Consider the following 72,089-nt stretch of genomic DNA (forward strand, 5'->3'; position numbering starts at 1 on the left):
ATATTATATATTATATATACAATATCATATCATACACACTCCCAAATTTTAAACAAAAGTAGTAGTAAAGATAAAGCGTACACGCTTCTTACACCATAGGTACCCCATACGCGCTTTTGACTGTTTAGGCTTGGAAATAGGCCTGGATGACAAAGCTACAAGTTGGAAGTTTGATTTCCCTCCATTTCTCTCCTTTTTGATGTGTTTTATTTTATCAACTTGGTTTCTCGACTTTGTCATCATCAGGTTTACACTTCATCAAGTGGGTATTTCTAAAATTGCCACCATATTTTCACCATCTTCTAAGCTTTCTAGCCATATCATTTTTTTTAAAATTTGAACAACAATAACATATTAGTATTGAATTTCTTTTACCAGTGTCTCCATAGTTCTCACAGACATATGTGTACCATTTTTTTAATAACTTTTGATCTACTTATCCAAATTTAAATTTTTGTATATATTATTGTAGTGCACTTGATTCTTTACAATTTAAAAAATAATAATTGTATTTTCGGTTTTTTAGTGCAAGTTATGCTTCGCGCACGAACATGTACCTAATTTTCAGGATGTGATCGATTGGAAAAATCATAAAAAGAAATACTCAACAAAAAATAACAAAAAAATACACATCTTCTAGTGCTCACTCCTAACTATCTTTTTCTGAAAGGATTTGTGAAAATACTAAATTTAACTATGAATTTTTTGATGCGCACGTCATACACTATGTTATGTTATTCAGAAAAAATCAGGGTCTGTTTTTCGTTCGCGAAGGATTTGACCCCCTTAATCGTATCCAATTTTGAAAAACATTAGTAGTTTGGAAACTATATTCAGAGTACTACAATATTCATTCTTTAATTATATTCATATATTGAGTGGACGACTTTCAAATTTTGCCTCCAAGTTCAAGTTCACCTAATTTGAGAAAAAAAGTGTCCACTTATATCCCCCTTTTTGACCACCATCTTTGTGCACTTACCCCAACCTAGATAATGGAGAGAGAAGAATAAACAGGGAGAGAGAGGCAAGGACCGAGAGAGGGAAGAGATAGATAAATGAGAGAGTTAAGAAAAAAAAAAAGAGAGGGATAAGGAGGGAGGGAGGGTGTTAGAGGTAGATAGGGAGTGACTAAGAGACCTAGAGAAGGGGATAGGTAGAGAGGTGAGAAGGAGATATAGGTTCACAAAGAGAGAAAGAGGTGTAAGTAGATATGGATATAAGTGGAAAGGGAGGGAAAGAAACAAAGATGGGAGAGATATAGAGGTGAGAGACCCAGGGCTTGGGGAGAGAACAATGAGAGACATAGGGGCAAAGATAGAGATGAGAGAAATAGAGGAGAGAGAGAGATGGGTAATCAGACAGGGGTGGAGAGGTAGTGAGGTAAAAAGGGAGGGAGGGATAGACTTAGAGATGGAGAATGAGAGAGGATGGGAGGGATGGGTAGTGATTGAGAGAATGTAGAGAGGGGAGAGAAATAATAAGAGAGGGAGAGAGAATAAGCGAGAGGGAGGGATAAAGATGGGTAAGGAGGGAAGGCGAGGTAGAGGGTGGGAGAGACCTAGAGAGGAGAGAGAGGGGTGGGAGAGAGAGAGATTGAGATTGAGATTGACTAGATTTTGAAACAACTAATCAAAGTGGGGGGAGAGAGAGAAAGAGAAAGATAATTATCCAATGTAAAACATTTGGTGCTCACCAAATGTTTTGTATTGGAAAATACCAATCCTTTGGTTTGGATTTTCCTTGGGCACTAACCCAAAGGGTTGGATGACCATTTGATGCCAATGATGTGTTTTTATGAAAGATAAAAATATTTCACATATTTTTGGCCATGCTCTCCATCAGGTTGCCACATGTTTCAATGCACATAATGAAAAATACCACGATGATATTAAGCTCTCTCTTAGCCATCTAACCATATAATTTTATTCATGTTTTGAATTTTTTAAGGCTTTTATCTTTAATTTATTTTGTTAACGTGTTTGTTTTTTGTTCGAAACCAACATGTGCTATTTTTGGTATAGTTTTCTACTTGTTCATCAAATTTTGAAAGAAAATATATTTTAGAAACTAGACTCCATTTTACACATTGATTTATTTATTTATTTTTAATTAGTTTTTAGTAATTTTAGGGAGGATCAAAATCAAATTTCTATTTTTTAGTATTTCTCCACTTTAAGAATTAGTAAAAAGTCATATATTCATTAAAAAGTCAGTCAAAAAATCTAGCATAAGCTACTTGGTGTTAGCTAATTTATGACCAAAGTGATTTTTTTTTATTATAAAAAAAGTTAACATTTTAGGGGGGGCACACTAGACACTATGTTATGATATTTTTGACAAAAACATGTCCGCTTTGTTTGCTCCCCCCTTTTTTATGCCCTTAATTTTCACAATTTTCAAAATAAATTAGTAATTTAGAGAGTATATTTGAAGCATTACAACCCTTGATCTTTTTGGATCTTCAAATTTTGAGTGACATAACTATCTTCAATTTATTGTTGAAGTTCAGAATTTGTTGATTTAAAAAAAAAAAAGTGGCATCTTAAGACTCCCTTTTGGTAGGTCACATCTTGGTGCACATATCAATTGGCAAATAAAATAACCATAAGGAACAACATTTCATACACTCTTTGTGGAAATCTATCATTTTATTTTTGTAGGCGATCCTAGAGTCTGTGTGCTAATTTTCATTTCCTACAATTTGTCTCCCTAGGAAGAACATGGACCAAGAGAATAAGTCTCAAGGTTGCCACTCCCTAGTGCTCCAATCCCTAAATTTTTCATCCCCTTAAGTCCCCTATCTCCCTTTGTCCTTATCCCACCAAACATCATGCCTCAAATTAACTCCCAAACCTAGCACCAAGTTCTCAGGGTCAAGTCCATCTCACTCCCTAGTCCTTGTAGTTCATCTTCTTCATCTCATTCTTGGCCCCAATTCTAACTTTGTCTCTAACTTAATTCCCTGTCTTTATTTTTTTGGTCTCAATTCCTAGTCCATCCCTATCTCTAGTCCCTATGGTGTTTCCATCCTTGAAAGTGATCCCTCTCGAAACCCAACCCTTGAAATTCCCCTTCATTATCCCTAATGGTTCGATTTTCATTTCCCTTAATGTTCTTGACTCCCATCCACTCAAAAAAGTGATTGTTTAGGTCCCTCCTAAAACCAAGCTCTTGCCATGCACTTGAAAATTCAAAATTGTTTGAAGGTCCCTCTTGGGCCTAAAACCCATTGATGTGCCTATCATACTTAAAAAACCCTTGAAAATTAGTCTCACCTACCCCCAACAAGTTTTAGATCACTAGATTAATACTATATTTGATCCTACACCATTCAAATTATATTTTCCCAGCCAAATTGTGACTCTAGATGCACTCATTACAGGTGAATGAATGCATCTTGCATGGACCACCATCACTATAGAAGGTCATTTTGAACATCTAGATGTGAAACATTCTTTTTGGTGGAAATGGATTTGAATTTATTTGCTAATTTAAATAGAAGTTTATTCTTCACTAAAAGGGTTTTTTTTTTCATTTTTAAAAATAGATTTCTTCCTGTACCAAGTAGATTTTAGGGTTTCAAGTATTGAATGTCCATTTATAGGAAGTCAATGAGTTTTTATGTATCTATACGTTAGAATATTATAATGAATATCTCTAGCACTATCTATATACTTTGAAGAGAATGTGCACATATTTTGTAACGATTACCTCTTATCACATTTGATAATATGAATATATTAAAGATATCACAATTGTAAGATTTTTTTTTAAACATTGCAATAATTGTAATTATCATATATTCTTTGAATATGAATTTATACACTATGATATTGGATTATTAAGTATGCTTTATATTTGATAATTTTTCTTATTACATCTTATGCGTAGATCAACTCCTTTAAGCTTCTATTAATTATTGCTCCCTCTTGTGAACTATGAATCTATAACCCATTAGATAGGTCTCAATCCAAGAAACAAGTAATTCAATCATATTCTTTAAAGAAACAAAAACCTTTGCTAATAGTTTAGATTTAGTCTTATTATTCATAGTTGATGATTAAGTAGTTAAACAAGGAACCATCTTGTGAGAACCTTATCAAATAAATCATTTTGTAAATCATATGTAGTTTCTTTCATCTTGCACTTATTGTAATAATGTTGTTATAATCTATATGAGAGGTTATTAGTGTATAGTTAGTCAATATTTAACCCAATAATAGCCTTTTGAAGTTAAATTGCATTAGATACAACTACAAACTATTATATTTCCTTATTTTTAGCCTCTTCAATCCAATTTAGTATACCTCTAAGAACACCCTTGTTGGTTTAAGTTGAGCCTATAGAACAAGAGCACTTATCCACTCTAATTCATTGGCATTTTCTTTCCATAATTTGTTGATAAAACTTGTTTTTACCTTCCTATAGACACCCCCTAGCTTTGTAGGTCAAATTGTGTTCTAAGATTTTGAAGTAGTTAGGACCCAAAAAATTAGAAATGTAAGATCCTAATTTCTAACATAGTATCAAAGCAATTAAGATATACTAACCATTCCAAAGTTCTTTCCTAATAAGTCCAAGGCTTTCCTTCATTAAATTTCTCTCTTCCCTTCCTCTTGTTTCCTATTTCTAACCCATATAATTCATGGAGATCCAAATGCATTGTGGGATTTTTTTGTAGCCAATAAAATGTGTCATAAGGTATTTATAAACATGTTCCCTTGTGGCACCATGTTTATTATACACAATTCCAATTTAATGATGTTATGTAGAAAATATGAAGTTCAATATTTTCATTGGTTTATTTCTTCAATATAAAATGAGAAGTTATAATTTATGCTATGAGTCATGATATTTGTTATCTATCAACAAAGAACATAAAATTTGTAGCTAAAAATTGATGTAAGTACCATATACTTTGGAATATATCTACCGTATCTCATAAAACTTATTTACCATGGACAAAATATAACAAATTGTGTAAACAAACTAAGAACAATTATTTAGAACCAAAATCAAGAAGAACTAGAATAACAATATGACATAAAAGTAAGGATTTTGAGACTAAAAATTAAGATTTGTCACTAAGCAACCATAATATTAGTTATTGCAAATGCTATATAAGAAATTGAATCATATTAAGACATGAATTACACTTTTTGAATGCAAAAAATATTAATGTTTATCATTATGTTGATAATAAGACATTATCCTTTATGCTACTTGATATTATATTTAACATAATTATCATCCATACCCATTGCATTTTGAAACTTATTTAAAAAATTATCATGCTATACCATTTCCCCACCAAAATATATAGACTTTAACTCAAACAATAGTATCATTTATCATACATATTTGTAAATCTATTTTATTTAAAAAGGAGAACACAAAAATAACTAACTAGAACCTTTGTGATATTAAAAGTAGACCTTTTGTCATCTTAGACCTATAAGTTTTTTATTTATTTTTAAAAATGAGTTTGGACCTAGCTAACCTTATTCTACAAATTCATTCCTAGCTAAACTTGCTATAGATTATAAATATATGTAAAAGCACAAATTATAGCATGCATAGAATTTGATAATTTTTTTCTGGGTTTAACTTAGCTATATAAGTATATGATAATGTGTTCTCACCATGTAGTTATAGCTATTTATTATAACATATTTATATTATACTTAAATTTAATTAAAAAAAAATTGATTAAAATAAGTCTATTGCATCTAGTTCTTGAAAAATCTTTAATTTTTGATATGTGTTTTTGTTTAATCATTCTATATGTGATTATCAAATATTTTTTCTTCGCAACATAATTTTGTTTTCAAGTTAATAGTTTTAATATTTACGCTATATATTAATATTATATTTAAGCAACCAAATAATAGTTAATTGATAAGTTTCAATTTTGTCGTTTTATAATAGTATATTAATCTCTTTTAAAATTAATGATTATAGAAAGCAACTCATTACTAAGTCTACATAATTTCGATCTAAACCATGTTCCTCTATGATCAATTGATATGAAAACATCATTTTTTAATAAATTTTGAAATTGAAAAATAGTATGATCACTCTTTTACATAAAAATAGATTGACAAATTATACAAATCTATAAAATTGCCCTTACAAGTTCCACAAAACTACTTTCCCAAAATTTGGTAGGAATTACATGGCAATGTAAACACTTATTTCTTTAATATTTTTAAAGAATGATCAATATAATGGTTTTGATGTACTTCATTTTTAATGCTTTAAAGGAATTGAATAACTTACAAAATTACTTAGGGATTCATTTAGTTTGGTGCATTGTTGAAGTTACTAACTTTTATTAGAATTTTGTCACTTTTATAAAACTCAAACCATTTTATTGAATGTTGTTGATTTAATTCATTAATCATTTTTTCACATCTCAATGAAATGGAACCAATCTCAACAACATTTATTTCTCTTTCAAGAATGTGTCAAAATAAAGATTTAAAATAGATTTTAGAATTCTATTGAAAATTATTTCATTATGATGTATCTTCGTTTTAAAGCTCAACTACCTTTTATCTAACTATATGCAAGATAGTGCATATATCTCCTTTTAGAAGGAGGACACATTTTATTTACACAAATCTGAAATTAATAGACAATTATACCTTTAATATTATACATTATATAAAATAACTTCCTTTATTTAAAATTAAATAAAATATTCGAAGCACAAGATTCTTTGTAGCGCTTGAACAGAGTATGTCGTAATATGTTTGTCCCGTCGTATCCACTGCACAGCGCGATCAGGTTTTCCAGCAATCGATCAAACGGTGGTAAATGCCAATCCGCGGATAACTTGCGTTTAGAAGTCTGCTACATTGATGCTTGAATTCCTGTGCCAAACTTTTAGCCTCTGGTAGACCTGATTCTAACTGGTTTAGACCAAATACCCTTTCTTTACATTTGAAGATTGATGCGCCTAATGTCTCTTAACTTGTCTACTACTTGTTTCATGCTTGGTCTGTCATTTGGGTTACTCTCTGTGCATTTCAGTGCTACTCTAATGGTACCCACTATCTCTTCTTCTATGTCTGATTCTATGCCTTCATTTCTAAGCCCTTCATCAATCACTGCATATTCTCCTTCATTGCATGATTTTACCCAGCTGACAATGTCCATCCCCTCTGCAAAGCTCGAATCCAATGCCTCTTTCCTCGTTATCAATTCCAACAACACCACACCGTAGCTGTAAACGTCCATCTTCTCTGTCATTCTGGTTGTATGTCCACGTTCTGCAGCAAAAGCCCATAAAAATCCAAGCCAAAAAAAAGAAAAGAGAAAAACACATCACATCAAAATTAATCTAGTAATGCTCTTACCAGGTGCAATGTAGCCTACAGTACCCAAAACAAAGGAAGAATCAACAGCGCAGGATCTGTCCATGAGTTGAGCAATCCCAAAATCAGAAATGTGAGGTTCCATATCTGAATCCAACAGTATATTGCTGGGCTTGATATCTCTGTGTATAATCCCCGGGTCGCAGTTATAGTGAAGGTATGATAGACCATGGGCGATTCCAATAGCTATCTTGTAACGAATATCCCATCCTAGAACTGGAAGGGGATTCATCTCATGTAATGCATCATTCAAACTCCCATTGGACATGAATTCGTATAGAATATATCCACAATCTTGCACTTGCCAGAACTCCAACAGTTTAACCAGATTTCTGTGACGGATTCTTCCAGCAGTTTGTACCTCCCTTTTTTATGCTCGTGTCATCCTTCTTTTCAGGAGTAAATTGTATTGCCTTCAAGGCGTACAGTTCACCAGAAGGCAACTCTACCCTGTAAACAACCCCTCTGCCCCCTTTCCCTATTATATACTTCTCGCTTAGATATTCCGTAGCTTCCAGACATTGGTATAGTTTTAGAGGCAATTTTGCAGGAGCTTTGGATGAGAACCTGGTTTTGGGATATAGACATCTCCATAAAATGAGAGCTACTAGGAAACAACTAAACACAACTGATCCGATGATAATGAGGACTATATGAACTATGCTGAGATGTTTGCTTTCCTTGAGAGGGACAGGAAAGAAGCCCCTGCAGTTGCATGAAGTTCCCTGGTTCTGTATTGCACACAATTCTGGATTGCCAGTGAATGAGCTTGAGGAAGAATTCCATAACTTCAACCATGACTTAGGTATGCATCCCGTGAGCTGATTATTGGAGATGTTTACTGCAACAAGAGACAATAGGCTGTCAAGTGCAGATGGAATACTGCCAGAGAGATTGTTGGATGACAAATCCAAGTTTGCTAGTTTATTTAGGTTTCCCAGAGCCGCTGGAATTGCGCCACTCAATCTATTATTGCCTAAGTTTAAACAGGTGTTTAGCTCCTGTAGTTCTCCAAGTGATGCGGGAATTTCACCTTGGAATTGGTTATAACCCAGATTTAGTTCCCGCAGTTGGGTCAAGTTGGACAACCAGTCAGGAATGCTTCCGCTAAGATAGTTTCCTTGCAAAACTAGATGCTGCAATTTCTCTAGACGCGCTAGCTGGTTTGGCAAAGAGCCCTTGAATGAATTAAAACTGAAGTCAAGAGAATACAAGAGAGATGAATTACCAAGCTCCTGAGGGATTGGACCAATCAGTCTGTTGGAGGAAAGATTCAGTCGCTGTAGCTTAGAAAGCTGTCCCAATTCTGGAGAAAGGGTGTAATTCAATTCATTCATGGACAGGTCCATATGGCTGAGATTTTCGCACCGCCCAAGGCTTGATGGTATTCTCCCCTGCAACTTATTGCCGCTCATGTCTAGGTAAGAAATAACTGAATTGGAAGCCAGAAAATCTGAGGGAATGACACCAGTTAGATGGTTGTGGCTCAGTATCAATCGTGTCAAGCTCCGGCATTTACCAATATCTGGAGGAACGCTCCCTTCCAACTGATTGTATCCCATGACTAGAATGTCCAATTGCCCTGAAGAGCAAAGTGCTGGAGGTATTGTCCCTGTGAGCCGATTTCCTGTCAGATCAATTGCTGTGAGATTGTTTTTGGCACCCAGTTGTGCAGGTATTGGGCCTGATAGCTTGTTATAATGCAAAAATAGTTCTTGTAACCGTGTGAGATTGCAAATCTTTGGTGATATGCTTCCTGTGAGACTGTTGTTGTACAGAGACAGATTCTGTAAGTTCTTTGCTTCGAAAAGCTGTGGAGGGATTGGGCCATAGAGTGAATTCTCGAATAAGAGCAAAATTTGCAGACGCCTCAATCGACCCAACTCAGGAGGAATCGATCCCTCAAGTTTGTTCATATGTAACCTCAAATCTTCCATAAGGCTACAATTCCCAAGTTCTACAGGGATATTACCAGACAAAAGATTTTGATTCAAATAAAGCTTGGAGAGATTTTGCAGTGATCCAAGGGAGGAGGGTATGCTCCCTGTGAGCTGATTTTGGGTGATTGACAAACTGGTCAGGCTGCTACAATTGCCTAACTCCCGCGGTATTCCTCCACTGAAAGAGTTGTTGGACAGTTCAAGTAAAATGAGATTTGTGCAGATACCAAGTGATTTGGGGATTTGGCCATTAAGCTTATTGGAAGTAATATGCAGGATTTGCAATTTTGAAAGCCGGCCTAGGGACTCAGGCAATTCTCCAACCAGCTGATTGTTGTACAGATAAAGCTCTATTAGATGCCCACAATTGCCAATAGACGAAGGTATCTCCCTTACTAAGGAATTTTCTCCCAACCATAACTTGGCCAGTTGAGTCAAATTCCCAACATTTGAGGGGATCTCTCCGCTCAAATTATTGTCATTCAAGTAAATGGCCTCCAGCAGTGGAAGCCCAAATATGGACAGGGGAATGCTTCCGCTGAGGAGGTTATAATAGATAGACAAATAATTGAGCTTTATGAGGCTACCCAGTTCGAAAGGGATTTGCCCAAGGAGATTGTTGTTTGAGAGATCTAAAGACTCTAACTCTGTGCAATTTCCTAGTTCAGGAGGAATCGTACCAGAGATATTGTTAGAGCCCAAGTAGAGTTCTTTTAAATTGGGTAACTCACAGATAGCCGAAGACAGCGTTCCAGAGACTTGGCTTTGAGTAAGGTCGAGTGTACGCACCGTATTATCTGGATAACAGGTAACTCCTTTCCAATTGCAGGGGTGTTTGTTGGAGGAGTTCCAGCTGCTGAAAGTTTGGGGAGGTGCATTGAAGTTCTTGAGAAGAGAGAGTAGAATGGTTCCATCATTGTTAAGTGCTTCAGTGCAGTGTGCCTCCAATGCTAGTAAGATAACCGCGAACTGTATTGCTGCAAATGTTAGTGAACTCATTTCGGAAACCCCCGGGCGTTTGTGACTGCAATTCAGCTGGAGATAAAACCTATTTAAAGACTCAATGCGGTCAGGAAGTTGAACCTCTTCCAACAAGACTTCGTCCTTTCCTAAATATATTTTATATCTTGAGCGCAATGTTTTGCGCATAATCCATTAAACACCTGCCTAACTTCATCTTACCCAAATCTGCCCTCCCCACCAATAGTATTAATATCTTGTAGAAGAAACCAGGGGCTCCATTTCCCACTGCGATTTCATTGTTCCGTAGAAAGCGTTTGACTCGTTTCCACACCGGGGAGCGTTCACAGTAAATGGAAATACGTTCCCCAGTTGAACTCAAGAATTACATTAAATATATCTATTGAAACATTCAAAGCATCCACAATTAGCTACTTCTATTTTTTTGCAACGCGTCTAAGGTCTTTGTTCAATTCTATCATTATTTAAAAGAATAAAGAACAAACGATTAATATAATCAAGATATGAAATACAGGAGACTGTGAGAAGCAGATTGGAAAAGAAAAATAGCAGTTTTATTTATTTATTTTATATTTTGAGTCTAAAACAAGTTTAAGGTCTTTGTTTGATATTATCATTAGAAATAAAAGTTTAGAATGTAAAACAAGTTTAAGGTCTTAGTTTGATATTATCATTAGAAATAAAAGTTTAGAGTGTTAAACAAGTTTAAGGTCTTTGTTTGATATTATCGTTATTTGAAAGAAAGAAAGAAAAGTTCAATATAATCAAGTTAGGTGAAATGCAAGAGATTGTAAGAGCGCATAGGGAAAGAAAAATAACAAGTTTTTTTTAAGTGTGAAGATCTTGAGTTTGACCTTAATTTTCAAGTCGATATCTAATTATTGTTATTTATTTAAAATTATCATTCAAAAATGAAAAAGATAATTAATTTTTTTATTTTTTATTATAGATTTGATTCATATTATTACAATATTATATATTTTTTGATAAACAATCTCAAATTTTATTATTTATCTCATACAGTCTTCCCAATATTTTAATAGAATTTTACTACTAAAATCATTAAACACAATCGTATGACCATCAAATGGAGGCCCTCGTCTAAAAAACAATACACTTCATTAAAACTCCTTGTATATGTATTTTTTGTTTGACAGATCATTATATGGGCACTTTGTTTATGGTGTATGAAAATATTTATTTAACAAAAGATTAGTCTAAATAAATTAATTCATGTTAACTAACATAAGTGGAAATTTCATATTAGATATGTTCTCTTTATCAATGGGTGCTCCAATGTCATTATTGGTGAAGTTGAGGATGTCATTTATGAGAAATGATTTAAAGCTACATTATGTTACATTTGTATTGTCTTAAGCTTAAGCGATGCAAACTAGCTCAACATGACATGCACACTTTAACCATTGACCATCTAGTAACATGGGGTAACTTGGAGTTGCATTTATACAATGGCTATAGGTACTTTATTGAGCAATGGAAATGATCATAAAAAAATGGTATTCCATATATATATTTGCATTTAACTATCTAGTTGTATTTACCACTATTTGTTGCCTATAAATCGAGATTTAGATGAAAATATTATCATATGAACCACCACATTAATGTTGTAATTTGTGTAAGTTCTAAAAAAATGATTTAAATCTATTTTCATATATATGTTGCGGGGAAATAAGTATATATATCATTGTGATTATAAAACAAATAACAATCCAACCTACACAGATAATCAAGCCTACACTCATGATTAGGATGCTTTAAAATAAAAATAAATGGATGAACAAACAGAAAACAATAAATGTGCAAACTCTAAATCTCCTTTGATTTGATGGTCCTTTAGTTTGATGTATGCTCGATTTCATGTTTCTAAGGACGTTTGAAAGTGCTCCATGATGGTTGATGCAAGATGCAAACTAACCTGAATTAAGGTTGCAACATGGATGCAAAATGACATTATGATGATATGCTTGAAAGAGAGTGGATAATTTGTAAAGAAAACTGAAGGATCAAATAGGTATGGATGAAGAGAGGAGGATGCTTTGTAGATATGCCACTTATCCCACCCGAGGACAAGTGGCAATGCATGAGATGACACATGTGCTCTTCAAGGCCAAGTGTCACTCATGATGACAAGTGGAATGAGAGTCATGTGTCCATTTGGGAGAGAAACACCCAAATATTTGTTTCTTGTCCAAATGTTTAGAAAATCATGAATGTGCACACATGGCATAAAGTTGGTTGGGAACCAAGGTTAGTTAGTGGGTTAATCTTAGGAGATGGGTTAGAAGGGAGTTAGAGTGAGGAGCCATGTGATCCAAATGATATTATTTGAATTATTTAATTCAAATAAAAAGGCTTGGAAGAAAAATGTGAGATGAATTAAGAAAAATGAATAATGTATTTATATATTTAGTAAAAGAAAAGGGTGGGAGGAATTAATTAATAAAATGTTCAACAAGAGACATTAATTAATTAATTGGAGGGTGGCTTGATTAATTCAATTAATTTAACCAAAAGACCATACACTAATCAATTAAATAATGTAATTATTTAATCAACAATGCAACAAAGGCAATTAAATTAAATTAATCACATTTAAGGGTCTACATTTTGCCCCTCTTTGTAGTGGCACTAGAATAGTGTTAGTGCAAAAAAAAAAAGACACAAATGACTCGAGGAAAATAACATGACAAAATGCCCCGGATGTAGACAATTATGTGAAGTGATAGGATGAAGAGTTAGTAATGCTTCCTCAAGAGGATGGGGGGGAACAAACTACTTTAATCAATGTCAATAATTATGTATCCATATTTGATGTTAATGGATGCAAAAGGGGGTTAAACTCTTTTGTTGACTCATTGCATTTGAGTTGTGAGGGTTTTAAGATGAAAGATGCATGGAGAGTCTTTAGTAATAAAAAATATTTGCATAGAAGCTATCCTCGTATGATGAAGTTATGGTAAGGTGTTCTTACTATTCCTGCAAGTATTATTGATTGTGAAAGAGGATTTTCAAAACAAAACATCATCAAAGATGTTAGAAAGTCAAAGCTATCTTTGGATACATTGGATGCATCAATGAGGGTATCATTAAATGGATCTAAAACAAATGATTTGAATTGGAATGAAGTATATCATATATGGAAGAATACAAAGTCAAGAAGAGTTCTTGAACTTTGATATCATTTGTTTTAAATTTCAAAATTTCAAATTAATAAAATAAAAGAGTTTCTTTCTTTCATTTTAGATAAATAAAAGAGTTTCTTTCTTTCATTTTAGATTATTATATGTTTTACTTGTTAGGGGCATTTTTAAAATTATAATCTCTATTAAAAATAATTAGCTAATTTCAATAATATATAATAATATACTTTAATTTAATAACAAAATTATTTGAAAATTGATTTATTAAAAATAAAAAAAATACTTTTCATATTTGATATGTATTATTGATTAAATTGATAAAAATCTTTAAATATAAAATAATTTACATTAAACTATTCACAAATTAAAAAAAATGACACTTAATGTTTTTCTTAAAACATAAAATGAAAGGCATTAGAATGACTAAACCATCATAAAAAAAATCATATGATAGGTAGGATGGTCGTCAAATTCTAGACCTACTCCCAAACTCTTATGTGATGTATGACCCTATTTCACTAAAGTGTTTGAAAGAACTCAAGAAACACCAATAATCTTTTTAAATGAGATTGAGTTGCCTATGTTGAGTTGCAAGATGAAGATGTCTATATAATCACAATGCGCAACAAGTTATATGAGATTTGATTTTATTTGTTTGTTCTAGAATCTGATTGTTCTGCTAATATAAAGACAATGATTTGATATTTCCACCTCAAATTTGGAAGCATAGATTTTATCCCCATATTTTGAAATGCTTTGATCATACTTTTTTCTTTTCTTTTTATGTTTTTTTTTTTGATCGGTAAAGGCAGAGCCAATATTTATATTAATTTAGGTTAAATACAGAGATTTCTTCGCCGAGATTCACAACATTCAAAAAACCTGTTCTCAGTGAACCCAACAAAACATGGTTCCCTCAAAAGGCAGAAAACCATTAAACTTATGGTTTAACCATTTTAACAGAGCCATCAAAAAATTTAGTAGTCTGAAGAAAATGGGACTATAAATGTTTTTGGCAGATTCCCAACTGCCCAGAACCAAAGTATTTAAATGTCAGGCTCATGTATCCATTATTTGGATACATAGGAGAATGAATATTAGGCTATTTTATTTTGTTCAGTGAGGAGAGTTCTATGAATATCACATGGTTGATAATTAGCCACATTTTAGACATGCTGGGCCATTGGATATGAAAAAGAAACCATTATTTTAGCTTACCATTAACCATGGATGAGTTACCCTGCTTTTGTGAATTCTTATCGACATGGTTGTGTGTCTTTATTTAATTACAATCAAAATTTTAGGATGGATTTTTTTATCAAGTTTGCTTAGAATTTTATAGTGAGAAATGCACATGTAAGCTAATTAGATAATCAATATAATTTAAAAATTATTAAATGAGTTCAGATTAGAAATAGTAAACCAAATGAATTGATGGAGAAAATTTTGAGCTTTCCACCAATATAAGATATGTCTTATTTTGAATTTAATAGCTAATTATTATTGATATTATGACTAAAATCTTAAGTGATATGTTGATTTTAAAACATCTATAGCTTCTGGTTTCATATTTTTTGAATTTGAAAAATGTGACACATTCTATGCTTCATATACTATAAGATTAAAAAAAATGAATTTCATAAAGTTTTGAGCAAGCAATGGTGTTTAGACATACAATTTTTATTTCTTTAAGCTCTAGTAATAAATTCATGACTAATTATCTACTTGCAAAAATATTACAAAAAAATGCATCACATCTGAACACATTCTTTACTTTTATATATTGAATGTTAAAAAAAAGAAAAATATTTTTTGCTTGTACTTGGTTTGTTCAAAGATACACCTAGTTTTTATTTTTTTCCTAAAATTTTAATGCTACTACATTGGAATTTTAATTTTTTATCAAATAGATTTACTTTTTCTAAAAAAATAGCTAGTAGGTTAGAAACTACATTCAATTTGCTACAAATTTTGGTCTTATATATTTTTTAGATTATGTTGATAACCTAAATTTTTATATCAAGTTGCTTAATTCCATTTTTCTGAATTTGGCACTTAAGGGCCTAGTTTGGACCCCATCATCTTGCATTGCCCCATAATATATACATTATAATATATAATATATTATTATATTATTATATATATTTACAATATATAATATATTATATATATTTATTTATTCTCTTTATATTTTTTTTTAATATGTTACATTACAAATGGATAATCCATTTATATAGTTATTTTAATTAAAAATAATATATAATATGTACTATATATATATATATATATATATATATATATATATACACACAATTTTTTTCAAAATTGCATATAACAATTATTTGCTTCAAATGGATATCTATTTAATTAAAGCTAAAGAATCGGAAATCCGTTAAAGGAATGAATATCCAGTTTTTGCTTTTATAAATGGATATTCGTTTTTCCTTGGTTCTTACCATGACAATATGTACTTTTTTCTCAACCTAAGTAAAAGTCAAATTGATATAATTTCATATTTTTGGGTAACTAAAAAATGCCTTTTTTATTGCCACTTTTTAGACTCCCATGTTCATGCACTGACCCATGTATAGACCCAAAAGACAATAAGAAAAATCATTTGAAAGAAGTCTTTTAATGTTCTTGGTAAAAGTTTAGCTAGGAGCTTATCTCATACACAAAGTCTAAATATAGAATAGTAAGTCAATGTGCATGTGTTTATTAGGGTTACCATTGCCATCATACATTAAAGCATGGTCATTTTAAATTTTGAATGTCAATGACATTTTTCTAGTCTCAATTAATTTTTCATTACCATTCTCCCTCTTATCAACTCTTTTTCAATCTTATAAATCGTTTAGAATAATTCATTTAGGGTGATCTAATGAACATGGTAATGAAAGAAGATTGAGAATCACTATGATGGATATATGTAGGAGCTATTGAATAAGCCATATAAGAATGGTGAAAATGAGGCATGTAAGGAGGGGGGTGACAAATAGATGAGGCATATAAATAGATGATTATTTGGGTCAGGGTGTATGCAGATGAACAAAATGAGGTATAGAGTGGGATACAACTATGCTGGGGGCACCAATGAGAGTAGGAATGACATTATTTAAAGGAGTGGTAGGGACAAGGGGTATATGAGTGATGAAACAAATAAGGAGAATGGTAAGGGATTGGGAAGAAATGTATGTGAAAAAATGCATGTGAGATGTGGGTATGCGTAAAATTAGGAAGTTGGCCATATTAGGGATCAAAGTCAAGGGACATGAAGGAAGATATGGCTATAGATAGAGGAGGGAGGATATGTGCACTAGTAAAAGAGCTAGAGGTGACAACCTTACCACCAATGGTGTGTAAGATCTCTAACCCAAATGATCTATTGATGAGTAAATTAAATATCATAAACAATAGTTATATAGCATTTCTAGGATTATCTATGCCATTAAGCTCTTGCTTGTTGAGAATGGGTGTCTCAAAATTACTGATTGAAATCTCGATCGAATGGCATTTGGTTTTTGCAGTGATCAGTTCGATGTGAAAAACTTTCATGTTGTCAACCAACTCCAAAGGAAACTAAATATTTTTTCATGTTGTATACACAACTGGAGATGCAACGAGTTCGATAAGACTTATAGAAGTCTTGCGACGTCGAACATTGAAGTCTGTTTAGTATTGGGTAAAAGTATTATTGATAGAAGTTAATTTTTTGAAAAAGTGATTTTAACATTGATGTTCAATTCTATGTCGATAAGCCGACATGAGACTTCTGAGGGGCCCATTGAAACAACACTATTGGGGATCAGAGATAGGGTGGAACAAAGGTTGTGAGAACTAATCAGTTACACTTCCATTAGGTGCTGATAAGCTGATAAGATTGAGATGGTCTTGGTGGGGATCACAGCTGACTTGGTTTCATCTACTGAGTTGGAAGCCAGTGATTGGAACATTTGTCGATAGCCTTTGAGACTTAGTGGGGACCATGTGCGACTCAGTTTGACTTGTTGGGTTGGATGTCGATAATTGGTCCAAGCTAGAGTCTATGGAGCGTGGTTAGAATTTGTTGTAGATTACACATCGTTCTTTCGACAACAGGAAAGTCTGATGGTTGGAGTCACGAGGAAACTGAATCAAACCGTTTTTTCCTAACAAAGGTATAAACGCCTGAGGAAATAGTTGCACAGTAGTTGAGAGAGCATGTTGCTTGTTTGAGTGGATTTTAATTCTATTGAATGATATAGAATTGAGGGACAACCCACATGGTGGTCTATGGGTGAATTTTGTTTGTGGGTTGAACATTGCCAAAACAAAGACTATAATATACACCTAAGAGGATAATCTGTAACTTGTATATGTAATTGTCTTATTACTGTAAAACAAATGATTTTCCTTTGGTGGTGGGTTTTTTTACCTATAAGGGTTTTCCCACATAAAATTTTGTGTTTGCTTTGTGTGTGAATCTTATTTCGTTCTACTCTGTTATTCTTAAAATGTGCAGCTTAATTACTATAATATAAAATTGAGAGTCACCTTTGTTTCTCTCCTCTTTGAATTTAACACCATGGAAGGCATATTCCGAATTGTGATTTCCTTACAAGTGGTATCAAAGCCTAGCTAGTTGTGTTATCCTTGTGGGTAGGACGGGTTTTTTGTGTTGATTCTATTGTGGGAGTTTTGCAAAGTACTATTGATTGCAGATTGAGATGGTGAGCACATTAGGGAGAGTAGACATTGAGAAGTTCAATGGTAGCAACTATGAGTTGTGGAAACTCAAGATGGAAGACCTATTAGTGGATAGAGACCTTTGGGTTGTAGTGTTTGGGTCTAAACCCTCGGGCATGAAACAAGAGGACTAGGATCTTGTAGATAAAAAAGCCAAAGGGCTAATTAGACTTTGTCTTGCAGATTTTATTCTTCTGAATGTTCATGAAGAGAAGACAATGTCCTTGTTGTGGAAGAAACTTGGTGACATTTATCAGGGAAAGTCCTTAAATAAGTTGTTCATAAGGAAGAAGTTATACTCTTTGAAGATGAATGAAGGTGCACCTGTAGCAGACCATTTGAATGCTTTCAACATGATTGTTGCACAGTTAACTTTTGTGGGTGTAACAATCAGTGACGAGGATCATTGTATGCTTTTGTGATGTTCCTTGCCTGACACATGGGATCACCTAGCGACGGCCATTGGAAGTACAACAACCACTTTCAAAATGGAAGATGTGGTTGCTTCCCTGCTATCAGAGGAAGTACAAAGGGGTTCTTATGAGATGGTCAAGGATGCTCTGGCCGTGTGGGGAAGATCAAAGAAAAAAGGCAAGCAGAAGGATAAGAAGTCCAAATCCAAGTAATAGAGGAGATCAAAATCTCTGGGAAAGAAGTCCAAGGCGAGATGCTAGAGTTGTGGGAAGACTAGCCATATCTGAAAGGATTGTGAGGAGAAGAAGAAGAAGAACGCTTCAGACATTGAGTCTTCTCATAGCGATGCTAGTGCCTGTAGTGTTGCCTTGGCAACATGACATATCAATAGAGGTGAGTCTTGGTATTAAGTACTTTGGTCATTTGCTTGAAGAGCTTCATGATGGTGCAGTGTTGCATTTTGGAGCTTAGCATGGATTGATCATGGAGGTGCTCTAGAATACCAAGAGATTTGTGGATCTACTGAAGAGATATTTTCTAGTTCCTGTTCCTTTGGGGTGTTACTGGATGAGATAATTGAAAGTCACCTCTATTTCTCTCCTCTTTGAATTTAACACTGTGGAAGGCGTATTCCGCGTTGTGCTTTCCTAACATTTCCCAAACTCTTATATTGGGCTATATATTCGTCATGATTGAATATTCCTTTTGTATTTTATTTTTCATGGAAATAGTAGCCATGTCACTTATTGTAGTGTCATTTAGTACTTGACATTCTTAATGTATTGAGCCATACTAGGATTCAAATAAACACTACTTCATAAATGTGGACGATGACAAAAATATGCAATAAATCCTAATTAATATTATGAGGAGAATTGTAAAAGTTATTCCAATCTAGGTAGAATTAAAAGAGCTTTGAGATAGTGATAGCACACAAATTGAGAAGAATAAAAGAATAAAGCACAATACCAAATATACCTTGCAAGGGGAAAACTCGATACCAAATAAACCTAATGTATTATTGATTAATAAGTAGTTATTGTATAATAACAAACTCTATGCTTCAATGAGGTCAATATATTGAGTTCGGAGGAACTTCAACAACATAGCCTTGTGTAAAAATAAACACATAATCTCCACCCAATCCCTCAATATATAAACCAAGGAGACCCAAAAATCATGAGGAAAAACCATGCCAAGGTATTCCACATTCAATTTATGTACCTCCACTAAGTGAAAGTAATTCCCTTAATTGACTAGTTTGACCCTTATGACCAAATATCTAATTGTAACTTCAAAGTGCTCCAACATGACTTGATAATTACACATACACACCTCTTATATGTGACTATATTTAAGTGGTAAAACATGTTAGTCATATTCCACCTTGTAAACCATTGTTTAATGAATTTTTATAAACATCACAAGACTAGTGACACGTGCCAAAAAGCGTTACAATTGGAATCTCAATACTTTATCCAAGTTGGGCACCCTTTTCCACGTGAGTACTTATTTGCAATATTACAAATATTATATAATTACTTCTAGACCTAACACTTTGTAAGGTGTGCAATTGAATGAGAATGAATAGATTTTTGGCATATGAATAGATCATACAAATCTAAATGAGAAAAATGAATACAAATAATTAAAAATTTATTAACACTCTTGGATCTAAAATAAGCATGGAATGAAAAACCTAGAGACCAAATGGCCAAGTTGAGTGCATAAAACACAACATATATAAATAAGCCATAAAAAACTAAATAGAGATATAGCTTAAAGTGAAATAGGGTAGATAATATGAAGCTTACCAAAGCTAAATGTGACAAAACAATTAAAAGTACATATTTAGAAAACCCTATTTAAGGAGAAACGTTGACGGGAACTCTAAGTCATGAAAGAAAAGTCAATTTGGGTCAATAAATCAAGTATGAGAAAATTTAAGGGTAACTATAGATAGCTATAAATAAATATATTTCTAGGCTAATTAAATCAATACAAATAATTAAGCACAAACAACCTAAATAAGTCAAAGTTGGGTCGATAAACGAACAACAACAATGGTGATAATTAAAATAAGAGGAGTTGAGGACTTACCTCTAGTAGTGAAGATGAGATAAAATATTGGTGTACATGATTTATTTGTCATTGTCCCAATTATACCTTATTTTTGACAAATGTCTCAAAATTTAAGTAATGACATAAAACTCTAAAGATCAACCATGTTACATGTTTGATCTTGACCATTGCATATTTATACCCTAATGTACATATCTAAATTGGTAAAGCATATACTTTAAAATAAAGTCATTTTGATCTTTGATGAACTCATAAAGGCTACATTATTTATAAAAATACTTGAGGGAATTGACCAAATCAGTAAGGTCAAGTTCTCCTAGGCAAAACCTTAATTTTGACTATTTTTATTGATTTAAGAAAAGGTTCATAGACATCATACAAATAATATGTAGCTGGTCTTTATGCAAGTAGTGTTGATTATGACTATTTTATCCCTTTAGAAATTGAAATGCACATTAATGATTTTCTCTTTTTTTTAACATTATCATTTCATGCATTCTCTAATATGAGTTGATGGTAAATTTTAAGTCTTTAAATACTAAGATATAACAACATGTCACTCTACCCAACAAAACGTTCATTTAACAAAGATTTATAAGCACTCACAAAAGAAAAATGGATTTATCAATAGGAGCTAGCTCTAAATCTAGATATATAGCTCTCTAGTTTTAAAAGTTGACTAGTTCTAGCATTGCCTGAAGCTACTTATAAACAGAAACATTTTGTTTCAAAATATTTAAGATTATTCTTTTACCTATTTAATTTATATAAAATTTTAACTTCAATGCACCTCCTCATATTTTTTTTGAGAAAATGTCTCAACCTTCCTTTTACCATATATGTATTTAATTATTATTTGATAATTTTTAATTATCTTTTAGTTGTAATGGAAGTTGCTTAATACAACTATGACAAGTTGTAAAGCATTTTTGGAGAGCATGAAAAAGAGAACTTAAATGAAAGCTTGAAGAAGATAAGGAAGACCTTTTAAAAGACTGGTACAATTAAAAGTTGAGAGAGAAAGTTTCTTATTTTTGTGATAAATGTCTAAGAAAATTTGTAACTCATTTGAAAGATTAATACAAGTCTTGAATAATTCTTGAATCATAATTTACATTTATAAAGTAATTTATTTCTATCTATAATTTATTGCTATATATTGATTTAGATACATAAAATTATGAACATATTTTACTATAAAATTTTATTTTTTTAACAATTTGACAATAGAACTCCTGTAACAAATATCTGAAAGAAGTCACCTGTTATCCAGATCATACAGTGCGAACACTCGATCTTTCTGAAAGCCAAGTCTTTGGAACCCTGTCTTTGGCTATTTGTAATTTACACAATTTGAAAGAAGTGCATTTAGCCTCTAACAATCTGTCTGGCACCATTCCTCCCGAATGAGGAAATTGCGGAGAGTTAGAGTATTTAGATCTCCCTGATAATGATTTCCATGGGCAAATTCCTGTTCAACTAGGTAGCCTCAAAAAACTGAGTATTTTGTCGATCTATCATAACTTCCTCAGCAGAAGCATTCCCCTCTCCATGTTTGGGCTTCCCCTGCTTCAGTTGATCTAACAAGGAATCAGCTCACAGGGACAATACCTCCAGCAATAATAGCACAAAGCCTTTAGGCTGATTCATGTACAATTCTTCATTAATGTCTCCATGTAGAAACATTGTCTTTACATCAAGTTGTTCCAACTCAAGGTCCCATACAGCTGCGAGTCCTAAAATAGTTCGGATTGATGTCATCTTCACAACTGGAGAGAAAATTTTAGTGAAATCGATCCCCTTTTCTTGAGCATAACCCTTTACCACCAATCTGGCTTTGTAACGCTTCCTACCTTCGCCTTCTTCTTTCAATTTATATACCCACTTGTTCTTAACTGGTTTTCGATTTGGTGGAAGGACAACCAAATCCCATGTGTTATTAACTTCAATCGAACTCATTTCTTCTTGCATAGCACCCTGCCATTTATCCCAATTTTCACCCTTCATAGCTGCTTGAAAATTTGAAGGTTCTGTATATTCAGAGAGCAATAAAGTGGGCTCTGCCTCTTCAGCAAAGAGAAGTTCATAATTAGAGAATTTGGATGGAATCTTTCTCTGTCTACTTGATCTTCTGACATTCCCTAAATCAATTTTAACATCAACTATGTTTTTTTCTCTTATATCCCCATCGCTATGTTCTTGGTCCTTTTCAGATGGTGAATGCCTTTTATCAGAGGAGACAACACCTTTCTGCACCTTGATATTTTCATCATTATGACCATTATCACCACTACTTTTACACATATGTTGGTCAATACTACAAATTGGAGAGTCAACAAATGGCTGCATACCAAGCTGTGAGTCACAGACAGGGGAATAACTTGTAGGCTGTGTATTGAACAAAGACTTTTGCTGCACTAAAAACATACCATCATGCCACCGTGTAGTATCCAAACCTGCTGAAGTGTTATGAACAGCAGAATTATTTCGAACAGAATTGCCATTATTACATAAATCTGGCAAATGTATGTATTCATTTTTTGAATTGTCATGTTTCTCCAAGCTTGGAAATATTGTCTCATTAAAGACAACATCTCTACTATGAATTATTTTCTTTCCAACGGGATCCCAAAGTCTGAAACCAAATTGATCTTCGCCATAGCCTATGAAGATGCCTCGATGTGATTTAAAATCCAGCTTTGTCCTCTTTTCTTTAGGGACATGAACATAGGCTTCACATCCAAAAAGTCGGATGTGTGAATATGAAATCCGTTTTCCTAACCATTCCTCTTCCGGAATACCGAAATTCAACTATGATGAAGGACTCTGGTTGATTAGATACATAGTTGTATTACAAGCCTCAGCCCAAAACTCCTTGCTTAAACCAGCATTTGAGAGCATGCACTGTGCTTTCTCAAGGATAGTTCGGTTGAGCCTTTTCACTGCCCCATTCTCTTGAGGGGTGAATAGAACAATTTTAATTCTTCTAATGCCATGATCTGTACAAAGGTTATCAAACTCCAAGGAACAAAATTCACCTTCATTATCCGTTTTTAAACACTTTATTTTGTGACCACTTTGGTTTTCAACAAGTGCTTTGAAAATTTTGAATTTTGAAAACACTTCAGATTTACGGGACATCATATAAATCCAAACTTTTCTAATACAATCATCTAGGAAAGTAAAAAAATAGTTTGTGCCTCCATAAGAGGTTACCTCCGTAGGTCTGAAGACATCTGCGTGCACCAATTCCAACGGTGTTGTCTTCATGTCGTGTCCATTCTTCAAGAAGCTGACCCGTCTTTGCTTCCCATGAAGACAATGTTCACAAAACTCTAAATTTGCTGATTGTAGACTTGGAAGTTGGTCACAGTTGAGCATCACCTCAAGGCCTTTCTTGCTCATGTGACATAACTGTTGATGCCAAAGGGCTACATCGCTTCCCACAAGTGTCATAGCAGCTCCCACCTCATCAATGGTTTTCACAATGTAGAGATTACCCATCTTGTCTCCTTTTGCAATAGCTAAGGAACCTGTGGCTATTTTCCATGTGTCTGTGAGTTCGGTTTTAAAGCCTTGTGTATATAATTGGCTAACTGAAATCAGATTTCTCTTAAATTGAGGAACATGTCTAACATCTTGGAGCAATAATTTGGCTCCTCCATCTAGATGCAAGATAACATCACCTTTCTCAATGATTTTACAAGCTTTGTTGTCGCCCAAGTATACTTCTCCAGAATCACCTTCTTGATAATTTGTGAATGCATCCGTGAGAGAGGAAGCATGAAAAGAGGCGCCAGAATCAATTACCCATGGATCAAATTTTGTATCAGTTGTAGCTAGTACTAGAATCCCATCATCTTTATCATGGACTATGCTTGCTTCGTTATCCACTACTTTGTCTTGTGCCTTCTTGTACTTTCTACAATCTTTCTTAACATGACTAGCCTTCCCACAAAACCAACAACCGCCTTCTCTTCCTCTATACTGTGATCTTCTAGCTGATTTGGACCTTGGATAGTTATTATTTTTGCCTTTATATTGGCTTCTTCCTCTATTTTCGGTGCTCACCATTGTGAGAGCATCACTGGATGAGGGCTCATTGTTCTTCCTCCTTAAATCTTCAGAGAGAAGAGTGGCTGAAACTTCATCAAAGGCCAACTTCTTGGAGCTTGATGCTGTAGTGCTTATGGCTGTCACAACTCCATCCCAGCTATTTGGTAGAGAGCATAAGAGAAGAACAACTTTATTTTCATCGTCTTGAGTCATTCCAACCGAATTCGCTTGGCTGATCAAAGTGTTGAATTCATTAATATGGTTCACCATTGCGCAACCTTCCTTAATCTTGAGTTTATAAAGCTTCTTCATGATGAAGACTTTATTTGTAGCAGATGCCATAGCATATGTTTTTATCAGTTTGTCCCAAACTTCTTTTGTAGTATTCTCCTTTGCAACATTGAACAAAACATTTTCATTCAGCGAAAGAAAAATTGTTGCCTTGGCTTTTTCATCAAGAGTCTCCCAATCTTCATCTTTCATGGTAGAAGGCTTCTTTGGTTTTCCTTCGAGCGCAAGTTTAAGGTCTTGCTTGATCATCAAAGATTGCATCTGAATCTTCCATATCCTGAAATTATTTCTGGAAAATTTTTGTACCTTCAAATCCTCCATCTTTAGGTTATTCAATTACTAAATTTCCAAACAACTGTGCACCTAGCTCTGATACCAATTGTAAAAGATAGAAGATGAACAAATACAGTTTGTAGAAATAAAAAGGATGAAAAACATAGCACAAAGACTAAACACCAAATTTTATCGTGGTTCAGCAAACTTAGCCTACATCCACATTGAGAGTAGAGGTTTTTATTGTATCAACAGATTACTTTTTACAAAGATACAACAATAGCTTTAAATAAGCTTCCAACTACACTGGAAACTGAAGAGTTGCCACAATATTTGGGCCGACTTTCAAAATTACAACATCTGTATGTTACTTCTGATGCCCTCCTAAATGAACAAGGTTAGTCAATGATAGAACAACACGAAAGACACAAAAACCGTTAGTGTTAGTCAATCAAAAACTAATCTAAAAAGGCATACCAAGAGAGACACTAAAAGCATGCTAATGTATCTAATAAATGAAACAAAGATTATGAGGCATCTCCAACTGTCTCTTAGCATGGCCTTAGCTCCTTCTCCCTTGTTCCTCTCCTCTCCAAGTTCCAAAATAGTGTAGCTCTCAGCAGATTTTTGCACTATGGATGCTTATGGAGGATTGAGATTGTAGTATAGCTCTAAATGTGAAATGAAAAGCTAATACTAATCTATTGATGCTAAAATGATATATTTTAACCAAAATAACAAGATATGAGTTAATTATGCTAAAATGCTCTCTAAAAATGTCTATAGCCTAAATGCATACAAGTTTTCAGGATCTGGATTATGAAGGAATGGGCTCTATTTATAGGAAAAATGGAGCAATGGATGGCCAGGATTGAAAGGTTTAATCAAGGGTTGAGTTTGAAAGTTGGGAATCCATGTGCACAATTTGCACCAACGAAATGGTGACAAGTGTCAACATAGGGTTGGGTTGAGAGAAAGGGGTTGGAGGCATTAAATGCCTGAGGAGACCTCATGGTTATCTAGAAGGTAAGGGTCAAGCCTAAATTAGGATTACCCACTGGATTAGGAGTTAATGCAAGAATAAACCTTTGTGCAAATGATTAAGAGATAATCATGGTCAAAGCATTAAAGGCTTGATGAGACCCTTGGGTTGGGTAGAGATTGAGTCAAAACAAATGTTTTAACCATGTAGGAGGGTTTGGGTTAACCATTAATGGTTATTGGAGACTTTGTGGATTAAGTGGTTGAAAGTTGGAAGCCTTTAATGGCTATCAAAGACTTTGAGGATTTAAGTGGTTGAATGTTGAAAACCTTTAATGGTTATCAAAGACTTTGGGGTCTTTGAGAAGTGACTCCATTTTGCTTAGGAATGTGACAATAATTAGGGGATGGATTAGGCTAATTAGGAAGGGGTTAGAAGAATCTAGAAGGGGATTAGATTTTGCAAGTGGATTTGGTGGGTGAGGGAAAATAGGATTTTGTTAAAATAAAAATTCATTTATTTCAATAAATATGTGCAAGTTGCATTTGTAGGAAAATGCAAGTGGGGGGGATAATGATTTAAATAAATGTTTGATTTAATTTATTTAAAAGAGGAATAGGGGGATTTAATTAAATAAATAGATTTTATTTATTTAATTGATTGTGGATTTGATTTAATGAATTAATTAAAATAAATTGAATAATTTATTTAATTAATAGAAGAATGTTCGGGGATGAATTAATTAAATATTAATTTAATTAACTAGTGGCTAGTGGATTTTTAATTAAATAAATACAAAATATTCATTTAATTAAGTTGGACAGATTTGTGTGACTACAACTTCCAATAAGCTTGGAGGTCACATCCCCACGTCAATTGGTGACTGCACAAATCTCATGGAAGTTGAATTGTCCAACAATTCTTTGAGTGGAGAAATACCATGGGAATTTGGCAAGTGCAACAATCTCACCATGATTTATGCCACTCAAAATCAGCTTCGAGGGTCCATTCCAGCCTCTCTTGGATCTCTACCCCACTTGACCTAGCTTTATTTGAACAAGAATTTCCTCTCTGGCGACATCCCAGCAGAGCTTGGGAATTGCAGTCTTCTGGAGGAGCTCAGCTTACATACAAACAAACTTGAGGGGTTAATTCCTCCCGAGTTGGGTCGACTGGGGTGTTTACAAATTTTGTTCTTAGCCGAAAATTCATTTCATGGCCCAATTCCTTCCCAGCTTTTTAGGCCAAGGAGCTTACAACAACTGTATCTGTACACCAATAGTCTCACAGGAAGCATATCCCCAAACATTTGCAATCTCACGCAGTTAAAATACCTATATTTGCAGGACAACCACCTATTAGGATCAATACTTGCGGAATTGGGCGCCCACAACAATCTCACAGGAATTGATCTAACAAGGAACCAGCTGACCGACACAATACCTCCGGCAATTTGCTCTTCTGGATGTTTGGAGATTCTAGTCGTGTGGCATAATCAATTGGAAGGGAACATTCCTTCAGAGATTGGTCGATGCCGGAGTTTGGGGCGATTGATCCTGAGCCACAACAATTTGACTGGTGTTATTCCTTCAGATTTTTTAGGTTCCAATTCTATTATTTATTATCTAGACATGACCGAAAATAAGTTTCAAGGAAGAGGACATCTCTCCAAGATACAGAAGTTGAACCTTTCCTCTAAAGCTCTGACTAGTCTGCTTCCTCAGGAGCTAGGTAAAACTTCTCTCTTGTTTTCGCTAGATTTGAGTTTTAATTAATTCAATGGTTCTCTACTAGACCAATTAGCTAGTTTAAAGAAATTGCAATGCCTAATTTTAGAAGGAAAATGTTTTGGTTGAAGCATTCTAGCTTGGTTGTCCGATTTGAGACAATTACTGCAACTCAATTTGGGCCAAAATCAATTCCAAGGTCGAATTCCGTCATCACTAGGAAATCTAGAAAATCTAGAAATTGGTTTAAATTTAGGCAATAACAGATTGAGTGGAACAATTCCAGAGGGCATAGGAAATCTAAATAAACTAGAGAGAATGGATTTGTCATCCAACAACCTCTCTAGCATCATCCCTTCTGCCTTGGACAGTCTGTTGTCGCTCGAAGCAATCAACATCTCCAGTAATCAGCTCACGGGATGCATACCTAAGTCATGGTTGAAGTTGTGGAATTCTTCCTCAAGTTCATTCATTAGCAATCTAGATTTGTGTGTGTTAGGTCCCGGGGACAACTAAGAGGGGGGCGGGGGTGAATCAATTGTCTTAATAATATTAAACCAAAACAACTTAATCAAATTATTGCTTAATATCGGTGAGACAGTCTATTATACCAGTGGATAGATTTAACAGATAAATGCAATACAGGTGAAGATTAATGCATGAAACTAAAAGACAAAGTCATCCATCACACATAACACCAATATTTGTGCGTGGAAACCCTGTAAGGGGAAAAACCATGGTGGGAAACCTTACCCACAATCAGATGATACTACTGCAGATAGTAAGTGTACATAAATGGGGTCTGCACATGCAGAAAGGCCAAGCGCCTCGAGCTCACTGCTCAATCACTAGTGGGAATTCACACTGACTTACAGTTGGATGGTTAAATCCAATAATAATGTACTGCTCAAAATAGCATCTTCATATGCTGGATTCAGTACCGGTGTAGTTCTGATATGCTTTCACAAAAACCTAGCTTCATCTTCAAATGATGTCTGCATGTATAGCTCTGCTTAATTTCGCATATACCTTCGCACAAAACCTTTTTCACATTCCTTCATCGATCTTACAATTAAGACCTTACATTTATACCATAACCTAGGACCAATTTTAGTAGGTCGGCTCTACAAGATATTACAATAAAATATTTTATAAACAAAGCAAATATCCGATGCAATAACCGATTGAACATGTCAGCTTAATACATTTACAACATTAATTAATCATCTTCATAGCGTGCCATGTTGATCTGGAAAAGATAAACCTGCCGGTGTAACTCTGGACCTATTTGCCAGTAACAGCAAATATGCAAATGCGAATATGCCAATAAACAATTCTCCAAGATAAGATGTCCAAACAATGTCTTCGACATTACCAAGTGTTTTCCAAGTCATTCCAAGTGTAGGTGATCATTATTTCCTGCTGGTGTACCATATACCGGTGACTGTCCAAAAGTCACTTGATTGCCGGTGAATGTTGCTGGTTCTCCAAAGTGCTAGAGTTTTAGTAGGTGTTGACATCAGTGACAAAACCATACCAAAATACCAACAGTGTGCAACAGAGAAACAAGGGAGTTTCTGTAAGTGCAGGGGTGATCTTCCTTTATCTGATAAGGAAATCAAGCATCTCGACAAAGTCTATATAGTCCTTACTGTGATTGGAGCTGTGATTTTATGGAGACTTTTATCCCCCAAAATGAGTTCCACACTCGAAACTGGTGGATAAGTGCCTTCCAGAAATTTTTTCAATTAACGGAAAATCCAAGTGAGAACTGAGAAGTATGTAATCAGTAAAGGGGGCAAAGGGGTTGTTTATAGAGTGGAGCTACCTTCCGGTCAACTGTTCGCTTTGAAGATGATATAGTTAAATCGTAAACACAGAGAGGAGAGAAGCATAAGAAGAGAGTTCAAAACAGTAGGACAAATTCATCACAGGAATCTGGTTAAAGTTTTGGAGATATGGCAAATGAAAGATAACGGGTTCGTTCTATACGAGTACATGTCCAACGGGAGTCTGAATGATGTATTGCACGAGATGAAACCCCCTCCAGTTTTAGGATGGGATATCCATTACAAGATTGCTATTGGTACAACTCATGCGCTATCTTACCTTCACCATGACTGCAAGCCAGGGATTTTACCTGACTATACAACACACTCACTTAGACTTGGCAAATCTCAACTCTGAATTTAAAAAGTGCTTCTAGGGGCCTAATTGCTCTCAACATCTCCACCACTTCTCTCATGGAAGGCCTGTCCTCAGCCTTATCCTCTATACATTTCAGGCCAATTCTAACCATGCCCACCATGTCTCCCTTGATGGCTGCTTCTGTCACTTCGTCTCCAAGCTCTACATCAATCATTGCATCTTCCCTTCCACTGTATGATTTTACCCATCTCACGATCTCCATCCTTTCTGCAAAACTCGAATCCCTCACCTTTTTCCTCATTATCAATTCCAACAACATCACACCATAGTTGTAAACATCTATCTTCTCTGTCATTCTGGTTGACTGTCCACGTTCTACAACAAAAGCCAATTAAAATCCAAGCTAGAAAAGCAAAGCAAAAATTATAGCACAACAAAGTTAATGTAGACATTCTCTTACCAGGTGCAATGTAGCCCAAAGTACCCATTAATGAGGAAGAATCAGTAGTGAGTGACCCGTCCATGGGTTGAGCAATCCCGAAATCAGAAATATGGGGTTCCATATCTGAATCCAGCAGTATATTGCTGGGCTTGATATCACCGTGTAAAATCCCTGGCTTGCAGTCATGGTGAAGGTAAGATAGCGCATGAGCTGTACCAATAGCAATGTTGTAACGGATATCCCATCCTAAAACTGGAGGGGGTTTCATCTCGTGCAATACATCATTCAGACTCTCGTTGGACATGTACTCGTATAGAACGAACCCGCGATCTTTCATTTGCCATATCTCCAAAACTTTAACCAGATTCCTGTGACAAATTTGTCCTGCTGTTTTGAACTTTCTGCTTATGCTTCTCTCCTCTCTGTGTTTACGATTTAACTGTATCGTCTTCAAAGCGAACAGTTGATCGGAAGGTAGCTCCACTCTATAAACAACCCCTTTGCCCCCTTTACCGATTACATACTTCTCAGTTCTCACTTGGATTTTCCATTAATTGAAAAAATTCTTGTAGTCTGGAAGGCACTTCTCCACCAGTTTCGAGCATGGAACTTGTTTTGAGGGATAAAAGTCTCCATAAAATCACAGCTCCAATCACAGTAATGACTATATAGACTTTGCCGAGATGCTTGATTTCCTTATCAGATAAAGGAAGATCGCCTTTGCACTTACAGAAAGTACTCTGTTTCTCTGTTGCACACAAATTTGGATTGTCAGTGAATGAACTTGAGGAAGAATTCCACAACTTCAACCATGACTTAGGTATGCATCCCGTGAGCTGATTATTGGAAATGTTGATTGCTTCGAGGGACAACAGACTGTCTAGGGTAGAAGGGATGATGCCAGAGAGGTTGTTGGATGACAAATCCATTCTCTCTAGTTTATTTAGATTTCCTAGGCCCTCTGGAATTGTTCCACTCAATTTGTTATTGCCTAAATTTAAACCAATTTCTAGATTTTCTAGATTTCCTAGTGATGACGGAATTCGACCTTGGAATTGATTTTGGCCCAAATTGAGTTGTAGCAATTGTCTCAAATCGGACAACCAAGCTGGAATGCTTCCACCAAAACGTTTTCCTTCTAAAATTAGACATTGCAATTTCTTTGGACTGGCTAATTGGTCCGGTAGAGAACCATTGAATGAATTAAAACTCAAATCCAACGAAAACAAGAGAGAAGTTTTACCTAGCTCCTGAGGAAGCGGACTAGCCAGAGCTTTAGAGGAAAGGTTCAACTTCTGTATCTTGGAGAGTTGTCCTAATTCTGCAGGAAGGCTTCCATTGAGTTGATTCATGGACAGGTTTATGGAACTCAGATTTTTACAGTGCCCAAGACTCCATGGTATTCTTCCTTGCAACTTATTTTCGGTCATGTCCAGATAATAAATAATAGAATTGGAACCCAGAAAATCTGAAGGAATAACACCAGTCAGATTGTTGTGGCTCAGGATCAGTCGCCCCAAACTCCGGCATCGACCAATCTCTGAAGGAATGTTCCCTTCCAACTAATTATGCCCCACGACTAGAATCTCCAAACATTCAGAAGAGCAAATGGCCGGAGGTATTGTGCCGGTCAGTTGGTTCCTTGTTAGATCAATTCCTGTGAGATTGCTGTGGGTGCCCAATTCCGCAGGTATTGATCCTGATAGGTGGTTGTCCTGCAATTATAGGTATTTTAACTGTGTGAGATTGCAAATGTTTGGGGATATGCTTCCCGTGAGACTGTTGTTGTACAGATACAATTGTCGTAAGCTCCTTGCCCTAAAAAATTGGGAAGGAATTGGGCCATGAAATGAATTTTCGGCTAAGAACAAAATTTTAAACGCCCCAGTCGACCCAACTTAGGAGGAATTAACCCCTCAAGTTTGTTTGTATGTAAGCTGAGCTCTTCCAGAAGACTGCAATTCCCAAGCTCTGCTGGGATGTCGCTAGAGAGGAAATTCTGGTTCAAATAAAGCTGGGTCAAGTGGGGCAGAGATCCAAGAGAGGCTGGAATGGACCCTGGAAGCTGATTCTGGGTGGCACAAATCATGGTGAGATTGCTGCACTTGCCAAATTCCCATGGTATTTCTCCACTCAAAGAATTGTTGGACAATTCAACTTCAATGAGATTTGTGCAGTCACCAATTGACGTGGGGATGTGACCTCCAAGCTTATTGGAAGTAACAAACAGACGTTGTAATTTTGAAAGCCGGCCCAAAGGTTGTGGCAACTCGCCAACCAGCTGATTGTTGTGCACACTGCACATAAAGATCTGTTAGATGCTCACAATTGGCAATGGAGGAGGGTATCTTTCCAACTAAGGAATTTTCTCCCAACCATAATTTGGATAATTGGGTGAGATTCCCAACATTTGATGGGATCTCTCTACTCTAATTATTGTTAGACAAATAAAGCACCTCGAGCAGGGGAAGCCCAAATATGGAGAAGGGAATGCTTCCATTCAGGAAATTTTCGTAGAGCGACAAAATTCTTAGATTTTTTATGCTACCCAGTTGGACAGGGATTTGCCCATGGAGATAATTGTTTGAGAGATCTAAAGATTCTAGCTCAGGAGGAATGGAACCAAAGAGATTGTTAAAGCTCAAGTCCAGTTCTTTCAAATTGTGTAAACCATAGATGGCCGAAGACAACGTTCCAGTTAGTTCGCTTTGAGAAAGAACAAGTTTACTCACCGTGTTATCTGGATTGCAGGTGACTCCTTTCCAGTGACGGGTTGTTGTCGGAGGAGTTCCAGCTACTTAAAAAGTTGGGAGATGCACTGAACTTGTTAAGAAGAGAAAGTAGGACAACCCCATCATTGTTTACTGCTTCAGTGCATTGTGTCTGAAATGCTAGTACCATAAACACCATGCGTGTAAGTCTGTTCATTCTGATTTTTTCGAACAATCAGCTTGTTTCGAAAGCAGTGAGTGTAACATTTACATGGCAATGGCTATGCAGCGGACAAAATGGCCCGCCCATGCCATGCCTTCTCCATGCCCCTCATATCATCAGGGCAATCATTCCCAGGCCCGTACAATCCGTCACATCTGCCAGTTACATCCGTTTATTTTAAATTTACTTATTTATTTTTTATATTAAAATCTACTAATTATTTTAATTTAAAAAGTAAATATATTTAGAAAAAATAAATTATTATTTGCTTATATCACTATTTAATTTTTTTTAAAATAATATTATTAAAATTTACATATAATATATATCTTACAATTAATTATATATTGTAATATACTTTCTATTAAAATAAATTAAAAATTTAAACATATAAATTATTATAAAAAAATAAAATATATAATTTATTATTTATAATATTAATTATTTTACTTATTATAACTTTTAAAAAATAAAAAACATAATAAATGAAAAAAACAAGGTAAAGCCGCAGTGGGCAGGACGGATGTAATTGGCGGATGTGACGGATTGTACGGGCCTGGGAATGATTGGCCTGGTGGCATGAGGGGCATGGAGAAGGCATGGCATGGGCAAGCCATTTTGTCCGCTGCGTAGCCATTGCCCATTTACACCATCGATTTTGCAATTAATAGTTGCGATTGACTAACCTATCACTAACACATTGTAAAAAAGGTTTGTTTTGGAGCTAGAATAGCTTCAGCCCCTTCAAACTGGGATACTTGTAACTTTAAATTTCTCATATCGCTCCAAAACATTACGAGTCAACAGGACTGAGAAATCCCTCAGAAAATCTGAAAGAAGAAAGGTACGGGGTATCCAATTTTCCAACATAAATTTCTTACTAACTTTTCAATTCACATGGAATCTATCTTTTCATGATTTAGACCCTAAAACCCTCCATTATGAGTTAAGGTGCTCCCATTGTACTACTTAAAAAATTTGTGTCTAGTTTGTATGAAAATGGTTTCATTTTATTTAAAATGCTGCTTAGTTTTACAAATATTAGAAGGAAAGTAAAATTAATTTTATAGTTCTTGGAGCTTAATAGATAGTTGTTTGGAGGTGTTGAGGTACCCTGGTGGAAGCAGGATTGGAGTAAATTTTCTTGGCCTACGTGCAACTTTTTCCTATGATTGGTGGTTCATAACTGTTGTCTTACTTGGGATAATATGTGCAAGCGGGGTTTTAAGGGTCCCTTGATGTGCATCATGTGTGGCAACAGTGAGGAGTCCGTGTCTCATCTTCTCTTTTAGTGCTCCTTTGTTAAGGAAATCTGACACTTTTGGTGGAGTGTTTGGGGTCAGTTTTGATGGCATGCTTCCTCTTTGTCTGAGTTTTGGGCCCACTGGGGTAAACCCCCTGCTAAAACTTCTTTTCTTCAGGTGGCTTGGGCTCTTGGTCCTTCTTTTCTCATTTGACACGTGTGGTTGGAAAGGAATCAGAGGATTTTTCAGGATGTTAAAATGGGTGTTATACACCTATGGTGGAAAATTATCCACTCTCTTTGGGAGATTGTTTTGGCTAAGTACGATGTGTCGGGTGGTGTGGATCCAAGGGCGGTTGTTATTTGCAATTGTCTAACCTTACCTCTTCAAGGAGATGCTTCAGTGGTTGTTGGTCAGCATAGTAGGAGGAGGTGTAGACAACCTATGCAATGGATCAATCGGGAGGGTCATTGGTGCTCCCCTCCTCTTGGAGTTTTAAAAATTAACACTGATGACTCATCTAAGGGAAATCCTGGGCATGCTGGCATTGGGGGAGTTGCTTGAGATAGTTTTGGTAATGTCCAGTTTATTTTTTTTGTTTATAAGGACTTTCATACTAATAATTTGATGGAGGTTCTTGCAATCTTGTATGTTGTCCAATGTTGTTGTGCTCTTGGCTGGTGTAGAATTATTTGTGAGTCTGATTCTCAAGTAGTGGTGACTCTGTTGACTAGGCAAGAGCTTGGGGATGTTAGCTGGCACTTGGCTTTGGTTATCCAACAGATTCTTCAGTTGTGTACTTCCTTGGATTATGTTACTTTCACACACATTCCTAGGGAGTGGAATGGTGTTGCTGATTGTTTGGCCAAATGGGTGTCGGTTCATATGCAGGATTGGAATATTTTGGATAAGGGGAAATTGCCTCCTGATATGGCTCATGTGCTTGATCAGCAGAGCCCTATAGTGCTCTTTATGTTTGGCTCTTTGCTTCTTTGTATCTCTTTTTTTGTTGAATACATTTTTATCCCTTTTTTAGTTAAAAAAAAATTCATCGCTATTTGGTTAAATATATATTTGATGTTTAACTAAAATAATTAAATTTATATGATTTCTAATAGATTATATAATTATGCAAATCTTATAAACTAACATTTATATTTATAATAATCTCTATAAATTACATCTGTGAAGGTCTTGTTTCAATAATTTCTTTACATTTGTTTTCATCTCTCATTTTAAAGATTTTTTTTAGCAAAGGTCTTGTTTCAGAGTACTTTTTATTTGCTTTATCTCCATTTCTAAGTTGGCATATCTCGGCCAATGTGTATGTTTGCTAATGCTAAATAATTGAAGAAATGAAATTTCTCTTTTCTAACTATTTCATGCTAATAATGGATCATACAATCTAAAATGTTGATTGATAAAAAAGCAAGTACATAATCAATTTCATAAACTATTGTCAAAATACTGCACAATATGAAAATTTTCTTTTGAAATTCAATTATAGAAGAGCATTTGTAGCATAATAAATTAAATGTTTAACAACCTCATCTATGTATCCATTCTTTAATTATACCTCTATGAACTACCTTAACCCCTTCTAAAATTCTAAACCAACTTTCATTCTAAAAAATATTATTTAAGAGGCAAATGGTTACAAAACTTAGATTGCATTACACTTACTATGACAATCAATAAAATGTAATTATCTTATTTCACATAGAATTACAACGCCTATCATAATGTGACTTGAATGAATTAATCTCTAAAACCATTGTATTTTAGAATCCAACCTTCAATTTATCACAAGTTTTGACAAAGTTTGAGGGATTCATCTTTACATCTACTATAAAATACCTCATAACACCAACAATAGTCCAACTTGCATTTATTTTGGTAGAGGTTGAGGAATTTGTCTTTACAACTGCTTTCTTGAGAGAAGATGCCTAAAGGAACACCCCTTATAGTAATTTGCATCTATAACTGCATGCCTCAAGGTTGATGGATTACACAACATTCATTTTGGTGGATCAAACTAGAAAACCCAAGCTACCCAAAGTAGAAGAAATATTGAGAGAAAAAATCCAAGTCCTTCTTGGAAATGAAAGAAATCGAAAGATAGATATCTACTAGTTGTGATTATAAGCATTATTATTCAGAGCCTATAATACAAACTTCTTGTGATTTCGATTCAAAGTAGGCATTACACTACTAAAAAAAGTTCACAAAATTAGAACCATGATTCTTATTTTTGCATGAAACCATTTCATTTGAACATTATAAGGCAATGATTTGAGATATTAATGAATAAATAGGACATCAAGATTGTTGAGTTTTGTTTATTCTTGCCAACAACATTTGTTTAAAAATCTGCAGGTTCTTTTCAATATGTCCACTTTGGGAATATGCAATTTGAATATCTAAGGTCAAGCAACAGGATTTGCAAGGATTTGCATGGAGTATGGAGTATGTAGGGCTTAAAGAGAGGATTTGGTTTGTTTAATATTAATTTTCCTCTAGCTTTTAATAGGGTTCATAAATTATCTCATTTTCTATCTTCACTTGTTAGAGATTCTTCTATTTTTAATATTCAATTTATGTTTACAAAAACTATTCAATTATTGAGTGCTTGTACTTTTGTGAGTAGATTATTCAACAAAATTTTAATAAATTAAAAATTTTAAAATATTTTCACACGAATGATTGGAGAGCTCAATGAGAAACCCACTTTGAAGCAAAGCAAAAGCTAGTGAATTTTTTTTTTACCCCCTTCAATTTAACTTTTATGTTATTTGAGTTAATGTAACAAAATAACATCAAAATTGGATCAAATATTTTGACAAATTCTTGGAATTTGTTGCTTCTATGAGGTTTATACGATAAGAAACTAAAATAGTTCATCTATAACAACATTGGTGTAGGATTTGTTCTTCAACTTGATACAATTTATATGCTTATAACTTATGCTGCTTAGGAGATAACATTCAATACAATCTACTAAAGATATCGAATAATTCAAAGACAACTTTGTAAGAACAAATTTATGCAAGGAAGGTATTGTGCCTATCCCTTTTATGGAGGCGTACATAAATTAAAACCTTTGTCAAAGTGAAATTCACTTATTTGTTTTCTAATGTATTGTGTTGTGTGCATAGAAAATGAGGTAAAATAATTAATGAACAATTTGTAGAAGTTGTTTATCTCTTATGTCGATTGAGAATTTGAACCTTGTCATATACAATACAGTTAGGCGATAAATTATTAAGAACACTATTTTTTTTTCAATGACATGGTTGTTATTAGAAAATTTAAATTATTCACTCCATGCAAGCATGTGCACGTATACATGCCAATTTTTAATAATTTAAGGTACTTATTATATATTAAAAGACAAAGTTAAGGAGATGATTTTGTTTACACGGATGTATGACATGCATAGTGTGGTTATAGAATCCCTGTCAATATAAAAATATTTATTGTAAAATTATATTAGTATTTTATTTCAATTATAAGTAAAAAAGGTATATGGGAACATTCTAAATATTGGCTTTAGTGAGAGCATGCATGTAGATAAAATATTTTAAAGGAAAAATCTTAAATGAATTGTAAATATGAAAATCACATTTTATTTCAAAGTAGTGTTGATATAAACTCTAAGGTTAATATTACTTTGGGTTATGTTTGATATTATATGTTGGTGTGATGCAATTGAAGAAAAATGGTTTATGTATTCATGGTTATGTTAATATTACTCAAGAAGATTTTTCTAGTACAAAACTACTCCCTCCAAAATTTTTGAGCAAGCTTCCAAGATTGAGTGAGAATCTAAGGGTGTTCATTCTAGGCAACTAAGATGCAACAATTGTTGTTCCTCAACTACTGAGGTTGGGGATGACAAAAATTTATAGGGGTCTCTCATGTGTAATTCTCAAAATGAAAGGATGAGGATACAATACTACAAGATTGAGAAGAAAGAACAATTTTCAAGTTCTAACTCTTTTTAGCTAGATTTGAGAAAATAGAGTTTTGACTTAATATCATAGGAAAGGCCAAAAATCTATAGTGGAGTTGTTATTCTTTTGTTTAATCTCATGGTATCGGTTATTATTGTTTATTACCATTCATAGTTGTAAGTCTTGAAAGAAGAGCTTATTATGAAATGAGAGGATAAGGGGAGCATCAATCTTGAAATAAGAGGAATTAATGAAAGTAACATCCAACTCATTAGTTTTGTTTTATTTCTTAATCAAGAATTATTGGGCAACAAGCAATATGAAGGCAACCTCCCCTCTAAGAAGAGAGATTTAATCATGTGACTGAAACTACAATTTTGTAAACCTTTCTAGTTTTCAAAATTTTCACCCAACACAACCTAAGAACAAACATGCTAAGGTCAGATCACAGATGCAAATCACTAAACTCTAAAATATTCTTTTAATTTTTTATAAGAAAAGAGAATTACAAAATTCACTTTTAAAAAAAATGTTGAACTCCTATTACAAGAATGCTTGTGGGCTTTTAGAGAATTCATTCCATCAAGAATGGGAATGACTTTTGCAACTGAATCTTCTTCTGCATACTTGTCCCGTGTTCACAAAATCATGATGACCATTACAATTTTTTTTTTTTTTGATCAGTAAAGACAGGGCCAGATTTATATTAATTATGCAAAAATACAGTGCTGACATGACTAGTAGATAATTATCAAAATTCTTGCTGGGAGCATCTGTGAGTCTTCTGAGAATTCAAGAAGGAGGGCAACCAGACAAGCATACCATACTAAACATATGGTGTCCTTCCAAGCCTAACATATAAAGTCTTAAGATTATTAAAAACTATAAAGAGTCTGAGTGGCAGATTCTCTACTGCCAAATTAACAAAGATTTTACTTGTTAAAGCCAAAATTACTCACTCCAGAGTCTAAAACGGTTAAAAACATTAAACAGATCTCAATAAGGTACCTAGCTCGCAGTTTCATTGGTGGCTTTAGATTGAGGAGTCACATTTCTTGCTCTCCCACGGCTTTTGCTCGGGGGCGGCCACGACCACGTCTAGACCCACAGCGACCCCTGCTAGAACCATCCCTGCATGCCTACTCCGCCTGAGGACTCTCAGTTTCTACTTTCATAGGTAGAAGGTCGTTGAGTCTAGCAAATTGAATTAGGTCATCCTCTCTACCCTGGTCTTCTGAATTTCCCCCCCAAAACTGCCATTTAAGGTAGCCAAGGCCTACTCCAGCAAACACTCTGTGTCTATCCAGATCCTTTCCTTTCAAATCTAGCAAAAAAGGGTAGTAGTTAATTAGCTCACCATGAGCATTAAATAGAATTTTATCACTTGGCCGAGGAGACCTAGAATCATGGATAGCCTTGTTTAGGATTTCTTGAAGCTCTTGGGTAACCTCTTCTGGGAATAGCTGCTTCGTGAGGCTCCAAACTGCTTGCTTTGCAAATTTTAAATCCATCAAAGAAGCGACAAACCTGAAGGAAATGCTAGTGTTATCCCAGGGATACTCGTCTCTGTTCAGATGCCCAATACCCAAAATCATCTTGATTGCCAGTATAACAGGGAATTCTGAATAGAGGAGGAGGCGCTTCAGCCTCAAGTCTGTTATCTTCCTGAAAGAGGCTTGGCGCGTCGAGGTCGAGAGGGAGATTGGAGTATTTGCACCAAAACAGGAGGTGGGCTTAGGATAGACGCTCATTATGAACCCAAAGGGAGGCTCTGTCAACATGATTGGTAAATGCAGGCTATTAGACAAGAAAGGAAATGAAAAAATAGAGCTTTAAGATTAACTAGCAAGAGATTGATAACGACTTGCAGAAGGCATTACAGAGACTTGCAGAAGGCATTACAGAGAAATAGACGGGAACACTCTTTTACGCCAAATAATGAGGGGCAGAATTACATTTAATTTGCCAACTAAGGTGGTGAAGGATGTTTGTCCTCGACATGCCAAATTTGTTGTTCGGGCCATGCAAACCTTAATTAGATTTGACAACTTTGCTAGCTAGGTCTCAAAAAGTGATTCAGGGAAAGCTTAGCTCAAAACTGCGATTTGAGTGACATCACTAAATCTGGACCCACTCTATCCAAAAAAAGTTAAGTTTGAATTTTAAATGGGAGGTAGTCGTTTCACTAGACCACCAAAGATGAAATTTAATGTTTGCATTGCTAAGGGAAGCATTTTAACTAGCTTTTGCACTTCTCTGAGAATGTCTCTTGCATTTGAGCTTGGCATCCTTTAGAGGCTTTACCTGTCAATTAATATGATATGCTAGGCCAATAGGTAGATTTCCCTGATCCCACCTGTAGATGTAGGTTCCTTGGGCACCAATTTTTGAAAGAGCATCTGCCTCTGAGTTTGCTTCTCTATAGATGTGATTTGCTTCATAATGTTTAATTCTATCCAAGCTTGCTATTATATTGTCTAAGATTCCCTGCAATCTCCAATTTGGAGTTTTTTTCATCTTGATTGCATTTATTGCTATCTCTGAATCACCCTCCACTGAAATGTTTTTTAAACCATAGTTTATGCAATCTATCAATCTGAATTGCAATGCTTTGAATTCTACTATATTATTTGTGTCCGGAGGAATCGGCTTTGCCATTTTCCCTAGGATTGTTCCTGTGTGATCTTTGATTACATATCCTATGCCTAAAGGGCCCAGATTGCCTCTAGGAGCACCATCAAAATTTAGTTTTAGCTAGCCAGGATTTGGAGGGGACCAGGTAGCAGCCTTCCTTATATTGTTTTTTTGCCCAAAGGAAGGAGGAATCCTAATTCCATGCCAATTTTTCCTAATGTTTTCATCCCATGAGGAGAAAGCTTTAGGCTCTTCCAAAGAGAAAGTTGTCTTGTAGTTAACTGTATCCACTATAACCGATTCAATTGAATTTAGGATTGTTTCTAACCTTCTAGATTTGTCATCAAATAACTTGCGATTCCTCTCCTTCCAAATTTCCCAGACTACACATGATGGGGATACTTCCATAATTATTCTCAAGGTTCTCTCCTTACTTGGAAGAGGCCAGCGTTGAAAAAGGGATTTAATGTCATTTGGCAGATCTGTGATCAACCCAAGTTTAGCACAGAGCCATCACCAACATTTGGACGCAAAGGGGCAGTTCAGCAGGAGATGATCCACTATCTCTGCCTGAGCCTTACACATAATGCACCTAGAAGGTCCTTCATACCCCATTTTTGTGAGCTTTTCTGCAATTAAGATATTCCTTTGATAGGCTAGCCATGCAAAAATCCTTGCCTTAGGAATGACCTTGGAACTCCAAAACAACTTCTTCAAAATATCCTGTTGATCCTAATTAGTATTGCTAACTAGCACTCTATAGCCATCTTTAGGATTGTACTACCCTATTTTAGAAGATGCCCACATTAAAGAATCTTTCCCTCTTCTCGGATTGATATTTCTTGCTTTTAGGAGCTCTGAAAGTTGATCTAATTCTTCCCCTGAGGTTGGTACTCCTTCCAATGATTTCCATGTCCAACTTTGAGAATTGGGTGGGCCATCCTCAATCAAATAATCTCTCACTCGGACACACTAGTGATGCTTAAGCCAGTTCTCTATTATAGGTATGTTAAGGGAGCTCGCAATAGATGGGTAGCCTCCCCAAGGATCCTCCCCCAAAAAACTTGATAATCCATCATGAATGTCCCATGTGATCTGTTCTGAAATCAAATTTCTACAAGAGATAATAAAATTCCAAGTTCTCGATCCCTTGGGGAATATGCCTGTTCTTAGGAGATTGAGAGGATCTTGATTTGGTAAATACTTGGTTGCCAGCATTCTGACCCATGTAATGTTGGGATTCTTTATGAACTTCCATACAAGTTTGGCCCCTAAAACTTTGTTTTGCAGTTTAAGATCCTTAATGCCTAAACCCCCTAGGATTTTAGGCTTGATTATTTATTCCCATGCAATTAGGGCTATTTTATGTTTTTCCTCAGTATTTTGCCAAAAAAAGTTTCTCATCTTCTTAATTAAAAAGGCATTGGCACTTGCTGAGAGGGATAGGATGGATAATAGATAAATGGGAAGAGTCGAGACCACTGCTTGAATCATCACTAGTTTTCCCGCCCAAGACAGTCATTTTCCTTTCCAAGAATTTGAGGTCTTTTCCACTTGTAGCTTTAAAGGATCCCAAGATTTAGTATTCCTCACACCTTGATCAATTGGAATGCCCAAATGGATACAAGGGAGAGAACCTTCACTACAATCTAGTATTCTAAGTATTTTAGACTGCAAAAGTTTAGAGGTAAAGAAGAAATAGACCTTCGACTTATCCTTGTTTCTTATTTGGCCTGAAGCTTTCCCATAGATTTCTAATATCTATTTTAGGTGGGTTGCTTCTTTGGTTTTTTCTGCCCCCAAAAGGAGATTATCATCTGCAAATTGCTGGTGAGTGACTGCAAAGTTTCTAATTACTTTGATTCTTTCTAAAAAATTATTCAGATGGCTTAGTTTAATTATCCTTCCCAATACCTCCCCCATTATTATATAGAGAAAAGGAGAGATAGGATCTCCTTGTCTGATTCCCCTTGAAGAGGAGAAGAAACGTACTGGCTTTCCATTTACTAGGATTGAAAATTTAGGAGTGGAGATGCATTCAAACACCCAGTCAATTCAATGTTTTGCAAAGCCAAAAGCTTGCATAACCTTGCAAAGGAAGCGCCAATCTACACTATCATAAGCTTTTGATATATCTATTTTAATGATCATACCTGGTCTTTTTGTGCTTTGAAGAGTGTGGATTGCTTCTTGCGCTATTATTGCCCCATCAAGAATTGAGCGGCCTGATACAAAATCTATCTGTTCTTCTGATATAATAGATTCCATGAGGGGCTTCATTCTGTTCGTCATGACTTTTGAAAGGATTTTATAAACTATATAACATAGAGAAATGGGTCTGAAATCTCCCAGATTTAATGCATTCTCCTTCTTTGGGATGAGGGAAATAAACATGTTGTTTACTTCCTTAAGAGTTCTTCCTAATCTTCTTGAGCATTCCAAAGCTTCTGCAAGATCTTGACCTAAAATATGCAAACACTTCTTGAAGAAATCCGCAGGAAAACCATTTGGGCCAGGAGCTTTACCCGAGGGAAGTTGATTAAGGGCTTGAAAAACTTCGTCTGGCTTAATTCTCTAATTAAGATTTTGATTATGCTCATCTGTGATAATCTTGGGGATCACTTCCAGCATCTTTTTTTGCTTAGACAATTGGGATCCATCCAGGTTATTTAAAAGATTAAAGAAGAAAGTGGTGATTTCTTTCTTAATCTCATCAGGGTCCTCTGTGACTTGATTATCCTTAGACTCTAGTTTTGATATCCAATTCTTACCCCTTCTACTCTTTGTTACATTATGAAAAAATTTGGTATTTTTGTCTCCCATTCTAAGCCAATTCTCTCTAGATTTCTATTTCCAGAAGATTTCTTCTTTAGATAAAATATCCTCATACTCCAAGAGAAGCTTCTTTTCTTGATGAAAGGATTCCCAGTCCATTCCCTCCAAGATGATCTTATCATTTAGTGTTGCCATTCTTTCTTCTATCAATATTTTTGTTGAAAAGATGTTTTTGAAACGCTGTGAGTTCCATTGAAGCAATTTCTGCTTTACAATTTTCAGTTTAGCAATAAAGCAAAAGAGTTTTGAGCCTTCAAACAATGCTTCCTTCCACTAGTTTTCTATCAAAGTGAGAAAGTTTGGATCTTTCATCCACATGTTCTCAAACCTAAATGGGGCTCTGCAGCTATCCTTACTGCCAAGCAAAGACAACAAGATGGGATAATGATCTGATCCTGAGCAAGGGATAACAGAACAGGAGGGGGAGAATGAAAAGAGCCTTAGATCTCCTTGCCAAAAGAATCTATCTATTTTTTCCGCTATGTTGCTAAATCCTTTCCTTTCGTTTGTCCAAGTGAACAAATCACTTGAGTCTATTTCCAAGAGACCATTCCTATCAATCCAGTCATTGAAGTCCTGCTGAGATCCACCTAAGCGGATTAATCCTCCCTTTTTATCAGAAGCTCTTCTAATAGCATTGAAGTCTCCTCCTATAAAAAGTTGTTCCTCAGTTAATGAGGACAAGACTTCATCTAAGGAAGACCATAAGAGTCATTTTTTGAGTGGGGAAACTGGGGCATAAGTGTTTATTACAAAGAAGATTGTATTAGACCGAAGATGGGAAACTTTAGCCAGAATCTAGTTTCTATTTGAAGCAATACCCTCGAATTTAACTTGGGAAGGCTTCCAGATTATCATTAAGCCTCCTGAAGCTCCTTTTGAAGCCACTGTCACTTGCAAAGACATATGAAATAGGGGGCTAATTCCACTTCCAAATGTGATTGCTTGCTTACTTTCCAGTTTAGTTTCTTGCAAAAAAATGATGTTTGCACTGACCAAAAGGATCTTTCTTTTGATCACCCTTTGTTTGTACATTCCAAGATAAAATTTTCATTGTTGTTCAGGAAGGGGATTCCCCTTCCCTACTTTCCATAGATCTTGGAGTTTTGATTGACTCTCCGCAACACCATCTAAATATTTGTCTTCAATGAGGGATTTGCGACCCTTCTTAGGAGGGGAAGAGCCAAAGTCTGGTTTCTCCAATCCCTCATGGTTTTGATGCAGGCCTAGTTTCCTTTTTTCTTTAACGTGAGAGTACAGGACTGCTAGGGGGGTATCTAAAATTATATCCAGATCTTCATCCTGAACCATAAGATCCTGAAGAAGTTTCTTAGCATTCTGGTCTAAAGAAGAACCCAGGTCTTGAGGAGCTAAAGATGGAGACAACATGAATGGAATTGGATTCTCCACCGGTAGATTAGGAAACTATTCCGTGGTGGGTAAATCTAAGGAAGAGTAAATCTTACCATCAGATAGAAGAGGCTCTTGGTTCTCTTCCATATCAGCTTTAAGATAATTTTCAATGACATCCTCTTCCTGCAGGATTTTAGCAATTTGCATAGGTTTTTTGCTGGGCTTTATTTGCTGTAGGGATCCTTTTTGCTTATTTCACCTTAAACTATTTTTCTTTTTTGGGACCTTAACAGGAGGAAGGGAGAAGATGTTAAAAGCTCCTCTGGTAAGTTAAGGAGTTTTTTTTTTACCAAACAGACTTCTAACAACTTTTTGAGACTGCATCTTAACAATCGGGGAGAGTATAAGAGGAGGACAACTAAAAGGAGAAGGAAGAAAAGACGGAGAGACCATACCTGTACTACAATGTGTCAACTCACCTTGTGTCCCTTTAGGAAGATGATTTGATCTAGGAGTGTGAAGAAGTTGTGGGTCTAGAGGAGCTGAAGACACAAGTGTAGAAACATGAGCTCTATCTTGAAGCTGCTGAATAGCATTCTTGCATGTCTGATCTGCAACCATTGTAGTTGGTGCCAATGGATTTTCCTGACCCCTGACCAACTTCTAACCTTCTTGCTCAGTAGTAGTTCGCTCTTCAGGCTGGTGTGTGAGGTGGATAGCACCCATTGAAGCTACCACTGAACTATTTTTGACTATTTGGTTTCAAAGGATACATTTGCTAGGGATTTCATTTCCCATCCTTCTCACCCTCTGTTTCCATCTGCCCATTTCTGAAATGATTTCTAAGTCGCTATAGAAGCCTTTTTTAAGGTCAATCTCCACATAGATATTTGCTACATCTCCTTTGAGGCCTTTCAAAAAAATTGCCTCAATACCCACTAGGGATCCTAAAGCATCACCTATTTTCAGCAAAGCCTTCGGGCACCAAAACTTAGATGGGAGGCCCACTAAAGATAACCAGACAAGGGATCTCTCAAATCTATGTTTCGCCGGGTCAAAGCCTGGTTTCCAATCTATAAAGTGGAATGTCGACCCTTGGAAGAACAAAGGACAACCTTCCGTGATTGCTTTCTTTAGAGACAAATCAACACATTCTAGAAGAAAGAAATCATTCTGAAGTTGTTTGGTTGAGATTAAGCCTGGAAATGAAGACATCCACCATGAGATTATATTTTTTCTATTCCCACCTATACCACACCATTGTGCAAAAAAGGCATTTTTGTTGAGTCTGGCAATCATGGGGTTCATTGATTCCAAAGGTAGAACAAAAATTTTGCTACCCATGGATTTCCCACTTCATTTCTAATCCTTACAAACAAAGTTAGGAGTCGGTTGATGAGAAAATGGTTTTTTAAAACCCAATACCTTGGTGCCCCTGAAAGACAGGGTGGGTGCAGCCAAAGGGCAAGCTTGCATATTTTGGCAATCATCATGATTGTAGACCAAAGGTGCCTTGGATGAAGAGCATTTCTGAACCCTAGCTAAGATTGGGATGTTATTTGGGCTTGTTGCCACTTTCTTGGCCCAAGAGTCTAAGCTTAAGTGTGTTCGAGAGCTTACATTTTGAGCATTGCCAAACCAGCGAGGGAGGGCTTTTCTTTGTGGGGGAAGAGTTGTTTGAGAACCTAGCCAGGAATGCCTTTGAAAAGCCCGATTCTTCTTTCCCTGAGCACTCGAGGGCATCTGGGAGTCTGTCCAATAAGTCTGTCATCTAGAGGGGCCCTGATATAAATGTGGCATTGTTAATTTCATTGCAACATTTGTTTTCTTTTATAGTAGATCTTTGTGATCTTCCTAATGCCCTTTGTGTGGGGGTACAAACAAGATGAGCTAAAATTTCAAAAACAATTCACCTTCCGTTTTTTCTCTGCCTTCTCCGTACAAAACTACCATTACAATTATTATTCCATGAAGATTTTTTGCATTATTTGCTCTCCTTGGTTCTAGGCATGAGCACCACCTAGATTTCCCATCTTTTGAAGAAAAATAGTCTAGGCATGCAAATTCTTTAAAATTTGGTGACTGATTCTATTTTGGACTCACAAAGTGTCTAGGTTCTTTCTTGTTTCCATCATTCAATAGCATTTCCTTATTCCCCTTTCGAATTAAAGACTTTCAGACTCTCCGCTTGGTTGAAAAGTGGCATTTTTTTTTGCTTATTCTTCTAAAAGTCTTTAAACATAGACATAAAGGGCTCTTACGTGTTTAAGAGATGTGGCATCTTGACAATTTTTTGGGCAATATCTCTTGGTTTGAACTCAGAATTCCATGAACCTTCCAGTGTCTTATTTTCGATGAGAACATTATTTGAAAAACATTCACATAAATGAGCAAAACACATGGTGTGATAGGTAGAATTTTGCGAGGACTCTTCTTTATTCTTTCTCTAGTCCTTCGTGCAACTTCTATGTGGAAACTTTTGCGAGGCCCTTGCTTTTGAACCAAGAAGTATTTGGGGAGAGAACATAGGGAATCTTCATTTTTAACCTTGGACGCACCATAAACTGGCAAAGAAAAGAAGTATTTGGGGAGAGAACATAGGGAATCTTCATTTTGAACCTTGGACGCACCACAGACTAGCAAAGAAAAGAAGTATTTGGGGAGAGAACATAGGGAATCTTCATTTTGAACCTTGGACACACCACAAACTGGCAAAGAAAAGAAGTATTTGGGGAGAGAACATAGGGAATCTTCATTTTGAACCTTGGATGCACCACAAAATGGCAAAGAAAAGAAGTATTTGGGGAGAGAACATAGGGAATCGTTGTTTTGAACCTTGGACGCACCACAAACTGGCAAAGAATTTTTAAAATTCTTCCATTTTATCACTTTGATTTTCTATGAGTCCTCCACATAGAATACCTCGAAAAAGGGTCCCTCTGCTATTTTTGAAAATCAAATGTCATGTGCTCTAAAGAGGAGAAATTAAGGCCATGGAAATCATAACTCAATTAGATCGATGCACTGTATGATCAATTAGTAAAATTTGAAACTATTGATACACTTATATATTAATGATATAAGTAAACCATTTATTTTAGATTGATGTATTAAGATATTTTTATATTAATAAAAGATAATACTTATTATTAGTACTTGTCGTTAGGCAATAATATTGTAATGAGTTTTTTGTTTTTCTAGCTAACTAGTTATTAAAAAAGTTATTGCGAACCAATCACAAACAAGTTTTAACTTTTAATTTTTTCAATCTTTTTATTTATCAAAGCCTAGTTGTACAATTTTTAACATTATAAATTACAAAAATTATTTTTCTATACACTTATTGGCTAAATACGATTTAGCTGTTATAGAGCAAATTTTTAGGAAATCCAAAATAAATGGATTTAGTGGCAGAGAACTACCAAAGAACAATTAAAATGTGTATATATTTTATCATTAATTTTATTTAGTTATTTGTCACTTTAAAAAAAATATATTATAAACAAGAATTTATAAAAAAAGTATTTGGAATGTAGATTGATTTTAATATTTAATAAGATTTGCTTTATTCAAAATTATTAATTGTTTATTATTTATATATTAATAAAACTATTAATTGTTTGATTGAGTGATGTTTTTAAGTTTGCTATTATTATTATTATTCATTAAAAGTCTTATTTTTAATTTACATTTGACATTATAAATAACATTAAATTTTTACAATATAATATATTTTGACATATTTTTTAATTTATCTTCAACATGTATATTTAAGAGAAAATTATGAAGGAAATTTTTTTTTTAATATTTATATTTTCATAATAATATAATAATACAAATTAAAGTAACAATATACTAACTATTTTTAATAATATAAAAATGATAATATACTAATAATAATATAAAATGATATATTAATAACAATGTAATTTTAATTATTACAATAGAAAATTGTTAATTATATTATCTTTGGTGTTCCTAAGATTTAAAATGGGATTATAGGGTTAGGGTTTAATTAGTATTAAGGTTATGGTTAATATTATGATTAGAGTTAATGTGGCTAAGATGTAATTACATATTTTCTTCATCAGCAAAACCTTCACATACCATAATTAAAATATAGTTATTAATGTGTTATTCACAAAAATTAATAAATTACTATTTCAACTATACAAATTAACAAGACAAGTACTAACCACTATGTGACCCTTGTTATTATTATTATTATAATTATATTATAACATGAAAACCAAAAACAATTATTGAATAGTTATTATTATATTAAACTTATTAATTGCACAACCATGACTTGCAAACAAAATGACAACATCCAATTTACATATCTCAAATAAAACTTATTATTGTCTAAAATCACTCTCTTGAACTCCATCTATTTCTCCCCAACCGATGTGGGATAAAGAGCACTGCATCAAAATAAAAATAAAAATAAAAATAAAAATGGAATGAGAAGGAAGCTTAAATTGGGTCCCACAAACCCTGGCCACTTAACCATCAATGCTTAGAGTGTGTTAATTAAGAGAGGTCAAGCATATGCTGCATCAATATTTGCTTTACCATTTCTTTAGAAGGAGTTTAGTATATACAACAGAGAGAATCTCGATCAAATTAGAGGTAGAAGTGAAGATAGCAACAAGAATGGTAAGAACACCGTGAGTAGTCCATGGTAAATCAACTTCTAGTTGTCTTACTGCAATGATAACGTAAGTACAACTTCACTTCAGTAGTAAATCTAGACTAGATCTAAAATGTGCAATAACAATATAAAGATCATATTCTAGTTTATATTGATTGAAAACCATGATTTTTTGGCTTATGATATTTTCACCCATGATATTTTTTGGCTTATGATATTTTCAATCGTACTCTCAAACTTGCAAGTGTTTAATGCAAAACTTTTCTCTTTTCAAACCAATCGATGTCACTATTTTTATTACTACTAAAAAATTTATGTGCATGTTCGTGTGTGCTTCATGCATATCTTCCTGATCGGTGACTTAGACTTGTAGTATTCTGTGAAACTCTTAAATGTGTTGAATTATTTAATTAGTGCTCTATAAGCCAGAAATTGATAACACCTATAGATTATCGTTACTGTATCAATTAAGAGCAAAATTGTTTTGCTCCCGGCCAATGTTTATGTTGCCATATTCTTTAATCACCTGTACATTTATGTTTGGTTGATATGGGGCTCCATACACACCTTTTTCACTACAATGAGTATTATAATATTAGGTAATCAAATAGATCAGCATTTTTTCCTTCAACTTCTTGAAGTTGATGCTGTCGATGTTTATGGAGACTGCAATCTTTAATGGCAGCTGATACGCACATACACAGTTAGAATTGTATACTAAAAGATAGACATTTTAAAAATAGATATACTAATATTCATACAATCAAAACATAATTCAAATATTCTAATTATTGCTGTGTAATTATATCTCAGCAATTACAACTGCAAATAATAAAAGCAAATAAAAGTACAATAATAAAAGCTCAGCTCCATACACAATCTACAATCATCCCAAACATTATAAAAAACTCACACAATCAAATCCAAAAGCATACACAAACAATTTACAATAGTAAACACTCCTAAACCCGTTAAAATCAAAATCAATGCTGCACTATGTTTGCGACACACTACTTAGACATTGCCAAACCCAACTCTGAATTTAAAAAGTCTTTCTGGGGCCTAATTGCTCTCAACATCTCCACCACTTCTCTCATTGAGGGCCTGTTCTTTGCATTATCCTCTGTACATTTCAGGCCAATTCTAACCATGCCCACCATGTCTCCTTTCACGGCTGATTCTGTCGCTTCGTCTCCAAGCCCTTCATCAATGACTACATATTCCCTTCCACTGTATGATTTTACCCATCTCACAATCTCCATCCCCTCTGCAAAACTCGAATCCACTGCCTTTTTCCTCGTTATCAATTCCAACAACATCACGCCATAACTGTAAACATCCATCTTCTCCGTCATTCTCATTGACTGTCCACGTTCTGCAGCAAAAGCCCATAAAAATCCAAGCCAGAGAAAGCAAAGCAAAAAATATAGCACAGCAAAACTAATATAGACATCCTCTTACCAGGTGCAATGTAGCCCAAAGTACCTATTAATGAGGAAGAATCAGCAGTGAGTGACCCGTCCATGAGTTGAGCAATCCCGAAATCAGAAATATGGGGTTCCATATCTGAATCCAGCAGTATATTGCAGGGCTTGATATCACCGTGTACAATACCCGGCTTGCAGTCATGGTGAAGGTATGATAGCGCATGAGCTGTACCAATAGCAATCTTGTAACGGATATCCCATCCTAAAACTTGAGGGGGTTTCATCTCGTGCAACACATCATTCAGACTCCCGTTGGACATGTACTCGTATAGAATGAACCCGTGATCTTTCATTTGCCATAATTCAAACAGTTTGACCAGATTCCTGTGACGGATTTGCCCGGCTGTTTTGAACTCCCTTCTTATGCTCCGCTCCTCTTTGTGTTTAGGATTTAACTGTATCGTCTTCAAAGCGAACCGTTGACCGGAAGGTAGCTCCACTCTGTAAACAACCCCTTTGCCCCCTTTACCGATTACATACTTGTCACTTAGATTTTCCGTTAATTGAAATATTTCTTGTAGTCCGGCTGGCACTTCTTCACCAGATTTGGGGGATTGAAGTCTCCATGAAATCACAGCTCCTAGGAAACAAGAGAGCATAACTGCTCCAATCACAATTAGGACTATATAGGCTTCATCCAGACCTTTGCTTTCTTTAGTAATGAGAGGAAAATCCCCCCTGCATTTACAGAAACTCCCCTGGTTCTCTCTTGCACACAGATCTGGATTGCCAGCGAATGAAACTGAAGACGAATTGCCTAGCTTCAACCATGACTTGGGTAGGCATCCCTTGAGCTGATTATTGGAGATGTTGATTGACTCGAGGGACGAAAGACTGTCAAGTTCAGATGGAATGATGCCGGACAGGTTGTTGGATGACAAATCCATTTTCTCTAGTTTATTTAGATTTCCTAGGGCCTCTGGAATTTTTCCAGTCAATCTGTTATTGCCTAAATTTAAACTAATATCTAGATTTCCTAGATTTCCTAGTGATGATGGAATTTGACCTTGGAATTGATTTTGCCCCAAATTTAGTTGCAGTAATTGTCCCAAATCGGACAACCAAGCTGGAATGCTTCCGCCGAAACGGTTGCCTTCTAAAACTAGATTCTGCAATTTCCGTAGACTGGCTAATTGGTCCGGCAGAGAACCATTGAATGAATTAAAACTCAAGTCCAGCGAAAACAAGAGAGAAGTTTTACCTAGCTCCTGAGGAAGCGGACCAGTCAGAGCATTGGAGGAGAGGTTCAACTTCTGTAGCTTGGAGAGTTGTCCTAATTCTGCAGGAAGGCTATCATTCAGTTGATTCATGGACAGGTCTATGGAGCTCAGATTTTTACAGTGACCAAGGCTCCTTGGTATTTTTCCTTGCAACTTATTATTACTCATGTCTAGAAAATCAATGATAGAATTGGAGCCCAGAAAATCTGAAGGAATAACTCCTGTAAGATTATTGTGGCTCAGTATCACTCGCCTCAAGCTCCGGCATCGACCAATCTCTGGAGGAAGGTTCCCTTCCAACTGATTATGTCCCACGACTAGAAGATCTAAACTTCCGGAAGAGCAAAGAGTTGGAGGTATTGTCCCTGTGAGCCGGTTCCCCGTTAGATCAATTCCTCTGAACTTGTTCTTGGCACCCAATTCTGAAGGTATTGAGCCTGATAGCTGGTTAGCCTGCAAATATAATTTTTGCAACTGCATAAGATCACAAATTTTTGGGGATATTCTTCCCGTGAGACTGTTGTTGTAGAGATACAGTTCCCGTAGGCTCCTTGCCTTGAAAAGCTGGGGAGGAATTGGGCCATGGAATGAATTGTCGGATAAGAACAAAATTTGTAAACGCCCCAGTCGACCCAACTCGGGCGGAATGAACCCGTCAAGTTTGTTTGAATGTAAGCTGAGCTCCTTCAGAAGACTGCAATTCCCAAGTTCTGCTGGGATGCCGCCAGAGAGGAAATTCTGGTTCAAATAAAGCTGGGCCAAGCGGTGCAGAGATCCAAGAGAGGCTGGAATGGGCCCTGTAAGCTGATTCTGGGTGGCACAAATCATGGTGAGATTGCTGCACTTGGCGAATTCCCATGGTATTTCTCCCCTCAAAGAATTGTTGGACAATTCAACTTCAATGAGATTTGTGCAGTCACCAAGTGATTTGGGTATGTGACCTCCAAGCTTATTGGAAGTAAGATACAGTTTTTGTAATTTTGAAAGCCGGCCCAGAGATTGTGGCAACTCCCCAACTAGCCGATTCCTTTGAAGAAAAACCTCTGTTAGATGCTCACAATTGGCAATGGAGGAGGGTATCTCTCCAACTAAGGAATTTTCTCCCAACCATAATTTGGATAGTTGGGTGACATTCCCTACATTTGACGGGATCTCTCCGGTCAAATTATTGGTAGACAAATAAAGCACATCGAGCAGGGGAAGCCCAAAAATGGAGAGCGGAATGCTTCCGTTGAGGAAATTGCCATAGAGCGATAAAGTTCTTAGATTTTTTATGCTACCTAGTTGGCTAGGAATTTGCCCGTGGAGACAATTGTTTGAGAGATCTAAATGTTCTAGCTCTGTACAATTTCCTAGCTCAGGAGGAATGGCCCCCGAGAGATTGTTAAAGCTCAAGTCCAGCTCTTTCAAATTGTGTAAACCACAGATGGCTGAAGACAGCGTTCCAGAGAGTTGGGCTTGAGAAAGATCAAGTGCACTCACCGTGTGACGAGGATGGCAGGCGACCCCTTTCCAGTGGCAGGGGTAGTTGTCGGAGGAGTTCCAACTTCTGAAAATGTTGGGAGGTGCAGTGAACATGTTGAGAAGAGAAAGTAGAACCGCTCCATCTTTGTTAACTGCTTCAATGCATCGTGTCTGAAATGCTACAACAATACACGCCAATTGGATCACTCTGACTGTAAGTAAGCCCATTCTGAATTTTTCGAGCAATCAGCCCGTTTCCTAAGGAGTGAGTATAATCTGGAGGGAGGCAAGGCAGTGAGAATCAATACTCTCCAAATTCCTCCTTCATGTAAGTGGGAATCAATAGAATCTCCAAATTTTGAGGAATTTTAAGCTTTGATTTGTGACTTTGGAATGTTTGTGGAATAACGATGAATCTTATCTAAATGAGTCAAAATTTAGAATGCGATTTTTAAGCTTTCCATGAAATCAATACAAGTCAATACAGGACAAATTTTTAAGAATATCCGAGGGAAGAAAATTATTTGGTCTTCAGTTTTCCAAAATAAATTTCTTATTAATCATTCAGCATTTATTTTCTCATTTTCTGTTCATGATTTGGACCCTAAAACCCTTGCATTATTAATTACGTTCTCCCATTGAATGGGGTTTCTAAAGCAGGCATTTCTTATAAAATTTGGGTCTAGTTTGTATGAAAACGGTTTCATTTTATTTAAACTGTTCTTTAAGTTTTACAAATATCAGAAGGAAAGTAAAAACAATCTTAAAAGTAAATATATTTTTAATTTATTATTATTTGGTTAAATATGTATTGATATTTAAATAAAATGAAGTAGATTGACATGATTTATAATTGAATAAATAATTATGTACATCTTATAAACTAACTTATTTATCTTTAATAATCTTTATAAATTACATCCATGAAAGTCTTGTTTCAAAGTACTTTCTTTATCTTCATTTCTAAGATTTCCTAGGTAATGAAATAGTTGGCATTTCTCACTCATTATGTATGTTTGATAATGCTACATAATTGAGAGACATGAAATTTCTCTTTTCTAACTATGTTCATAATGGATCATATTATATAAAATATTGATGAATAAAAAAGCTTGCACAATCAATTTTATAAAATATTGTCAAAATACTACACAATATGATAAATTTCTTTCTAAATTCAATTATAGAATTGTACTTGGCGCATATCAAGTTAAATGCTTAACAACCTCATCTATGTCCATTCTTTAATTTTATCTTTCTAAACTACCTCACCCTCTTCTAAAATTCCAAAGGGAACTTAAGAGGTATATTATTTATTTGTTTTACTTTTCTAAAGTTCAAAAAAAATTATTGATTATGAATTATAATTTTTTTTATAACATTAAAAATTGTAGCTTCTGATTTGAGAAAATATAATATGAATTAAAAGTGCAGCCATTAACTAAAATATTATTATACAATAATTGTATGATATATTAATATTATTATTATTGCATATTATATTATGTAGTATATAGTATATCATTTGTTATAACATTATATATTATTATATTTTATTAATATAATATATAATTATACTATATTATATTTTAACATTATTTTTATTCTTAACTTAATTATACATTAAACATATTTAAATAAAAAAATATTATATATATATATATAATTAATTAATTATAATTATATTTTTTATAATCAGAGATTGTCAAGTTGGGTTTGTGGAGTGGATAAACTTTTTCCAGCAGAGTTTAGAGATTTTTAGAGCTTTTTTATTCAATCGTTATCTCTCAGGTTCAGTAGAAATTTAATACAATGATCAGACATGGCTGATAGAGGACATTTGGGTTCATGGGCGGATGCGGGCTGGGAAGACCCGCCTCATGTTCTACAGTGGGTCTACACGAATGACAAATGGAAGGACATGGCGATACAGGTAAACCGGAGTGGAAATAACAAGGTTTTTTGGCCAGTTTCAAAATACTTTCAAGGCTTCTTTGGGAACAAACGCAGTGTGGCATGGAGGCAGAATAACAATGGAAGGAGATTCACTCAAGAGCGTTTTAATAATGGTGCGAATCAAGGGAATTCTGAGAAGCAATTCAATGGTTTTTCGAGGAAATGGTCTTTAGATCTGGGCAATTAGCGAACGTTTGCTAGGGTTGTTGGCTTGGCAAATAAGGAGACTACGGCTAGGGTTTATGTTTCTTCACAACAGGTGGGAAATAAGGTAAATGTGAACCTCAAGGAAGCTAGTCCAGAAAAGGTAAGTAAGATACCTACTGATCCTATTCTGCTCGAAGTTTCTTCATCACAGGTTTGGGCTCCTATCCCTTGTATCGATCTTTTGGGCTCCTATGTCGATAAGAAAGCAAATTGTTTGCATATGAATGCTATTTTTGGGGAAATTTGGGGTGATCAAATTTGTTTGTTAAAGCTTTATCATAAATTGCAGAAAAGATGGGAGGATATGCATTATTTTCAATTATTGTCTGCGAATGTTTTTATTATTGTCTTTGATTCTCCTTCTTTCAAGATGAGGTATTAAGAACTTTGCATCATTGGCTTGGAAACCTTTTTTTGTTCCTTCTTGGTCTAGTTCAAAACTTATTCCTTTCTGGTTTGGTTTACCTAAAATTTCTTTTGAATTTATGGATCCAGATGTTCTTGAGAAAATTGGAAATACTATTGGAACTTTTTTAACATCTAAAATGGACTTTGTGGAGGGGGAGGTTTTTGTAAAAATTTGTGTTCTTATTAACCCTAACAATGTTTGCCCCGTACTTGTAATATCAAGTCTCATGATGGTATTTGGCACCAGTCAATTGAGAAATTAGATACGGAGCTTCTTAAGTCTCCTTTACTTTTGGATGCTCCGTTACTTATGGATTTTAAGAAAAACCAGCAGGTTGTTGGCTCTATCCCCAAATCCCTTAATAAAGATAGTTTGTCGACGGGACCTTCGATTGAAGGATGTGGAAATGTCTCTTCGCATAAATTGGTAGAAACAGGTCATATTAATCTTCAGAATAATCCATTGTGTCGTAGTTCTGGGAAACCAAATGATCACACTTCAGGTTTGGTCTCACTTTTGTCTTTATCGAAGACATTTTCTAATAATGGGGGTATAGTGGATGGTAATCCCTTGATGAATGGAATAGATCATTCATTGATGATAGATTGCCCTAAGATGCCAAATAATCACACAAAGGGTAAGGAAGACAATTTATCTTCATGCACTCAAAAGGAGGTTTTGGATTCTTCAAAGAATGTGAATTTAGATAAAAATGTAGTGGTTGTTATGGAAACTATTAAATAGGTACCTGCCATAGGTTTTCCTAATGATGCTTCTTTAGTTCAGGAAATTAAGAATTTGGTGTCTAATAACTCCCCTCTGAATGTTGAAATTAATATGGCTAATGAATCTTCCTTAGGGAATAGTAATCCGTCAGAGGTTGCCCCTGTTATTATGCCAAATGAGAATCTGGTTCAGCAAGTAAATGATATTTTTAACAATCATGCACATCAAATGGATGAGGGTATTACTGATAGAGTTGTTTGTTCAATTGAGAATGATTTGGGGGGTATAAACTTGACCCTTCCAATTTCTGCATCTGTTAATCCTTTTGCGGTTTTTGCTACAACAGAGTTGGGTTTTGAAGATAATCCAATTATTCTAGCTTCTCCAAAGTCATGCAAGAGTTTACCAATTGCCCAAACAACTCCAGTTTTTTCACCATCAGTGGTTTCTCCTAGGAGAGGTAGGCCTCCAAATAATCTTAAGACTCAAATGGAAATTGATGCTAGAATTCAAAAGACTTTGTCCTTTTCTCCTGCTGGTGGGCAAGGGAGGCATTTGGTCTCTCTTGGTAGGCCTAAGAAAACATGCCTAACTCTTGTAAGTGTAAAAAGAAAGAGGAGCAAAATATTTGTGGCTAGTCCTCCTGTGACAAGATCAGGGGCTGCGAAACATAATTTGCTCAGGGGCTACGAAACATAATTTGCAAGGTTGCTTTGGGGAAAGCAAAAATTCTTCGATTAATGGGAAGAGGGGAGCTTCGGCCTCCCCTTGAGGACAGTGAGAATTATTTCTTGGAATGTTAGGGGCTTAAATGCCCCTAACAAGAGATGCTGACTTAATTAAGTGTGATATTTTAATGTTGCAAGAAACAAAATTGTCAAAGGAGTCTGCTGATTTGGTTTTTTCATCTTGGAGAAGGTGGAATTTTCTTTCTTCTCCAACTTGTGGTGCTTCAGGAGGTTTGGCACTTCTTTGAAATAATTATAATATTGAGGTACAGTTAGTGACATCTGCTACAAATTGGATGTTGGCTTTAGTTATAATAAAGATTTCGAAGGTTAAATTCTAGCTTTTTAACGTTTATGCTCCATCAAGAATTCAAGGGAAGAGTAAGTTATGAGGTGAATTAAAGACGATTTCTTCTCCCTTAAAACATGGTTCCTTTATTATCTTCAGGGGTGATTTTAATGCTATCACTGATTTAGATGAGAAAAGAGGAGGTGTTTTCCCTAATAAAAGGATTATGGATGACTTTGGGGATTTCATTTCTAATATGAACCTTTTTTATTGTAAGTCTCGGAATGGGGTTTTCACATGGACAAACATGAGAAGGGATTTTTTCTCAGATTCCTGAGAGATTAGATCGGTTTTTGTTATCTGAGAATTGGAGTGATTCAGATTTTGAATTCTTTTCCTCTATTCTATAGGTCTCGGGTTCTTATCATTTTCCAATTTCCTTTTTAGCTATTGAGGATAGGTCTTATTCTAAGTCTCCATTTAAATTTGAGCCCATGTGGTTTAGGGATTCTTCCTTTTTGCCTTTGCTTATGAAATGGTGGAATTCTGCTCCTTTTTGTTCTAGGTCTTGTATGTTTCAGATTGCTAAGAAGTTAAGTTATTTGAAATTGAATATTAGGGAATGGAATATCTCGCATTTTAAGAACATTTTTCAGGAGAAACAAATGATTCAAGATATGATTGAGTGTCTTAATACTCATGTGCTTCAACATGGTATGGTGCCACAAGTTTTGGATGAATTGAAGTCACTAAAATTATAGCTTGAGGGGGTGTTAGCTAGAGAGGAAATCTATTGGAGACAAAAATCTAGAGAGTTATGGCTTTCAGATGGTGACAGGAACACAAATTTTTTTCATTCTTCAACTAAGATTAAAAGATGTAAGAATAGGATATCTTGTATCCAGTGTCAGAATGGGAATTTATTGACAGAGCCAAAGGACATTGCTTCAGAGGCAGTTAGGTTTTTAAGTCATTATTATCTTCAGAAAATGGAAATCTCAGCAATGATATTATATCTAATATTCCTCCTTTAGTATCTTTGGAAGACAATAAGATGTTGATGTCTCCCTTTTCCTTAGAAGAAGTTATGAGCATTGTATTTGCCATGAATCCGGATAAAGCTCCGGGACCAGATGGTTTTACTACTTTATTTTTTCAGAAATGTTGGGATTTTGTGGGAAATGATGTTTTATTGCTTCTCGAGGAAGCTAAGAAAAATAGGTCTATTTTAAAAGAACTTAATACTACAATGATTGCAATTATTCCTAAAAAAGAGGATACTAAGACTTTTGCTGACTTCTGCCCCATTGCTTTATGTAACACTTTGTATAAGATATTTACAAAGGCAATTTCCCTTAGGTTGGCAAAAATTCTACCTAGGATCATTTCATTGGATCATTGTGGTTTTGTTCCCTGAAGGGAGACGACAGAGGGTGCAATTGTAGCACATGAGGTGTTGCATTCTATTTCCACCCAAATAACCCCGACCATGATACTTAAACTAGACATGATGAAGGCTTACGATAGAGTAGAGTGGAGGGCTTTATGTGTTGTTCTTGAGAAGTTAGGCTTTTCCAAGGCCTGGGTCAAATGGATTCATGCATGCATTTCTTCTGCAAGATTCTCGGTTTTAATTAATGGTTCTCCTTGTGGTTTTTTCACTTCCTCTAGAGGTTTGAGACAAGGAGATCCCCTTTCTCTATTTTTGTTTATTCTCCTAGCTGAAACCTTTAGTTGGGCTATTAGGGCTACTAAAGTGTTGGGGCTTTGGAAAGCTATAAGGATTCAGAATATTCCCCAAAGTATTTCTCATTGTCTCTTTGCAGATGATACTTTGTTATTTGGACATGCTTCGTTAGTTGAGGCAAAATTGATTAAAGGAATAATACAGAATTATGCATCATTTTCTGGTCAGAAAGTGAATGGTGATAAATCAAATATTTTTTTCCTTAATACATCACAACTAATTCAGCATACGTTGCAATCCTTTTGGGGTTTTGAGACTGGAAATATTCCATGTACTTACCTTAGGATTCCTTTCTTTGTTAAACATGATAAGATTGGTTTTTGGGATAAGATTATTTCGGTCATTTCTAAAAGAATTCTCTCATGGAATCATAGATGGTTAACTTTGGCAAGTAAAATTGTTCTCATCAAGTCTATTTTGAATGTTGTTCCCATATATCTCATGTCTGTTTTGAAGTCTCCAAAAGCAGTTATTTTTAGTTTACAGGATACTCTTAGAGATTTTCTTTGTAACAATAATAAAGACGGTAAGAAGAAACTCCCTTTAGTTGCATGGGATAAGGTATGTTTTCCTAAGAAACTTGGGGGAATGAGAATTCAGAGTCTGGAGAATCAGAATTTAGCCTTAGGTGCTAAGTTGGTTTGGAGATTATATGACAAGCCTAGCTCCTTATGGGCACAGATTATGTTTGCCAAATATTTAAATAATGGACTGAGAGAGTACATTTTTAAAGTCTCAAATTTGCCTTCGGGTTCTGCTATTTGGAATTTCCTTTGTAAATGTAGATCAGTTATTTTGCCTCATATCTCATGGATTGTTCATAATGGTAGAAAGGTCAGATTCTGGGATGAAGTATGGAATGGACACACACCTTTGGTGAACATTAGGGATTGGTCTCCTCTGATCACTTTTCTTTCCTCCCTTTGGGGTGTTTTTGTAGCAGATTATTTTGAAATTATGACTAGTGGACCCCTTAAGCTAGCTAGATGGAAGTCGATTGATTTCTTAGATGTTTTTGATTAAGGAAAATCAGGTTTTAAGGGACCCAAAACCCACTTACAATATGAAAGATGAGAAAGAAAGAAACAAGAGAAGATAAGACCAAGACAAAATAGTTGCAAAAGACCAACACAAAAACTAGCCGCTAGGACAAAAGGATAGCAAGGAGCCAACAAGAAATTGGCATCCAAAACCCAGCATTACATTTCAAATGAAATCTTGTATAGACTCCTCAGTGTCCTGAACCAAAAGCATCATGGCCTTAGCGGCTTCTCTCAGATCATTGCTCTCCTATTTCAGTTGGATGTCTTTCATTTTGGTCTCCATATCAGTGGTGGTCTGCCTGGTCCTTCGCCTGGAGATTTGATGGGTGGAGCTGGAGGTCAGTACATCTTTAATGATTACCAAGTTCTTATCCTGATTTTTCCTCTCTAAGTGATCCACCAAGGCATTCATATTATGTGACAAAACTCTTAAGACCTCAAGACTGTGGTTCATGAAGCTTTTCAAAGCCTTCTTAGTTTGAGCAACTCGAGTGATGATGTTATCTTTATCTGCCTCAGCCTTTTCTTTTACAATTCTAATAACATCCTCCAGATGTTTCAAATCCCCTTTTATCAGGTCTTTTTCCAACCAGTCCTACATCTCAATTTCCTCCTCAGCTTCACTGGTTTCCATCTCCTCACTCTTTTTCCCCGAATTTGTTTCCTTAATCAAATTGTGTATCTTATTTTTTAGGTCCCTCTATTTGCTCTGAATGCTTGTTATGTTGTCAATAAGCCACTTCTAGAGATTGAAAGACTCCAGTGTGCAATTTCGGGCAGTATTCAAAATAGTATTCGTCGAATCCCTACCCTACTCAGTGCTCATGGATTTAGGGTTGTCTTCCTCCATAGAGTTGGGGGTGACATTCCTACTATCCAAACCCATAGGGTTAGAATAAGGGTTTCTTAGATGTTGATCAAAGTATGAAATCAAATTTTGAGACGATTTTGGGGGATAGAATTGTATTTCTTTCTGATTTTGAGGATGAACTTATTTGGACAAAGAATATTTCTGGTAAGTACACTGTTAAAGATCTTATGGTTGCTAAAGATTTATGATCTTGGCCTTATAAGTTGTTTTGGCATTTGGCTTGTCTTCCTAAAGTTGGAGCCTTTACTTGGTTGGCAGTTCAGGACAGAGTCCTTATAGGTATGAGACTAGACAGGCTTGGTATTACTATTGTTTTCCCTTGTGTCCACACTTGTTCCTACATTGTGATTATGCATATGAATGTTGGCAGTGGTTGTTTGAGAAGTTAAATATATCCTTTGTTATTGGTAAGGATCTCATTTCTCATTTTAGATCTTGGCCCTTTATGTTTGCCTCATCTTTTTATGCATGCATTTGGATCATATCTCCATCTATTGTGATTTGGAATGTTTGGCTAGAGAGAAACAACAGGATATTTAAAAAAAAAGGTCTCCTATGTCTAAGGTTCTATTAAAAATTGAGTCTTCAATCTCTGAGGTTGCTTTGTCGTTTATTTATAATAATTTGGAAAATCTTACTTCTTTTTTGCACTGGGATAGTAGAGTTACTAGAGTTTGGAAGATGTTGACAATTTTACGCTCTCATGGTTCAATTCTGAAAAAAGAATGATGCAATAGGTAAGAGACGCTCTACTAGATGGAAACCTCCTCCGTAGGGGCACTTTAAATTGAATTTTGATGGGGCCTCTCATGGTAACCTTGGGCCGGCTGGGGTAGGCATGGTAATTTATGATCACAATGCAAATTTTATTCAAGCTAAGTGTCATGCTATTGGTTTTAAAACTAACAATTATGCAGAATTTCATGCTTTGTCTTTTGGATTGGATATGGCAATCTCTTTGGGAATTAAGGACTTAATAATTAAAGGTGATTCTATGGTGATTATTCAATGTGTTATGAAAAAGAAATCGAATTGTTAGAATTTGCAGTATATACTTGATCCCATTTTACAAAAATTAGAATTATTTGAATCTTTCTTGGTATCCCATTGTTACAGAGAAGTTAATAAGATTGCGGATTATTTGGCAAATTTAGCCATTGATAGCAATGCTAATCAGCGAGAGGTGGGTTTTGAGGAAATTCCTTCTAGGGTATGGGAAGGTTTGCAACAATAGTTATGTGATTTTCTTGAGTAATGTTGATGTAAAATTTTATGATGATAATTATTCCCGCTTTCCATTTTCATTTCAAGTATTCATGTTCGTTGTCTGGAGGAGAGTTCGAACTCATGGTATTTGATACAACAGTGTTTTTCCAAAGGTTTTTGGATACTTTCTTTTTTGGCAGGAAGGTTTTTGGCTCATGGGATTTGGCACAGGGCTTTGGAAAATTTTGTCTTCTTCCATTGATAGCAACTGTGAAGTCTACATTTGAAAATTATCCAATGGGTTTTTTTGGCAAATTGTCATATGGGCTCTATGCAAAACTAATATTATATGTGTTGTGACCGCATTTTGTATGTGGTTTTGGGTGGGGTGTATAAACTGATTTGTTAGATACTTATTTTATGAGCTGTGACCAGAGGTTTTCTTCCCAGGGTTCTTTCCTTTGGTATGCTCTTTGAATCCTGTGTAAAAAATAAAAAATATTAATAAAAACGTTTAGTGGAATAATCCACTTTTATTGAAAAAAATTATATTTTTTTATAATATTACAATATTATAATCATATTATACATGTTGAACTATTATATTATAATTTTAATTTTATTACTTAAACTTATTAACACTATTAAATAGAAAGTCAATAATAAAATAGAAAAATAAAACTTCTCATTCTCAATTTAAAATTAAAAAAAAAAAATCAATTTAATTTACAACCATGAGATCATATATAAACTCAATCAAAATAATAATTTAATTATTTTCAATATTTTTTTAAATTATCAAATTAGATTATTTCTAAATCAATACATTACCTATAATAAATCTTATTAAAAAAATAAATTAAATTTATAAATTTATTGTTAGGACACCAAATTTCTTAGCCAACCAATACTATTATCATATTAACAAATCTAACATGTGCTATTTACAATTTGACAAAACTTGGCAACAATACGACCTTGTTCAGGATATAAATAACTACAAAACAATAGATTGTATTACACTTACTACAACAATCAATAAAATGAGTTAGACTTTAACACTGCTTTCCTAGGAGAAGATGCCTAAATGAAACCCCATAATAGTAATTTGCATCCATAACTCCATGGATTACACAACATTCATATCGATGGATTAAACAAGAAAACTAAAGCTGCCCAAAGTTGAAGAAAATTTGGGAGCTAAAATTCAAGTACTTCCTACAAATGAAATATTGATAGATTGGTTGTGATTATAAGCATTATTATTCAGGTCCTATGAAATGAATTGCTTGTAATTATGATTGAAAGAAGACATCACACTGTCAAAAAATACACAAAATTAGAATCATGACTTCTATTTTGGCATGAATTCAGTTCAATAAAATTCATTTGAACATAATAAGACAATGATTTGAAAATCCATTAGGAGATTAGTATTTATGAATAAAAGGATGGTAAGGTTATTGAGTTTGTGTTTATTCTCACCATCTAGATTAAGGGTTTGCATGGAGTATGGAGGGCTTTATTAAGAGAGGATTTGGTTTTTGTTTAATATAATTAAATTTATTATATAATTATTGAGTATTTTTAATTTGTGAGTAGATTATTCAACAAAATTTTAACAGATTGAGAATTTTAAAATATTTTTATACAAATGATTGGAGAGCTAGTTGGAAACCCACTTTAAAGTAGAGCAAAAGATATTGAAAAAAATAAAAAATTACTCCCTAGAATTTATCATTTGCATTATTTAAGTTAATGTGACAAAATAACATCAAAATTTGATCAAATAATTTGAAACTTGGAACTTGTTCCTCATACGATGAGAATTTGAAATGATTCATCCATAATAGCATTGGTGTAGGAATTCATTCTTCAACGATATCATTTATATGCTTGTAGCTTGGTGCAAGTATACATGTCAATTTTTAATAATTTAAAGTCTTGATTATATATTGAAAAATGAAAATTAAAGAGATGATTTTGCTTACGTAGATGTATGACATGCATAATGTGGTTGTAGAATGCATCTCAACAAAAAAATATTTATTGAAAAATTATATTAATATTTTATATTTGTTTATAAAAAATTATAAGTTAAAAAAGTATATAGGGGACATTCTTAATATTGTCTCTAGTAAGAGTATGCATATAGAATATTTTAAAGGAAAACTCTTAAAATAATTGTAAATATGAAAAATCGGATTTTCTTTCAAAGTAGTATTGATATAAACTCTAAGCATATGATTGCTTTCTAGATTATGTTTGATGGTATATGTTGGTATAATAAAATTGAGGACAAATAGTTTATGTATGCATGGTTATGTTAATACTACTCAAAAAGATGTTTCTAGTACAAAAAGACTCCCTCTTGAGCTTGATAAAGCTTCCAAGATTGAGTGAGAATCTAAGTGTGTTGATTTTGGGCTACCAAGATGCAACACTTGTTTCTCAACTAATGAGGTTAGGGAGGACAACAACTATGGGGGATCTCATTGTCATTCTCAAAATAAAATGATGAGGGAAAAATACTACAAGATTGAGAAGAAAGCACAAGTTTCAAGCTCCAACTCTCTTCAACTAGGCTTGAGAAAATAAAGTTTTGATTAAATATCATAGGAAAGGCTACAAATCTTGAGTGGAGTTGCTCAAAGATAAACATAGTATCAATCTACCTTTATCTTTCTCTATAGAACCATTCTTCGATGATTAGGGAATCCATCATAATGTTCCTAGTTCACTATAGTTAAAAGACCATTTATTAGAAATGAAAACACTCTTATCAGGAAATTTCTTTGTCCTAGACCAAAAATAGATTTTTTTAGAAGACAAGCATATAAAAAATGGAACCATTTGGTGAAGTTGATAAATTAGCTATAGATAAAGGTTTTTTCTTGTTCCTTTTATTTGTATAATTATTACCATGTCTATAACCTCTTGGATAAACCTTGGGTTTTGTGTAAAATAAAGATTTTTTTTAAAAAAAAACATTGTTCTTTGATCCTAAGATTTAGAGAATATAGACTTGGAAATCATTGGAAGACTAAGGGGATGAAGTTATAATGGGAATATCTGGATCATTCAACAAGTGCATGGATTTTGATGTAGTTACCAAATTAAAAATTACTTGGTTTATGATAGATTGTATGCAAATATAGAAGTAGATAAGCATTCTTTGTCTTTTATCTTCTTGTCCATAAAATTTGGTAATTGTGTGCAATATATCTATCAAATATGGAGACTCATATATTGTTTGATATAATTACCACAAAAAATAATTTTTACAAGATATTACCCTATCAAAAGGAAGAATCATATGCTTTATAAGAAAAGGAAAATAATGAGATAATTTTAGCATAGAAAGGGAAAAGGATATTTTATTTAAAGTGAAGGAAGGATAAGATAAGAAGACAAGAATTTGAAATAGATAAGCTAACTACATTCTTCAAAAAGAATAGGAAGGATATGGTATGTCTTAGAGGAATTAACATGAGTAATTGCTTATATAATATATATTTTGAAGGAAAGAACTCCATATCTATGAGATCCTAGGATGGATACTAGGATGGGGGGAAGATGATAGAGGAAAATTAAATGAACCAAATGTGGAAGAAGGAGAACTAATCCATATGAGCAAGGGTCAATATAAAAACAACCCTTCTTCAATAGGAAAGGGAAAAGGGAAAAAAGAAGAATTAAGCCTTAGAGTAGGTAAGAAAATAAGGGGAGATGCTAAGTATAAGGATTTATAAGAAGATGATAGGATTGAGAGGGGGGCGAATCAATTCAAAAATTCAAAAATAATCTTAATCAACTTACTTAGCAATAGCACATTAACCATCAACACAAAAATATCAAACATCAACACACGAGCACATGAACATCAAATTTACGTGGAAAACCCAAATAAGGAAAAACCATAGTGAGAATCTACTCACAATATCAAAAACACTCTTTACAACATTTTAGGCATAAAAGGAAGGAGCACCAACACCTGAAGGACTTACAGAACTAAGGCACACAACCTTAGGTAAGATACAAAGAGGACTTGCACAGATGAAGAAAAATTATTAAGGACAAGATACATATTGATGCCCAAGGACTCACTGTCAATCAACAATGAATGAAATAACTGAATTGAAATTGAGAAATATTCTCGTGATCAAAAAATTATCCTTGAACAACTGAATCAAGCAACCAACATCATGGAAAACATCTCCCATGATCTCTATTGTCACAACACACTATCTTGCATAATATATCACCTTCAAATCTCTTCTCAAACCGACTTTCGCATCACCACAAGCTTAAATATACTTGCAAATCATTTGCATATAACTCTCACATAATTCACTTCTCATCCACACACAATTCATTCATTTGTACATCTTATATATGAGATACAAATTAAAAACCTAATTAAGGGTTAGCCAAAATAGAATAAGCAATATTACACAAAATAAACCACCTGGACCTAAAACACTTAGATTGGTACACTCCAAAACAAAGAGGGAACCAAGACATATCAAAATACAGCCTTCCACGATTGATCCAACAATCTGCACATACTAGTTCACATAACCTAAAGGGCCTTACGAAGCGTAACGTGTAGACATAATCAACCAATCGGACACATAACCACTTCCAATTAAAAATACTCCATGTAGATCTCCACATGCCAAGGTGAGAGCCAAATTAACATATCAACACATCTTCTAGACCAAAAGAATTTGATCTATTAAACTAAAATGCAATTAGAAACATATCTAGAGGACACCAAAAGAATTCCAAATCATCTCGAATATAGACCTTGACACAACCAACACTAAAAACATATCTAGATCAACATCCATCCAGATAAACAAGGTCTGGCAAAGCATGTTTGGACCAACATCTATCTAAATAACCAAGTTTGACATCAATGACAACCATACAAGATCATGCTATCAACAAACTCCAACAATCTCCCCCTTTGTCATTGATGGCAACACCAATAAATAGCAACACTAATGAAAAACTAATAATCTCATAATAACTCTCTCTCCCCAATACATTTGTATGATGGTAATGGATACAGACAATCATGCTGGATATAGTTGTATTGGACCTACAAAAATAAATGAATCTAAGTAAATTAACTATTTCATACATGAAAATTATAAAATTACTATTAACTATATCATATAAATAATCATAAAAAATTATTTACATTCAAGTGATGCTTACCATATTACGAGAATTCACTAATTTGTCATGAGTTAAATGCACAAACTTAGTAGTCACGAATACCATGCAATTGTGGGTGACCTACAAAAACAAATAGTTAGATATAATTAGGAGACCTACAACACTTGATCATTCTCTCAAAGTATGTGTTAAATGTGATAAAAATATGTGTCATGTGATCACATTAGTTAGATATAATTTGGAGACAATTTAAGGTCCTAGGTAAGATGATGGCTAAGGGGTCTAAAGAGGATGCCATAAGGGAAAAATCGCTTGATCATCCTCTTGAAGTATGTGATGAATGTGATCAAAGTATGTTTCATGTGATTATATTAGGTAGGTGTAATTAGGAGATGATTTAAGGACCTATGTAAGATGATGGCTTAAGGGTACAAATGTCAATAAATCAATTTTAACCATTTATAATCAATATCAATATCAATATCATCAAAACATGTATTTAAATATATTAAACTATATATGATTACAAATATTTATTTATTCCATTGTACTATCTGCATCCTCTCTTTTTATTTCAATGCATCTATAATTGTATTGTGTTCTTCCATATAATATGTCCATAACTCCTTTTTAGTAGATCTCCCTCAATATCTAACTAGTTTTAGATTTACTGCCACAAGAAAATGTGAGTAGTGTATAATAGGTATAATAAATTTTTTATATGATTAACTAGAAGAGGAACAAGACAAATCTAATTACTCTTTATATTGTTCATCAATGTTGCATAGTTACATGTCTATCAATCACTATTTGAAATCAAACAATTGAAGGCTATTAAAAATAAAAATTATATGAGAAAATATAAAGTTTGAAGAGTTCACATAGCATAAGAATACTTGTCACACTCTACCCAACTATTAAGCGCAAGTGTCTTATTTATATAATACAAGTGTATGAAAAAGATAAGAAAAAAAGAGCAAAACCACTCTATAGAGAACAAGGAGTGTTAATCATTTTTGCATATACAATTTCCATGTAATTACATCTTGACTTGGTTTGAAACAAGTAGACTCTTGAACTCTCATTTGGAAATTTATAACCATGACAATAAAAATTCAAAATGATGTCCCTTCTTGTAACTATTAATTTAATTTTCAATCTTTCAATGAAAGAACTACTTAAATAAAAAATAATGTTTGTTGGACCAAAGTACACCACTTTCTTCACATAGGATTAATCTTTTCAATTGGAATGAAATGGTCATGAAATGAAAATCTTTTGTGGATGATTGAACAAGGTAGATGGCTACTAGTAGGTCTAACCTTTATGCTTATTTTAGCAATGGCACAACATGATTGTGTTGTCAATTCTATGATAATACAGAGATGCATTGACCTATGATGTGGCTTATGGTATATTTCCCTTCCTCTTTTACATTATCTTACAAACTTGTGGAGAGAAAGAAGGTCCTCGCAAAAAGTACCAACCTAAAATCCTCAACAAATGGAACACTAATAGGGAGTTGTCAAAATTATAATATTTTGGAGATGCATAGGGGTGCCATTTATCTTTCTTTTATCATTATTATTATTATTATTATTTATTTGCATAAGAATCAAAAGAATGAAGGGTGCACCAAAAGACTTATTTGCATAAGAATCAAAAGAATGAAGGGTGCACCAAAAGACTAAAAAAAATGCATAAGATAATGGGGAATCAACATTGAGTTGTTAGACTAACAACTTGAATATGATCAATAAACCATTGATCTTGAGAAAAATCCAATAAATATGAAGTTTTCTTTTTGTTCACATTCTTCATATGGAGATAGAGAGTGGAGGGACCCACCAATGATATCATATAAGCATTGACCAATGGTATAAAGATATTTTATTGTTAGACTAGCAATATTTTGGAAATGTGTGGGATTGCCATGTGGCCAAGTAGATGCAACTGTTCATTGGCCTTTATTTTGTGTGAATGAAAGGGATTTCTTTCATTATATATCAATATTGGGCAATTGTGTCTAGAGGTATTGAGTTTTCAAACTACCAACTTGAATATGATGTGTGGGATTTCAATCTAAGAAAAATATAAATAGTTTCAAATTGTGTCATCATGTGCCTTTTTTCTTCAACCAACGACCTCTAGAAAGATCAAATTTTTACACTAAAAGTAATAAATCCCAAAGGGAAAGTGTTAGATACCAATGATCGATAAGATCATACCAAAAAACCTAGGCAAGAATATCAAACACATGAACTCTACTAAATGGGAGGCCACAAATATATGAGAAGTGCATGACACAGTGTTATTCATGAAGGACTAATTGGTCTAATCAGAGCATAGAGAGTGAATGATCTAGAGCTAAGTGATGTTTTCTCTTATTTTTTGTTTACATCTCCCTTTTCTACTATTGTTCCCTTGCATTTGTTACGTATACATATGTTCTCATGCCTTGCACATTGACCTATCATTTTGTCTTATTTGTTTCTACTCTTATATGTATCCTTACGCTTGTTCTTACCCTAACTATCCATCTATACACTTGTCTTTCAACTCATATAAAAAAAAATGTATCTAAATTATAATTAAAAAATTATGATAAACAAATGACTATTTACTAGCCAACTCATACTCTCTTTTCTAGCTCACTATCATGGTGATGAATCATAGAGTATGATTTGAAACATTGATGAGAAAAAGATACATACAATCAAATTCAAAAGCTCAAATCACAACTATTTACTAGCCACCATAATTATTTTTTATTTTAAACCTAAAATATTTATTACATAATTTCTTACATAAAATATTTATAATCTTAATTAAATTAATTTACTAATAAAAAACAAATTTTAAACAAAAATCATTCTTTTTTAGACTGCAAGAATCGAGTATAGCACCCACCTATAAACTGCAATGCATCAAGTAAACTTTTTAACATGACTGATGACGCTAGCGTAACACATCCTCCAATGCTATGTGGGTTGGGGGGAGACTATACCTTGTGCTTCACCATTGGAATCTCTCGCCAATTGAGCTAGGCCCCCAACCCCAATAGTGAGAATCTAACTCACAATATGAAAAATAATGTTTACAACATTTTAGGCATACAGCCAAGGAGTACCAAAGCCTGAAGGACTTACAGAACTAAGATGCACAACCTTAGGCAAGATACAAAGAGGAATTGCACAACTGAAGAACACTTCTTGAAGACAAGATACATATTGATGCCCAAGGACTTACTGTCAATCGACAATGAATAAAATAGATGAATTGAAATTGAGAAAGATTCTCTTGATCATGAAATTATCCTTGAGCAATTGAATCAA

At 34.6% G+C, this 72,089-nt stretch overlaps 3 protein-coding genes across 3 annotated transcripts; all 3 read right to left on the reverse strand.

Annotated features, from left to right (window-relative positions):
- Positions 1–6,712: 6,712 nt before the first annotated feature.
- LOC131053690 (leucine-rich repeat receptor-like protein kinase PEPR1) lies at positions 6,713–10,471 on the reverse strand. The gene is made up of 3 exons (XM_057988293.2): positions 7,809–10,471; positions 7,365–7,747; positions 6,713–7,277 (listed from the first exon to the last, which is right to left on the reverse strand). Exons 1-3 carry the CDS (start codon positions 10,469–10,471, stop codon positions 6,943–6,945), a joined length of 3,381 nt encoding a protein of 1,126 aa, XP_057844276.2. The 3' UTR covers positions 6,713–6,942.
- A 19,707-nt stretch (positions 10,472–30,178) lies between these two features.
- LOC131053691 (leucine-rich repeat receptor-like protein kinase PEPR2) lies at positions 30,179–32,037 on the reverse strand. Its single transcript, XM_057988295.2, has 3 exons — positions 31,252–32,037; positions 30,626–31,055; positions 30,179–30,540 (listed from the first exon to the last, which is right to left on the reverse strand). Exons 1-3 carry the CDS (start codon positions 32,035–32,037, stop codon positions 30,179–30,181), a joined length of 1,578 nt encoding a protein of 525 aa, XP_057844278.2.
- A 19,025-nt stretch (positions 32,038–51,062) lies between these two features.
- LOC131053678 (receptor-like protein kinase) lies at positions 51,063–54,613 on the reverse strand. Its single transcript, XM_057988280.2, has 2 exons — positions 51,676–54,613; positions 51,063–51,589 (listed from the first exon to the last, which is right to left on the reverse strand). Exons 1-2 carry the CDS (start codon positions 54,611–54,613, stop codon positions 51,225–51,227), a joined length of 3,303 nt encoding a protein of 1,100 aa, XP_057844263.2. The 3' UTR covers positions 51,063–51,224.
- Positions 54,614–72,089: the final 17,476 nt, after the last annotated feature.

The sequence above is a fragment of the Cryptomeria japonica genome, chromosome 1, assembly GCF_030272615.1.
Source record: "Cryptomeria japonica chromosome 1, Sugi_1.0, whole genome shotgun sequence".
NCBI lineage: Eukaryota > Viridiplantae > Streptophyta > Pinopsida > Cupressales > Cupressaceae > Cryptomeria > Cryptomeria japonica.

What these genes read in the sequence shown, in the direction of transcription:
- LOC131053690 (XM_057988293.2), bottom strand. Translation starts at nt 10,471, where the DNA reads ATGCGCAAAACATTGCGCTCAAGATATAAAATATATTTAGGAAAGGAC. An exon ending in GAGTTGCCTTCTGGTGAACT is followed by an intron (nt 7,748 to 7,808) that starts GTACGCCTTGAA and finishes AGCATAAAAAAG; the next exon opens with GGAGGTACAAACTGCTGGAA. An exon ending in TGTAGGCTACATTGCACCTG is followed by an intron (nt 7,278 to 7,364) that starts GTAAGAGCATTA and finishes CTTTTGCTGCAG; the next exon opens with AACGTGGACATACAACCAGA.
- LOC131053678 (XM_057988280.2), bottom strand. Translation starts at nt 54,613, where the DNA reads ATGGGCTTACTTACAGTCAGAGTGATCCAATTGGCGTGTATTGTTGTA. An exon ending in TTTGGGCTACATTGCACCTG is followed by an intron (nt 51,590 to 51,675) that starts GTAAGAGGATGT and finishes CTTTTGCTGCAG; the next exon opens with AACGTGGACAGTCAATGAGA.
- LOC131053691 (XM_057988295.2), bottom strand. Translation starts at nt 32,037, where the DNA reads ATGACCGAAAATAAGTTGCAAGGAAGAATACCATGGAGTCTTGGGCAC. An exon ending in TCATTACTGTGATTGGAGCT is followed by an intron (nt 31,056 to 31,251) that starts GTGATTTTATGG and finishes TTCGCTTTGAAG; the next exon opens with ACGATACAGTTAAATCGTAA. An exon ending in TTTGGGCTACATTGCACCTG is followed by an intron (nt 30,541 to 30,625) that starts GTAAGAGAATGT and finishes CTTTTGTTGTAG; the next exon opens with AACGTGGACAGTCAACCAGA.